At 43.8% G+C, this 55,000-nt stretch overlaps 6 protein-coding genes across 6 annotated transcripts in view; 1 reads left to right on the top strand and 5 right to left on the bottom strand.

Annotated features, from left to right (window-relative positions):
- Positions 1 to 10,896: 10,896 nt before the first annotated feature.
- On the top strand, positions 10,897 to 16,971 carry oxtra (oxytocin receptor a). The gene is made up of 2 exons (XM_062545129.1): positions 10,897 to 12,002; positions 16,718 to 16,971. Exons 1-2 carry the CDS (start codon positions 11,081 to 11,083, stop codon positions 16,969 to 16,971), a joined length of 1,176 nt encoding a protein of 391 aa, XP_062401113.1. The 5' UTR covers positions 10,897 to 11,080.
- Positions 16,972 to 17,878: 907 nt separating this feature from the next.
- Positions 17,879 to 20,583, bottom strand: cav3 (caveolin 3). Its single transcript, XM_062544769.1, has 2 exons — positions 20,320 to 20,583; positions 17,879 to 19,366 (listed from the first exon to the last, which is right to left on the bottom strand). Exons 1-2 carry the CDS (start codon positions 20,428 to 20,430, stop codon positions 19,025 to 19,027), a joined length of 453 nt encoding a protein of 150 aa, XP_062400753.1. The 5' UTR covers positions 20,431 to 20,583; the 3' UTR covers positions 17,879 to 19,024.
- Positions 20,584 to 24,828: 4,245 nt separating this feature from the next.
- LOC134092707 (caveolin-2-like) lies at positions 24,829 to 26,842 on the bottom strand. Its single transcript, XM_062545735.1, has 3 exons — positions 26,582 to 26,842; positions 25,882 to 26,069; positions 24,829 to 25,369 (listed from the first exon to the last, which is right to left on the bottom strand). The coding sequence occupies exons 1-3, from the start codon at positions 26,840 to 26,842 to the stop codon at positions 25,219 to 25,221; spliced, it is 600 nt and encodes a 199-aa protein (XP_062401719.1). The 3' UTR covers positions 24,829 to 25,218.
- A 5,745-nt stretch (positions 26,843 to 32,587) lies between these two features.
- Positions 32,588 to 36,744, bottom strand: gpr61l (G protein-coupled receptor 61-like). Its single transcript, XM_062544768.1, has 2 exons — positions 36,303 to 36,744; positions 32,588 to 34,680 (listed from the first exon to the last, which is right to left on the bottom strand). The coding sequence occupies exon 2, from the start codon at positions 34,592 to 34,594 to the stop codon at positions 33,269 to 33,271; it is 1,326 nt and encodes a 441-aa protein (XP_062400752.1). The 5' UTR covers positions 34,595 to 34,680; positions 36,303 to 36,744; the 3' UTR covers positions 32,588 to 33,268.
- A 751-nt stretch (positions 36,745 to 37,495) lies between these two features.
- parp3 (poly (ADP-ribose) polymerase family, member 3) lies at positions 37,496 to 50,151 on the bottom strand. Its single transcript, XM_062544766.1, has 11 exons — positions 50,018 to 50,151; positions 48,842 to 49,043; positions 48,187 to 48,312; positions 47,897 to 48,079; positions 47,627 to 47,765; positions 41,889 to 42,112; positions 41,570 to 41,719; positions 41,361 to 41,447; positions 40,612 to 40,789; positions 40,061 to 40,204; positions 37,496 to 38,349 (listed from the first exon to the last, which is right to left on the bottom strand). Exons 2-11 carry the CDS (start codon positions 49,013 to 49,015, stop codon positions 38,180 to 38,182), a joined length of 1,575 nt encoding a protein of 524 aa, XP_062400750.1. The 5' UTR covers positions 49,016 to 49,043; positions 50,018 to 50,151; the 3' UTR covers positions 37,496 to 38,179.
- Positions 50,152 to 52,697: 2,546 nt separating this feature from the next.
- The window catches only part of grm2a (glutamate receptor, metabotropic 2a), a 34,103-nt gene continuing 31,800 nt past the window's right edge, over positions 52,698 to 55,000 (bottom strand). Inside the window, exons 5-6 of the mRNA XM_062544765.1 lie at positions 54,137 to 54,314; positions 52,698 to 53,154 (exon numbers count right to left, since the gene is read on the bottom strand). Coding sequence (XP_062400749.1) covers positions 53,081 to 53,154; positions 54,137 to 54,314 — 252 coding nt within the window. The 3' untranslated portion in view covers positions 52,698 to 53,080. The remainder of the gene's footprint in view (positions 53,155 to 54,136; positions 54,315 to 55,000) is intronic.

Below are 55,000 nucleotides of genomic sequence, written 5' to 3'. Positions count from 1 at the left end.
GAAGTGTGAGTGTTTCAGGAATGTGACTGAAGTGAAAGAGAACAGAGGGACATGCCAATGAGCTTTAATGAGACACTATGATCACCATTTCAATCCATCTTTTAAAAACCCCTTCTGAACAATACCTGCAGAAATGTTATGAATGAAACAACAACAAGCAGTAAAATAACAGACCGTGTATTTAGTTCATGAACATCCTCATGAATACATGATGGTGGATGGGAATGGAATGGCTCTTCAGGGTCACCCCATCAGCTTCTGACATCTATTCACGTGACTGACCAGCCCCCCTTATATCTATCTCAATAGAGCTGCTCTGTGCAGTAATGGTCTAAATTGCCCTCTCAATGGCCTCTTTTTCAGCAGAGCAAGGACAAATGGTCCGCCCGGGCAGCATGGAGATATGACCTGACCAGTGGGTTGGTGGCCAGATGTCCTGCAAATGAGGGAGTACTTGACACCGCAGTGGTGTGAGATGGTGAGCACCTGTTGAATTGATTCATAGTCCCTCACCAGTCCCCCGGCCCCCAGGGCATGTTTGTTCATCTGAGTGGCACAGTGGTAGCAATTAATCAGCGCTCGTGGGTCTGCACCTCAATGCGGCTGGCCAGGTGCCATGCACACCTGTGTGAGGCAGAATGTCACTCCACCCCAGCCCTGCTAATCAGCACCCAGGCTGGAGATAACTCACAGCCCCTCCAGCGGCACGTCCCTATTGGACCCGCTCCACAGCAGCCATGTTTGACATGACATATATGGCAGGCCCAGGTGTTGCTAATGCCATTAATGAAGGCTCTAATTCAGCTCCACTTAAACTGAACAGAGACTTCATTAGAGGAACACGCCATCGTTTGATCAAACTGGGTTATGTTATTCACCATTACCCTAGAGATAGATAAGTGAGCGAAAGCATGTTTGTCTCTGTGCATGCATTGGCTTCGTTGGGTAGTGCCCCCTCTAGCTTAGTTTAGCATGGTGAATGGAATCTCTTGTCGCCGGATATAATATGATAGTCTTGAGTAAAAGTGCCAGCAACAACCAAAAAAGCCTAGAACTAACTACAGGGACAATCCCCCCCAGAGCAATTTGGAGTTGAGTAAGTTCCTGCAGGGCCCAAGCGGAGCAGTTGGGATCAAACTGACAACCCTCTGGAGTTCCGTTTGAAAGCCCAGTAACCAGTAGACCACTTCCAGCCCTGAACCGCCGATAGATTAGCAGTCCATCGCCCCAGCCAGCGCACAGAGCAGTGAAGACAGTATGTGCCATGGGGGTTCTGCCCTGGAACACCAGCTTAAATCTGCCATGTTCATTCAAGGGTGTCCATTTGGAAAGGCAAAGATAGCATCGGGCTGGGAGCGCTGGCTCCTGAGAGGGTAATGAGTGGGAGCAGAGTGGACTGCAGACAGGGCAGGAGCCATGTTTTAATCTCTCTCAAGATCAGGAGGTAAAAGCCCTGGGGATGGGCTTCCCCAGACACATACAGCGCCCTCCACAATTATTGGCACCCCTGGTTAAGATGTGTTCTTTAGCTTCTAATAAATTCATTTTTTTCCAAATAATATAGGACCACAATGAAAAAAAGCGTAAAATCCAACCTTTAATACAAGTGCATTTATTTAAAAGGAAAAAAATCCCACATTAAGAAATAATTATTCTTCATAAAATCACCTGTTCCACAATTATTGGCACCCCTAACAATTCCTAGGAAATAAATGTAATTAAAGTATTTCTGTCATTTCTGTCATTTCTACAGTAGTTTACAAAGTCAACCAGAGTATGTAGGAACATTTAATTAGTAATTCTTAACATCCTGTTTCCCTGGGCTATCAATATGACGTGACACAGAGGCCATTTCTCTTCAACATGGGAAAGACAAAGGAACACACTGTTCAAGTAAGGCAGATGTGTGTCGACCTTCACAAGTAAGGCAATGGCTATAAGAAAATAGCCACTCGCACACCTGCCCATATCTATGGTCAGAGGAATTGTTAAGAAGTTCAAAACAACTGGAACAGTGGTAAACAAGCCTGGAAGAGGACGCACGTTTATTTTGCCACCACGCACAGTGAGGAGGATGGTAAGAGAAATAAAAAAATCTCCAAAACTCACTGTTACAGAATTGCATCAAATGGTTGCATCTTGGGGTCACAAAGTCTCCAAAACAACCATCAGGCACTATCTACATGCCAACAAGTTGTTTGGGAGGCATGGAGGGAAAAAACCTTTCTCACTCAAAATCATAAGCACAAACGTCTAGAGCGGTACTGGGCCTTCAACTGGGACCGAGTGCTTTGGTCAGATGAGACCAAGTTAGAGCTTTTTGGCAACAAACACTCTAAGTGGGTCTGGCGTAACAAAAAGATGAGTGTGCAGAACAGCACCTCATGCCCACTGTGAAGTATGGGGGAGGATCGGTGATGCTGTGGGCCTGTTTCTCTTCCAAAGAGCCTGGGAACCTTGTTAGAGTGCATGGCATCATGAATGCTTTGAAATACCAGGACATTTTAAATCAAAATCTGGTGGCCTCTGCCCGAAAGCTGAAGATGGATCATCACTGGGTCTTTCAGCAAGATAATGACCCTAAACATATGGCCAAGTCTACACAGAAATGGTTCACCAGACACCGTATCAAGCTCCTACCATGGCCATCTCAGTTCCCAGACCTCAACCCCATTGAAAACCTGTGGGGTGAGTTGAAGAGGAGAGTGCAGAGGAGAGAACCCAGGTCGTTGGATGATTTGGAGATTTTGTGCAAAGAGGAATGGTCGAAGATCCCTCTTTCTGTTTTCTCTAATCTTGTGAAACATTATAAGACAAGATTAGGTGCTGTTTTATTAGCAAAAGGGGGTTGTACAAAGCATTTACATCAGGGGTGCCAATAATTGTGGCACACATGATTTGATGTAAAATAATTATTTCTTAATGTGGGATTTTTTTCTTTCTAAATAAATGCACTTGTATTAAAGGTTGGATTTTACGCATTTTTTTCATTGTGGTCCTATATTATTTGGAAAAAAAATGAATTTATTAGAAGCTAAAGAACACATCTTAACCAGGGGTGCCAATAATTGTGGAGGGCGCTGTACGGAGCTTTATCTTAGACTGAAATAGCCCATTTCACCAAGACTTGCTCAGACACATATTAATGGATTTGAAAAGACCTAGATGTGAAATTATGAACGGAAATTGTCAAACATGCTTAACTCACAAATGCATTTCATAGCTTTTTCCCCATTTCATTAAACCAGTGGCTGTCAACAGCTTTGTATATTTGTAAACGTTGTCTCCATCAGGTGATTTTATGGCTTTGCCATTGTTTCATAACCAGGAGACATTTAGCCACATAAACTTACAAAAGATATTTGCATATTTGAGGATAACAAATGTTATAATGCACATGGCAGTAACCTATAGAATAGCATATTATAATTCCACTGTATTCTGTTTTGTGTAGACAAAAAATATATATAATCTGCTCATAAAACTATTATTATCATGGAGTAAATAATCACAAGTTATTTTCTTCCCAGAAAGTTCACTATTGTTTAGACGCTGGACTGAGGATACCTCCTGTGTTGATTAGTGTAGGTCCCATCAGAGACACTGGCCCCTGGTGCTCCCAGGCCTTCAGCCCCACAGCAGCTCCACCTCATGTGCATTCTACACACTGTCAGGCACCAACAGGTCTTCCATTTCATTTAATTGCATATCTAAATGGCATGTTCTGCCAAGTGCCTCTGTAATTATAACTTCCTACGAGTTGGGATGTATATACAGAAAATTAATCAGAGTTGGTCTCTCTGATTAAATATTACAACAAAGACATAAGTTCTACAACAGTTATGCAGCCTATCTGTGTAATTATACAGATTGGTGTTCTATCTTATCCATTATGTAAGCTGTCAGGGCTTATTTGGCTTAGTCTCCCCTATTCTGTTGATAATGAGCACAGTGCAGGGGGCTCCCTCTGAAATGGGGAACTGGACACAAAGTGCTGAGGGAGAGCTTAAGCCCTCCTCCACAAGATTCTTGGAGCAGTACTTTACCTATGGACTGGGTCTGGGTAATAAGCTATGTTTCACAGGGTAAGAGGATTATGTTTGTTTTAAGAGTGGGAGATTAAACAGACTGATGTTTCATGTTCTTTTGAATAAAGATGAGGTGACCGCACCCGCCCAAAGAAAATGTAAAGTATAATCGAGATGCCTTTTTGACATGGGAATTAGAACACATGGGCCTCCTGAAAACGGACCACCCCACTCCACCCCACCTCTCTTCCCTTTGAGTTCTTGGAGTCTGAGAGCCACTTTGCATGCAACAAAAAAGCCTTGATTCAAAATGCCATCTTCAGACATTTTTCCAAAGTATGGTATTTTATCAAATCCAAGGATTATGGCAAATAGATACCATTCTTCGATGGCTATGGAAGCCCAAGAGCCTAAGATATAATATAGCTTATTTGCCTAAGATGCCATGCCTTTGTCCAAAGTGACATACAAATAAAACAGTACAATCATTAATTTAACAGTGAACAATTTCAAAAAGTTGGTCAGACTACATTAGGGAGAATAGCAGTAATAAACAATATAAATTCAAACAATAATCTAATGAAAATACTTCATGAATGCAGCCTACATGGTGCTTGATTAACCCACCTGTGGAAAGGAACCTGATTAAACCCATGAATATAAAGCTTCTGACATCTGAATCCAGGAGCTATTTCCTTAACCTCCCAAAACAAATGGAAAAAAATGATGTTGGAGAGGTGAGAAGGCCTGAGATGAGGAGAGCAGTAGTATCACAGAGAGCAACCGTAGAACTGCATACACAAATGTAGATCTGATAAGGTGGGAGCTCTGATCTGTCCCAGGCGCTTTAGCTTCATTGAGGAGGAATGTGCTGTTATTCCATGGAGGTTCAAATGATACCCAGCCGTGGATCTTCTGCCTTTTTTGGCTATCAGTATCTACTTCTTTTTAAGCACCATGAGGGAAATACTGTAATTACATCACTGTTATTAACAGAGTGAATTTCTGAAAATCATTTCAAAAGGCATTTCTTCTTTGGCCCTGCGAGTGTAACCAATCTGCCCCTGGAGCCTGAGTGGAGCATGGGAAAAAGGTCCAGTGGCCACAGGCTGCAGAGCAGAGACACGCTACTCTGCATAGCACTGATCCTGTGATGACCTCCATGGGTTGGAAAAGACTGCATCTCACCCTCTGGTCTAACTACTCTAAAGCACAAAAACATTTCAATCAGGAAGTACAGTATATGTGAGGAATTGAATAAATAGGAAGTGTGGTTAGCAACATTAACACATACATTGGATTTCTTCTTGAGCGCTTTCACTCTTGTGATTGATGAAGAAATACAAGTTCTATTTTGTGCTAGAGCAGTAACACATCTCCACCAGAGTTGCCATATTACATTTAATTATTCACCAGTAATGAATTATTAAAGTGTAGAGTCAAAGAGACACATATCAGGAGATAAGGAGGTCATTCAGTTGTGCCTGACATCCAGAAGCATCACTCTATTAGTGCAACATGTTGGCAGGCTGCTTTTTCAAATGCAAACCGTTGTGTTTTCGTTCCGTGTACTGCCAAACAAAAGAAGTAGTTACACATGCCCAATCTTTGTGATTTGAAGAAATACTTTAAAAGGCATTTTCAAGACTATTCCAAGGAACTTTTATGATAAAAGCACACTTCTCCATTTACTGTTTGGTTTCACAAGACCCCTGACTAGTAATTATGGGGCTTCTCGGCGGGTGAGACGGGTTATACCTAAGGCTGAACACAACCAATATCTTTGTAGACCCCTAGGTTACATTTTCTATTGCTTACAACACAAATGACCTCCGCTCACATTATCATACAGTGGACGGGTCAAAGTGTTCCCAAAGAATTTGTTCCTGTAGGCGCTGTGATTTAGCTCAGTGGCCAGGGCAGGCAGCAGTCATCCATAATAGAACTATGATGTATAACATCAGGAGAAAAGCCCACATTAACAAATAGTGTCTGCACACTTTGCTCCAAATGGCCCAGAGATGACCCATAATATACAAAAGTGCTTCTTGTTTTCTTTAAATTACACTGACATGTCTGTTATGAACCACATTCTCATTGTTATTGCAGCAACTTCAGTCTCCTTTAACTTCATCTCTCTCTCTCTCTCTCTCTCCCTCTCTCCCACTCTCCGTCTCCTTTGGGCATGCACACACACACACACACACACACACACACACACACACACACACACACACACACACACACACACACACACATTGATCTGTCCATCACCTTGAATACAAAACCTATCCAAAAACCTTTCCCTCTTTGTCCCTGTATACGTTTTGTCTGTATGTCGCAACCCTAAAGTTTGGCAAAAGTTCCTGGTCTTTGGCTGGAGCGTTCTATGCCCACTCATTCCATTAGCAGGGATTACAGCTAGCCTCTTCAAACATGCGGAGTGTCCTTGTGCAGGTCCTGGCTGTAAGGGCCACTCTTGCATTCCCAAACAAAAGCTCCCCGGGTTGACGCTGGGCTCCATCAGAAGTTGGAGTGCACTCAAGGTCAACCTGCGATTCATGACTTGTGTGCCGTTATTAAATCAGTACCTCCATTACGGGGAGAAATGGAAGCAGAGTTTCAAAAGGAGGCTTTTAGGCAGACATTGTTTGTCTGACTGCATCTAATTGTGTAAGAGTTAAAGGGACCCTATGCAGTTTGGGCCATTTCTTCCATTTTCTCGCTTTTTGCTCTGCAGAGCGCCCCCTACAGCTTTGAGTTTACTGTACTGTATATTTCCCGACTCTCCTCGCTCGCTCAGGCTGCCGATGCCTCTGTCCCTGTCCTCTGACGACGCTTTGCTCTCTTTCTGCTTCTTTTTGCTGGCTCTGCCATGATGCCTTGTTCTAGCTGGTGCCGGAGTATGTGTGCTGTAGTGTAAAGTGATTCGTTACATCGTGAGACCATGAGTCTTTCCCGTGGCTCATTGGCCCAAAGTTGCAAGGCTGTTTTTTCCGCTCACTAGGGAGAAGCGAAACCATTCAACCTGGAAACCCCATAGAACCATTCCAATGGCTCCGAAGCTGTTAAGGTCAATTTAGATAAGAAAAACTGAATAGTTCGCCTTTAATGACCAACAACTTGTTCTGCTGTAGAAATCATCTGTGGGAGCCAAGCACGTGTGTGTTTGTTGGGTGGTCTGTGTGTTTGTGTGTGTGCCTGTGTTTGCCTGTGTGTGTGTGTGTGTGTGTGTGTGTGTGTGTGTGTGTGTGTGTGTGTGTGTGTGTGTGTGTGTGTGTGTGTGTGTGTGTGAAAGAAAGAGTGTGTGGGGGGGATGATAAGGGAGCACCACATGGCCAGCTGTGGCTGAGTTGCGTGGTCAGACTGGAGTTGATAGTGAACAGGTACAGACCAAATGGCGGACGCACGTGCGGTCATCGACTGCACCTCATGGGAGCAGAGAGAGATAAGCAGGTTTCCAGGTGACGGCTGTGCTCTACAGCGTCTGTTCAATAACATCCCTCCCTGGCCTTGCGTGTGGACACTCACTCTTCAGACAATAAAGAGGGATGTTGAAACAAGCTTTGCATGGCTGCTCCACTTGCGTCACTTTGCCATTCATCTCGCTGAGTGCTTCTTTTTATTGGTCAAATAAGAAGCTCGCCATGTGCAGCATTCACAGCTTTCCACATTTACATTTGTTCATTAGGATGATGCTTTTAGTGACAGTAGCAGAACCGTCTTTAGAATTCTGATATATACCTGGTTTTATACAATGTACATTGTGTTTGATCATTTTTAGCACCAGAATTTGGAGTCTTTCAAATGGATTTTTATAGCCTCCTATCTCCCAGAATGCAGTCTGTCCACTACATCACTAGATTGTATGGATCTGAAGACAAGTCAAGTCATTAACATGTTTCTACAAATGTATCATAGATGTTAACCATTGTAAGCTATGTTAGCTAAACTAAATGTATTATTGTCTGTTCATGCAATTGTCTAAGTATGGAACTGTGTAAAATGAATTACAAAGGGCATATTACATTGGCTGGCTCCGAGCTGTAACTCAAGAGAATACTCTGACCTCCTCCCTCTCTGGATCATAGCAGTCGTGCTCCTTGAGAGCCCTTGCCTGTAAGGCAGCCATTTCATTTAAACACTCTCTGCAAAGAATGTTCAACTATTCTCATTTGATGTCTACCGTGTGTGGGTGCGTTAGCATGAAATGATCTGTTGCATATAAAACAGATCTGTACATTTCTATTTCTCAAAATCCCATCAAGAGCCCAAAGCTTTGGCTGCGTGGTTGTTACTCACTGGCCTCATTTGGCAGTGAGTGATAATGCAGAAAACCTAATTATGATTGCCTGACATGATCTAAGTCCCTAATGAGTCCTGTCTGATAACAATATGTCCATAATTACCAGATTACTGAGCTCTCCATATCAGTACATTATAGTCAGGATCATTGATTCCTGTTTTATTTTCGTGGATTTGGGCACGCAGGAAGCTCAAGTTTAGTTTGGCGAGTTTGAAACAAATGTCTGAATTATGTTGGAAATATTCTCCTTGTGTCTCAGTGCACTTTCATGGCAGTAGAAGAGCCACTCTTGACCCCCTTTCCCTCTCCAAACATGCCGTGTGCCCTAGTGAGAGGCATACCTACTTCTGTCCAACTCAAACACAAACACCAGGCAGGAAAGAGCACTTCTATAGGAGCCTGTGTCCTGTTATTGTCTTGGAGAGCGAGACTGCACAGGTCCTTGCCCAAACAGGATGTTTGTTGGATAACGAGCAGTAGCCTCTGCTGCTGACCACCAGGACACACCGAAGAGCAGCGGGCTGCTGGTGAGGGCCACCACTGACCCACACTGGACGTCTGGAACTGACAGTATGCTGTCAGATGGGACATCTCCTCACTCATTGGGATATGTTCTCTCTTCCAGCCTCTGGGCTACCAATCCTTTTAGGCCCTTTAGTGGTAATACTAGTCAGTATGGAACACGTCTGTCTGTGCTGGCTTCAGGTTACTCACAGAGACAAACACAGTGCATGGATCTGCTAACATGCTGAACCCAAAAGGCAACATCAAATGGCCGGGAATAAGGTAACATTAATGCCATATAGCTTTAGTGTTTGGCAGGGAATAAGATAACATGAATGGCAAAGTAGTTTTAGTGATTGGTGGCAGAAGACCAGCATCTTTCAGGTAAAGGACAAAAGTATTATACCTACTGGTTTGAATTTCATGTGTTTCAATTTACATTAAACTGATTTAACAGCTTTGTGTGGAAGCTCCACTCTCATCTATAAGCTTGAAGGGCTGATTGATAGGTTTATGGAGTGGGACGTATTTGTCCTGCACGGTAAAAAGAGAGGTGCTCATGTTGGGACTGATTTATGTGCCGTTGCAGTGTGTTCTGGAAGGCAGCTCGTCACACATTGAGGTGAGATGAGAATTCAACAGTTAGGTGTCAAAGGAAAGCCAGCCAAAAGATTATGTCTCAGGTCCTTCATACATCTTGGAGTTGTTTCTCAGGTTATTTTCCCCCTCATCAACATTTTATTTTCCATCATTTTCACATAGCTCTGTCTTAAACTGTCTAAGAGGAAGGCACAAAAGACCAGAAAAAGCAGTGAGTAGTGAAAGTTTCTCATATCATAATCATCCATGTCCCGCAGTCCCTGCAGCATGACCACCACACACATCATGTAAAGGGAAATTCATGTTTGTATTCGAACTGTGGACTTCAGTCCATGCATGTGCATCTTTTGAGTCCACGGATGCCATCTTTCATAAATACTACTTTCAAAGCCAGACTCCAAAATTCCACCTAGACTGTGCGTGATGCAGCCAAGTTTGCTCTATCGAAGTGTAGCAGTTTCCAAACTTATATTTTGCGCCATTAATCAAGGCGTGATTAAGGAAGAAGACGGCAGCTGGGCCGGTGCTGATGCGCTTCACTGCAAGTCTAACCGCAATTCCCTCTTCTCAGGTCCACTTGTATTTCGGGAGAAGGACGACTTTCGGTGATTCTCGGCAACGATGATGTGTTGAGACTGTCTGCAGAGATGCGATGACGAAACCGTGTCCACCGAAGGCATACAAATAAGCCTAAATCTGAGCAACCTGAAATTAGCAGCGTCACCGGAAAATGCGAGTGGGAAACGAATCCCATCTCTTCGTGACCCTGACACAGAGGAGCAATAGCCTACAAAGCTCTCCTCCATTGTCCACAAACTAGATATGAAATGGCAAAGCCGAATGAATGAGATGAGTCACAGTGGTGAAAAGGTCATTGAAACGCTGAAAGTATGGATATGATTGATTATCACGTGTATTTTCTATCTCTTCACAATAACAGACGGTTGTACATTAATCTACATCATTTAATGTCTTCGTGCCATCGATTGAAGAGTAATGTAAATATATTAGTTGTTCAACAATTGATTGGACCTCTGGCCACAATACGGCCCTCCAGTCTTGCGGTGGCACACAAGGACACCTAGTGGGAATAGTGTGCAAGTAGCTCTTTCACGTAGCCAACTCCTCCACAAGGGTGGGTGAATGGATGTCGTGACGTTGTGCAGTCAGTAGACGCGAGGTGTGGAGTTAGTTGGATGCTTTATTTTCATTCAAAACCTGTCCGTCCGTGGCAAGTGTCATTTCACCGCAATAAGTCGAGTGCCAATATTTATATAGTGAATCATTTAAGGATTTGCTGTTAATCCGGTGCTTTTGGACACTCTGAAAATAACAAAAGTGTTTAACATTCAATTTTGTATTGGACCGATTTGTGCGTAACTGTTTTTAAACGATTCTCCAGTTTTATCTTCTTTTTTTCCCCCTGATTGACGCCGTGCAGTCAAGTGACGCGTCACTGGAAAAAATATTCGCGCGAACGCTGGTGGGACACAGTGGTCGGACGTGTTTGTGTTGACACCTGTTTTAATGCATGGAGTACCAGCAAGGATAGTGCCTATTCCATATGCCCAAACATGGCTGAGGGTTAATTATCTTCTGCAGCTATTCGACGAAGAGTAATTGAAAGCACGGTTTGGACACCATGGAGGATATCTTGAATAATCAAGACTTTTGGTCCTTAAACGAGTCATGGAAGAACTCTTCATTCTCCAACGCGACTGAAGCGGGGAACCAAACAGTGAACCCCTTGAAGCGGAATGAAGAGGTGGCCAGGGTGGAGGTGACAGTGCTCGCTCTGGTATTATTTCTAGCTCTAGCCGGTAACCTTTGCGTCTTGGTGGCTATCCATACAACCAAACACACCCAGTCACGAATGTACTACTTCATGAAGCACTTAAGTATTGCGGATCTTGTTGTTGCAATATTTCAGGTCTTGCCTCAACTTATTTGGGACATAACTTTTCGTTTTTATGGACCAGATATTCTTTGCAGATTAGTCAAATACCTGCAAGTAGTTGGCATGTTTGCATCTACCTACATGCTTGTATTGATGTCTATAGACAGGTGTTTAGCTATCTGCCAACCTCTACGGTCTTTACACAAGAGAAAAGACCGACTTTATGTAGTTTCGTCATGGCTGTTGAGCCTATTATTCAGTATTCCTCAAGTGTGCATTTTCTCCTTGAAAGAAGTTGGACCCGGAGTATATGACTGTTGGGGTGACTTTATACAGCCCTGGGGTGCAAAAGCATACATCACTTGGATTAGCCTAGCCATCTATATAATACCAGTGGCTATATTGAGTATCTGCTATGGACTAATTAGTTTTAAAATATGGCAGAATTTTAGACTGAAAACGAAGAAAGACCAGTGTATCACTCTTACTCCAAAGGCATCAAAAGGCAACGCACTTGCAAGAGTGAGCAGCGTGAAACTGATTTCCAAAGCAAAGATCACCACTGTGAAAATGACATTTGTCATTGTGGTGGCTTATATCGTTTGCTGGACACCGTTTTTCTTCGTGCAGATGTGGTCTGCGTGGGACCCAGCGGCTCCGAGGGAGGGTAAGTTCACTGTCCGCGTCTCGTCTACGCTAGAGCGCATCACTGCGCGCAGAGGAATCTATGAAGTTGAAGTCGTTGTAATGTACTGATTCGGTTTTGTTTTAAAAGCATTGTGTCGTAACACATTGTCTTTCATTTTAATTTCAAACAAGATGACGAAAAGAATATTATGAGTTCTGTAATGACAATATCATATAAATTGTATGAACATATACCAAAACTGTATCAATATATTTGCAAATGTAAACATGTTTTATGGTCAGATACGTGACGTGCATACAAGTTGTCAAAGAACTTGAGGTGAGAACTGTTCCGATGCTGAACTGAATGAGGCTGCTTTTGTGCATTCAAGTGACAAAGCATTTTACTCTACTGAAATCATATAGCCCATGGCAAGAGTCCTGGAGCTTATCGATCAGAAAGGTTCAGAGTGCTCCTGCATTACCAACGCCAACGCAAGTTCTAAGACAAAATGCTGCGGTAGGTGATGTGAGCTGTATCTATATAATCGTGCACAGCATTTCTCCTCAAGATATAACGCAAATGAATTAATAAATGCCAGCCACTATTATCCCAGCATATGTTAGCTGGAGTGTATGGATATTTGGGAGGATATGTAGGCCCCCTGGTTGGTGCAATGGTTGGTGCAATCAGTCTTTGTGTGAGACGCCGTTTGCGTGGCACCTGAACTCTTCACATCTGTAACAACTCAAATGTTCTGGTCACTGTGTTGTAGAACACCAAGTGATGTATGTTTACTTTAAGGATTCGTTTGGTATAATTTAATGCGTTGGGCATGCAAACTGCGAGCAGCGGATCCGCTGTTGCCAAGGGTTCAAAGTTGCCAAATGTTTACGTTGGATCCTGTTATAATTCCAGCATTACATTGCATCCGCAGTAACAGGTTCCAGAATCGATTGGAATGGACCAAAAAGGGAAATGCGCACAATTGATGCTTTTGTTTTCAGTTTCCACACTCAGACGCATTAACTATGACGCCTTTGTTTTCCTCATTATTCGATATGAATCCCAAAGAAAACACTAAGTGATTGTTAGTAGGCTACATGTATTACGCTCACGTCTTGAAACAAATTATCCGTCCACATCCAGAGATCGATTATGTTCACAGTGGGATAGCTTGTTACAATAATGAAACCCTTTAAATCTTTTCCACACCTTTAAACAAATGGATCTATTTAGTGAAGTTTGAAATGTGCTGTACCACACAGAATGACAACCTTTTGGGCACTCGATTGCCTTGGGGACGCAGGAGACTTTATTCTCATTTATTTTCTATATAATCATGTCAAGTCAATATCTTCCCATCAATCTGCACTTTGGAATAAGTTTGGAACACATTCTATGGTGCATTGCTTGCACTACAAAGCATCTTAAACTACAGATTGGGCTTAATGTATATTTATGCATCATTTAGATATCATTTAAATCCAATGTAATCTGATAGACAGGTATAAAATGATTTCCACCTCTGGTAGTGTATGCAAAAGTGCTGCAACAGTGACATATTAGTACAAATACATGTTTATGAGAGAAAACCATGAAAGGACAATGAAAAAAGAGCTATTGGGTATAAACCAAATTCAAATTCAAAAGTTGCTTTATTGGCATGACAAATGAAAACTTGTATTGCCAAAAATCCAGATACCATGAAGAGAGAGACACCTCTTGGTGACCTCTCTGTGACCTCTGAAGACCCCACTGCACACAAGGCTGATTATGATGTAATACTGTAGACGGGACCCACCTGAGTTGATGTGAAAGAAGCGCCCATTTAGTCACAGACAACTGACATCCTGTTGGCTCATGAATACTCCTGGCACATTTGAGTGTGGAGATAATCTCACAGAAACCTCTGGAGGCTGCAGGCCAAATATAAAACAATACGGTGACATTAGATTTTCAGACATTCGTGATTTTTTTTTTTTTTTCTTTTTAAATCAACATTACAAGCAAAAGCTGCACATAATGAAGCCATTATCTAAGCAGTGTTAACATATGGGAGTCCTGATAATAGGAAACGTTGCCAATTACCATTATGATTTTAATGGTTACAACAAATAAGGTCTCAAATGAACACAAAAACTCAGTGTCATAAAAATGAAATGGTGTCCCAAAGTGCATTCAACCACAGGTTGTGGTAAATTACTGCTGCACAAAATGTACGTCCATGGTGGGTTTGGCAAAACACTCATTTCAAATGAACTTCAGATGAAAGGAAATTATATTTAGAATTGAGAAACTCCGGGAGATGAATATGTTTCTGTGGGTAAAGAATACAAATCTAAAACCGGAGGGATGTGTTAGAATGGAGAACACATGAACTATGAATTCAACATGAACACATGAAGTTGAATTAGAGATTCATATGGTGAGGGAGACCCCAAACTGTATTATTGTCTACCTATATTTTGTGTCATTAAAGTAGTTAATGTTAATGTGTATTATTATTCAGGTAGTTGTCAGAGAGTTTATGCTCTAAAAACATTTTGTATTGCCTCCCTGGGGAACATCTCGACAGGCCAATGATTTCCCCTCGTCTGCTCATGAGTCAAACTGCAGAGCCAACAGAATAGAGCGAGTTCTTCCACTGGCTTCCTGCTTAAAGTCTTCAGGCTCAGCAGAAACGCATGCTCAAACAGCATCCTGAAGCACTATTTGACTGCAGCAACAACAACATTCATTTCCCTATTTACTCCAATTGCTGAGTAATTCACTGTTTAGCCAAGAGATAGGTGACGTCTGAGAATCCCGGCACACAACACAGGCACACACACGCACGCACGCACACACGCACGCACGCACGCACGCACGCACGCACGCACACACACACACACACACACACGCATACACACACACACACACTCATACACACTCACACACACACACACACACACACACACACACACACACACACACACACACAGACATACAGAGTATGTATTAGTAGAAGCCACAGTGCTTGCTGGGTACACTCACTATTGATGAGGCAACAGGCATCTTTAAGGTGTGCACATCAGTCCAAAAGCCTTTTGATTGGTTCAGACTCCAGAGTTGTATACCTTTCTTAATTCAACCTCTTGTGTCCCCTCTCATCATGGTGTCAATGTACTCTGATCTCCTTGAGGCTGACTCAGTCTCTTTACTTAGTCACAAGCAACACAAAATAACAGCATTCCTGCTAGGGATATTCGTTATACTATTATTGTGCACTATATGTTGATGGAGGCTTAAGTAAAAGAAGTCAGATGTTATTTGTGGCTTGACTGAGTTTGTGTATATCTAATGCCTATTAGATGACTCATGCTGGACTGGATGGTATTTTGGCTTCTTAAGTGTTTTTTGTGATCTGTCACACCATGATGTATGCTAGGTCTACACTTAAAAATAGCAGGTAACAAAGCAGGTACTCACTATTGGGTTTAAGTCAAGACAAATATGACCGAGGCTAAACACTAGCCTTGGAACAAAGTACTGACTTGTGTTGTTTATGAACCTTCATATTGTCTTCACATACTCCCCTCATAAAATGTGACTTGAAATGTCAGTGAATGCATCAGCTCCACAAGGAATGGCTAAGTAGCCTCCAGACGTCGTTAGACTGAGGTCATTTATCAGCATAATGCCCGACAGCTTCACATTTACCATAGAAAGTGGCTCAGAGACACTTTGAGTACCTTTGCCACCATTCATTCTGATTTAGCTGCGTATTGTGGAGGCTGTTTCCCTGTGTGTGTCCAGAGCATGAAGGATCAAATCAGAGAAATAGTGATTACTTTTGCACTTTAACATCCAGCACAATGTGTGCGCTGCCAATGCACAAGCCCATGTGGATTAGAGATTCATAACTCAAGATCACCCAAAGACTTTTAGGAAAGCTATTGGCTTCCAACATCTGCTTCTATCACTGCTGTCCACATCAACAGATCTGTTCTTTTAGTTATCATTAAATGTTAAAACAAGTAATACGATAGATAAACAGAGGTTAGCAATAATGAATGAATCATTGTGTAGAGCTAATGAGCTAATATATTATACCAATAACTCCAATTACTCCACCAAGAGAAATCCATTAACAGAATTGATATGTTTTTGTATTTGCGACATACATGTTAAGGGCCACAAGTATAATTTTGTTATCCCCTGCAAAATAGCAGTATAATTAGAGCAAGATCTGTTCAGTCTCATGTACAGTATGTGCTTGTCTGGTGTAATGGTGTTACAACTCAGTAGTGAGGGAGGGATGGTTGTATGGAAATGACATTACCTACAGCAGGAAGAGGTTAAATGGGGGTCGCCAAGCAATTTGGTCCATTGGAACCTAATCTGAGGAATTGCAGCTGAGCGGTGGAGGGACCGCCATGTAAATGTCACCTGCCCCGCGCCACCCTCCAGACCAGCGGGCATGATGGAGCGCCAGGCCGCCACGCCAGCGGGCCCGTCCACCCTAGAGTGGGCCGCTCCAGCCCTCCGCTGGCATCTCAGCTCTCTAATCAGCCCGCGCTTGTTCTGCCAGCCAGGCAGCGGGCGAGCGCCTCATGCCTGCACATAGTTGCGCGTGTGCCAAGTCAGTGTGGGCTGTGAGGAAGGAAGGATGTGATGATAATGTGAGCTTGATATGCATAGAGAAAGTGATCTCAATCAGCCATTACTGACCACTGACGTCTGTCCTCCTCCCCGTCCCTCTCCTGTCTTAGCCATGCCCTTCATCATCTCCATGCTGCTGGCCAGCCTCAACAGCTGCTGCAACCCCTGGATCTACATGTTCTTCGCCGGCCACCTGTTCCACGACCTGCGCCAGTCGCTGCTGTGCTGCTCGGCGCACTACCTGAAGTCGTCGCAGTGCCGCTGCGAGCGCGACCAGGACTCCAGCCGCAAGAGCAACTCCTCCACGTACGTCATCAAAAGCACCAGCAGCCAGCGGAGCATCACTCAGACCTCCACCACATAGTGTCACCGCCGGGCACGGCCAGCGCTCGGCCCCCACGCCCACCGCCATCCCCCGCCAGCCCCATCACCACCACCTGCCCTCTGGGGGGCACGCAGCCCTACGGCCTCCCTCAGACTCATGCGCTCACCTCCTCCTCCTCCTCCTCCTCCTCCTCCTCCTCTCCTCCTCCATCCATCGTTTGTCTCGTCTGTGCAACGTCGTGTTTAACATTCACATTTTCAGCCCTGGTGGTGAGACTTACAGTAGGTAGTTGTGGTTAAAAGGGGAGAACTGCGTTATTTCCCTCCAGGAGGAGGTAGCAGTAATCAGCTGAAGGGGCAGTGCATTCTTGGTAGCTCTCAGAGCAAAGAGAATTGCTCCATGGCCCATTAGAGTGCTTGACCTGAGCTTTCCTTTTATGATTTGGTCAGTTGACCCCTGGTGAATTGCTTCACACTGTGCTGTGAACGTGTCTGTGCTGTCGTCACGCCCTGCACTGGGCGGCCTCCTCTTGCAAGGGCCACAGGGGCATGTGAGAAGACAACAGTTAGCCCAGAGAAGAAGAAGGTACTTGTGTGTTTCACCCGCATGTCAGCCCCATGACGTGTCTGTGGCCTCCACCGTTGTGTGGCCTCACCTTGTGATTCCATGGCATACGTTACATTACCACTCTCGCATAGTCATTGGAATGTGTAAGCTTTTAGACAGACTAAATGTGACAAGTCTACTCACTAATTCTTGTTTTCTTTTTTCCAGAGAGCAAAGGAAAGAGTTTGTCACTTTCTTTTTCCATGAAATAAATTTAGGAGCTGATGAAGGAATGTGTATAGAAGAATCTGTGTAATATATTTCACTACAAAGTAGTTATACTAGATATGTAATCACAAATCTCAATGAAAACGGCCTTTCTGGATTCCTCCGATATTGTAGTAAGCACACAGAAGACAGAAATATGTTTATGCGTCACAGAAAAAAAATGGCAACACAAATGTTCCGTTCTTATTCATCTGTATTGTATAAACATAGATTTTGGGACTGTCAAGTGACTGATGAATTGCCTTAACACACCAACTTGAAACTTTGGTCCACATAAAATAATCAATTACAGTATTAACAATGATTTAGGGGTTTGTTATGACATTGGTTACATATTTTACAACAAAATGTAAGTTTCACCTTTTGTTTTGTAAGGCTACTGACTTTTCTTTCAAAACATTATGGCCATTTCCAAATGTAGTGTAATATAATTAAAACTGTATAGATATAGCTCTTATTTATTGAAAATGTATGTATTTGAGTCAAAGTCTATGGATGATAAAGTTTTTCTCAGAAGTGTATTAAAAATAAATATGACAATGATACAAATCAACATGTCATGTTATTGTTCTGTAATGTAATAACTTTAAAAATACTGTAATTAGTATGTTTGTGTACTCTACCAGGCAGTTTCTCTATGGAAAGATAGCAAAAATGGATCAAGATCATATATTTAGAACATATTTATTTAAATATACAAAATGTAACTAATTGAATGGTAGAAACCTCAGTGTTAAAAGACAAGATGGCTTTCACTCTTATAATCATACTGTATATTTCTCGGTTACTTGTGACTAGCTAAACAATTACTGTCAAGAAGTGAGAACACACATTGTCTGATATTGTATCTATAAAGATCCTCATGTCGGCAAACTATCTCACTGAGGTGTTACAGACAATTGACAAGACTGCAAGGGCTCTGTCGTCAGCATGCTGTTTGTCATTTGCACAGTGAGTTACACACACAGCTGCAAGTCCTGTCACCTCAATGACTCGAGCTTTTTTTTCCTTTCTCAGTATGGCATCCACACATGTGGCCGTGTCACAGAGCTCCACTGCACTTGATCAGAGCCAGCGAGAAGCCATCACAGGGCAGCAGGAGAAGATCTAAGACATGTCGGGTGCGTGGTGCAGAGACGTGGGCGTAGTGGGGAGGGGCAGGGAGAGATGCTAGGAGAGAACAAGCAGGGAGGGGGGGGGAGCTGCTGTGTGAGCCAAAGACAGGCTTGTAAACACTCCGTGGCTGTTCCCCGTGGCCCTACACCTCTTTGCGGACCACCACGCGCACGCTGCTGCAGATCTTGCCGATGGCCTCGAAGAGCGGGTCGCAGAAGGTGTGGATGCAGAGGGAGTAGATCCGGCTTAGGCACTGGGTCTCGATCAGGTAGCTCTTGATGCAGGGCATGACGGCCCAGATGTGGCAGAAGGAGATGCAGGCGAACAGGAAGCCCCAGAGCAGGGCCACGGGCACGCCAAAGATGGCCGACAGGATGCGGTAGCACCAGTACTTGGAGACGGTGAAGGTGGTGTAGCTGGCCTTCCACACTCCATCCAGACTGTGCGTTCCATCTGGCTCAGCTATCACGTCCTCAAAGTCCACCTGCATATCCAGAAAACACATTGTAGATCTGGCAAAATTATAGATGACACAACCTTCAAACATTACTTATGCTATTTTTAGGAGCTACAATGGTGGTTATGGGTGCTGATTTTAAATTATTTTACATCAAAATTGGATCAAAAAAGTACACAATTAGAATCTGGTTCTGTCGTTCAGGTAGCTTAAAAAGCTTTATCAGTTCATCACACACACATCACGTTAACCTCTGGGCACTTCAGCAGGGGGTGCTATTGCGTTGCATGTGCTCTAATGACATTATACACCAATATGGCAGTTCCTCCACCACAAATATTGTTCCGTGGTAACATCAATATTTCCCTTTGGAGACGGGCAGCAGTAAGTGCACTATTACAACGGCACTAGGTGGCCATTTCACTTTTTTTCACGGTTCAGTAACTGTACACCAGAACTTCAGACATGCAAATGGCATGGAAGATTGTAATGTATCTGTAACTTCAGCAGAGTGTGCCTGACGTCTCTCAGAATTCATATCTTGTCTCACAAGAGTTATGAGGCCATTTTAACAATACACATGCTCAACAAAAGAAGCTTCACAGTGCCAGTTCTTGAACACAGCCGCGCAACAGGTTTCAAGGAAGAACATACAAGCTGTCACATTCAGAGAGTCCTGTGAGGACAGTTTTCCTATTTTCTGATGATTCGCTTTTAAAATCAAACACCACAACAACATGGGGAAATAAGATATGAAAGCGTCTCCATTTGACACACCCTTTTACCCCCTTTCCAGAAATAAACCCTACCGTGCCTTGTGCTGGCTGGAGAAGTAGGCCTTAGGTCTATTTCTGGCACATATCACACAAACCTCAGATACACAGAAGTCTGCAGCCCGTGGCAACCATGAGCTTTTGAGTCTTGCCAGCCCTTTCTGTTTGCCATGGAAGGTGTATGAGAGAACATAATCCACTGCGTACCTTGACCACATCCTCATTGATCTGCTTGGGGTCCCGGTTGATCAGGTCTATCTCCTTGGTGTGACTGTCCTTCACGTACTTCTCCTCGTTGATGTTGTACTGGTCCGCCATGGTGAGGGCAGCAAGCCCGGAGCAGCAGGGAGAGAGAGGGAGAGAAAGAGAGAGCCGGCGGAGACTAGGGTTTGAGCGAAGTGAGAGAGTGAAGCGCTAGTGTGTGTGTGTGTGTGTGTGTGTGTGTGCGGACTTCCCGGACCCCTGAGGCTCCCCCCAGATGGCCCACCTCACCCCACCCTCTCCAGCACCGCCGCAAGCTCAACCCCGCTGTCACTGGCCTGACGACACTAGTGGAATGTCAGTGGACAGCTGCTACAGACAGGCCTCCTGTCAAAAGTGGGCTCCTGCCTAGTCTCCGCCCAAGGGGCCTGTTCGCGCTCAGACATAGGGGCTCTCACAGAGTGAGGGATAGAGGGAGAGAGGGAGAGAGGGAGGGAGGGAGAGAGAGAGAGAGTAAAAGCACGTATTAAAGAGGAACCCACGGCCGTGTCACATTTCACACTCTGCTGTTGAGTTGAGCAGGCAGGAGTTGCACAGTGGCATGAATTTCCACTCAAGAGTCCTTCTGTTGGGCCAGTCCAGCACAGGCCCTGTAACCTCATTCCCCACAGGAATCCAGATCATGCATCACAAGACTGCAGGGATCCAACAGCACTTCATGGATTTGTATGCCGGACTGCTTCCGTTTCCATTTGCAGTGGCTATTTAGCTGTATTTTCATCTGATGAAAGGCAAAATATTTCCATAGCTTCCACTATCTTACTCTTCCTTGTTTGGTCTTAGTCCTCAACTTTCCAATTTGGTATTTGGAAAGATAAAACATAGTGCTACTCTATTCTAATTTCCATTACCTTCATCCCTTGTAACTGTGACAGTCCTTATCTGTGCTATAGATTCACCATGAAACTGAAAACCTTAATGATTCAATAGTATTTGCTATGGAATGTCAGATGAATTTGTGCATGGATCATTTCTAAGCAAATGGCCAATTTTATCCCATTTTGTTAGAGGAAGATAAAATAAATCACTGTGTGCTCAGGCTATTTGTTCTCCCTAGAGATTCATTACAGGAGTGAATGAGAAAGCTGATTGGTTAGACATCCTGATCAGCAGTAGTCTGATATATGTTAAGTCAGACTTACATGCACTCTCTTATCAACTGCCCTGGCCAACTCCTGCTGTCACTACAGAGCCATAAGTCATGTGGATATTCTATGGGCAGTGGATCAGGTGGCACGGCTACTATTGGGCTCAGGGGCTGATGCATATGTCTCTATCGCTCATTCCACATCAGAATAATTACAGAGCCCATTTCATTATTTCATTACTTTACCACTAGAAAGAGTTTTCTCATCGTTATGAGGTTGAAAAATGGAAAGGAGCTGAATGTTTCTCTAATGAAAGCTGAGGTATTTAATGGTGATTGCAGATAACCAAGTTTGAAATATGAGCCAGTCCTGTCCCTGACAGGCCTATACAGGGCAGCTGGAGGGCTGATGAATGATTCAACCCACCACCACCACCACCACCACCACCACCACCGCCGCCACCACCCCACCCCACCCTACCTCCACCTCCACCCATCCCACACACGCGCGTACTCAGACACATAATGTGAAGCCTTGATTGAATATGACACCCACAATATTTCCTCATCATCAGATCTACACCATTTGTCCTGAAATTGCATTTATTGATGATCTTTTCCCTGTCGGCCACTGATTTACTGTAGCTGATTTTGCAGATGTCATTGTTATCAAGAGGTTTTTTTTCTTTTTCTAATATATTGTACAGCCTATATATATATATATATATATATATATATATATATATATATATATATAAATAATCCCATAATTTTGATAAGGTGTTGAGTTCATGCAGGTGGACATAATTGTGATATAACACTTTGATGTGACGTGAGCTCAGTGCTTTGTTGTGTCTGATGCCGCTGCATAGCACCTGTGAAATACTATATGGGGTCGTGCTGCAGATGAACTGGATTGCTTGTTTCTTGATCAAAGTTTGGAGAATGAACCAAGCCCTTTTCAGCCCTTGTAATGAAGAGTTGTTACAAGAAAGAACCACTCTTTCTGAACAAACTTTAACGTGTCCTGGAAAATGAGCTTCTTGTCATTTTAGCAGTATAGTGGAGAATGCCAACAGTATATCTGTCCATTTCCGACTACAGAGCACATAGCTCCAGAGGTAGGAAGAATTGAAGACATATTTGGATATATTTAAATGGCCTGGAATGTGCCTGCTCTTAAAATAGCTGTTTTGGATAAACAGAAACCATAGTGATACATAACTAGCTCATGATTCAGGTCTAAACTGATCCTATAAAACTCAATCCTTTGGCTTGCCCATGCACCCTCTTTAACGCATCATTGATGCCCATCATATATCATGGCTATGGCTATGGCTATGGCTATGGCTATGGCTATGGCTATGGTTATTTAGCAGACGCCTTTGTCCAAAGCGACATACAAATAAATAACAATACAAATTAAATTAACAGTGAACAATTACAAACTAGGGAGAATAGTAATATTATCAGTAAAACAATAATTTTAAGCACTAACCTAATGAGAAATAAAACAGTGAAATGAGAATAGCAATCAAATAAGTCACTCAGTTAATTATATATAATAATAATAACTAAAGCATGGTATGGCTAAATTTAAGGACAATAGCAAAATAAATTTAAAATTCTATCAATAGACAAATTATAACAAAACAATACTATTATACAAACCATAACACATCACAAACTCAAAGGACTAAGTGCATATTAAATAAATATAATATCATGGTGTGGCATATATGTGTGCACTGTATGGATGGATTTAAACACCAACATACATATGTATTTAGTCAGCAGCACACACACTTGGCCTCATGCAGCTGATGAAGTCATTCTTATTTCAGCGACAGTGCGTGTCACAGTGACACTAATAGCAGCAATAATGGAGCTAAAGGCCTGTGATTGTGTTTCATGGTGTCATATTACAGTCTAATGCAGGCAAATTGGGCGCGCTCGGCGGCCTGATGAGAGCGAGGAGAGACGACAAGTGTGAGGGGAGCACAGGAATGTCTCCAGAGCGGCGGCGCAGTGGCGCAGCAACGTTAACCTCATTACAGAAATGTTCCCATCAGCTCGTGAACCAGGGTGGGGCAGGGCCCTGGAGGAAGCGCTACAGAAATATCTCCCCCAGTGCCAGCCGAAGCATGCGTGTGGCTGCTGTTTATGTCAATACAGTAAAGTGAGCTGCTGCAGCTCCCTTGTCTTTACTTAGTAGCTACAAATAAACAGACACACAGACACACAGACAGACAGCCAGGCAGACGGACAGACAGACAGGCAGGCAGACGGACAGACGGATAGATGGACAGACAGACTGAGAGATTATATCTACCTGTCTTTATTTTCTATTTTCCAACTGGTCAATGATGCTCTCATTCATTATTGTATTACACCCATAACATTTGTATACTGTTTTGGCAACATTGTTTGCGAGCTGCCAAAGAGCAATAGAGGCAATAGGGAGATGCCATATGTCACTGCCACCAAAGCATAAACAAATGTAGAATAGCAACCATCATCATACTGCATCCATATGATCAAGCATTCCACGTGACCGTCCTGTGGTTGTGTTTGTGGAGAACTTCACTATCTTACCCTGGAGACCTGTTACCACAAATGACTCCTCTTGAATAAAAATAGCAGCTCTCAGACCAATAATTCAAACCAATAACTCAAATCTGCCTGAAGCAAACGCACAGCAATATCTTAAGCAATCCACACAGAGTAAAGAACTTTGTGGATTAAATGAAATCTCAAATGTCAAGTCTTGGAACTAAACCAATGAGATAAGAAGAGGGGGATGAAGGGCATTAGATGAACAGGAAATAAGTGTGGGAGGACATCTCTCCTCAGGCCTAGACCTCTCAGACTGCATCCATTACCGCTGATGTCTGATGGGGAGCTTGGACTGGTCAGTTGGAAAATTACATTGTACTCACCTGGTCAGCATGCTTCACTGACCTCCTAATCAGACCACCGGGTGTTGTCAATAGGATCCCTTTCGTTTTCACCCACATTTGGAATTTCCCTTGGGTATGGTTGGGAGTGTTGTGCATGTCTCTCTCTCTCTCTCTCTCTCTCTCTCTCTCTCTCTCTCTCTCTCTCTCTCTTTTCTCTCTCTCACTCTCTCTCTCTCACACACTCACTCTCTCACTCTCTCTCTCTCTCTTCCTGTGTGTGCGCACAACACATATCCGTGTGTGACTGACACTAGAAGTAATAGATTGCAGACGTATTTTCACAAACTTTCTTTAATGGGTCTTTGCACTTGGAGGTCAGACGAGGGTCATTGGAGAGGACATCTCCTAGTTTTATGCCCAACTCCACAGAACTTTTTGCACTACACAGCACAGTCTTGAAACAGCACGAAATGTGAAAAAGTTAACAGAGTCATACTTATCTGCAGTGGTTCAAAAAGAATGGTCTCAAAGTACAGTAGATCTGTTGGTCATTTGATCACACCGTGCCTTTAAAGTGTCCATGAATAAGTCAGCAGATGGTGACTGATATCACTTCATCTGCTCTTATCTACAGAGGCTTAGCCTGACATTACCTATGGCTTTGATGTGCACGCCACAGTCATTTCTCACTAAGATTGACAATTTAAGAAACTAGCTTACTTAATTACATGATATATGACATGTGATAAATGTATTTTACATAACATAATTATGTGTGTGTGTGTGTGTGCGTGTGTGTTTGTTTGTGTGCGTGTGTGTGTGTGTGTGTGATTGTGTGTGATTGAGAGGTGCACAGCTTCAGTCCTTGGCCACATGGATGTTGATGGCTCCACAGCACTTTCCCAGGCTGCTGAAGAAGGGGGCGATGAGGATGTCCAGCAGGCTTCCCCACACCACCTTGATCCAGTGCATGTTGATCAGCGCCAGCTGCACACAGGGCATGATGAGCCTGGAGAGAGAGAGAGAGAGAGAGAGAGAGAGAGAGAGAGAGAGAGAGAGAGAGGGAGAGAGAGAGAGGGAGAGAGAGGGAGAGGTGCCTTAGAGTCACCCAGAAACGCACATCTGAGATGCCTCTGGAATAGAAACCGTGCCATGATCTGTTTTCTTTTCACAGCCAACGTCAATCAGCCTCATTGTCAGGACAGTCGCTCTAAACCTGTCACCACACGTATTGTGTCTGATCATTCATTAGCTATTATAAACACCACAGTTTAGTTATCCCTTCACTCACCGTTACATAGGACCTCCCACCTAACATAATTCACATCATTCACTGCCCACTTCATTCACATGTGTTCCCCACTCAGTAGCGGTGCCCATGTACTGTAAGCTCCTTTACATTCATTACACTATCAAACAGCAGAGAGCACCTCCACCATGTGTGTGTTCTTTGCACTTGCATTCCTGCTCCGTTAGTGAAGAGTGGATGAGGAGCTGTGTGTGCTCTGGCGCTGCTCTCACCATATATGCAGGCAGCTGAGGATGGCGAACAGGATGCCAGCGACCAGTGAGACGGGCACGGCCAGCAGGAGCGAGATGAGCCGGTAGAACCAGAGGCGGGACACCTCGAATATAGTGTGGCTGCCCAGCCACACCTTATCAAAGCTGCGCACCGACGGGGGCTCCGCAATCACGTCCTCGAAGGTCACCTGCAGAGACAGGTGTTTACCATCAGGGATAATCACAACATTAAGCTTGTGTTTGAGAATACACAGTGATTGTCCTTGATGTAAATGGTAAACAAAGAGGCCGTGTTTGGGCTGACTGATGGTGTCCTACACTCAGGCAGACAGAGCACAGCGCTCAGATCAGGAATCATTGCTCCATGGCAGCCAGGCAGCCAACCAAGACTGAGATGTACTGGTAATTAGGCCCCAGAAACATCAGCTTTAATTCAGGGACATGAAATTAAGACAGAGCGGTGCTACAATCTGCCACTAGAGGGCACTATAGCTCCATATGTCTAGTAGCTGTACAGCCTTTCAGAATTCCTGAAATTACAAGTTTCATCCAATGTTGATAGGCTAAAATTGTCATGAGTCTGTTGATGTGATGAATCTTCAGTATAAAATGTAATTATTAAAACCCATGTAACATTGTTCCTGTTTCACTATTAAGATCATTGTTTTTAGAGAGTGGGAGATGAGATGAGGTGAATTACCTTAAGGCATTTGTTGACTCCCTTTGGGTCCCTGTCCTTCACCAGAGGCTGGACGCTGCTCAGAGTGGACGTGGCGTCTCCTCCAGGGTCCCCCTCGCTCGGCTCCTCGCTCCGCTCCTGCGGGGCCTCGTCTGCCTCGGAGCCGCTCTCAGTCTCAGGGGCCGCGTACACCCCCGGCTGCTCCCACAGCTCGGAGCTCAGCTGCTGCTCCAGGCTCTCCAGGTCGATCCTGGTCTCGGCCGGAGACTCTGTCCTGTCCATGTCGGCGTGCGTGCGTGTGTGTGTGTGTGTGTGTGCACGGCGCGGTGCGGAGCAGCGTTACAGACGGGGCATGGAGGGAACAGGACTGAGGAGAGCAGAGGGGTGTTGTGCAGCTCGTTGTGTGACGGGTCATTTCCACTCTTCTCCCAGCGAGGAGCTGGTCACTCACACCAGAGTGGGACATAGTGGACGCATGACTCCACTGCCCTCCAGAATGTCCCACTGTGTGCTCACGGCTGCCGTGGCCTGAGCCTCTCCAGCGATTCATTAGGGCCTGCGTGAGAAACAGCACTCTGTGGAAACCAATTAGTGCCCTGAGCATAATGTGGCCCAACATGTACTTTAGTGATGGTGAAATAGCTCCTCTCGCACTAGACTCTAGTGTACACACTACACTCGTAAACTAGTGCTTATAAACTAGTTTAACTGAAGGATATAAGAGAACTCTTACACAATAGTGGTTATTGGTTCAAATGTGGCTGCCTTTTACACAATGTTGAAAATGAGCTGCACTTACAGGTTTAGATAGATACAGTAGATAGGATAGATAGATAGATACTTTATTGATCCCCAAGGGGAAAGACAAGATTTACTGCCACTACAGTATACTGTAGCATAAGTATATATACTTTTTTGATCCCGTGAGGGAAATTCGGTCTCTGCATTTATCCCAATTTGTGAATTAGTGAACACACACAGCACACAGTGAACACACAGTGAGGTGAAGCACACACTAACCCAGAGCAGTGAGCTGCCTGCCCAACAGCGGCACTCAGGGAGTAGTGAGGGGTTAGGTGCCTTGCTCAAGGGCACTTGAGCCATGGACTGGTCGGGGATCAAACTGGCAACCCTCCAGTTACAAGCTCGAAGCCCTAACCAGAAGGTCACGGCTGCCCCACAATCTCACATCTCTCCTCAGGTGGGATGTAAAATGATGTTAAAACTAAAGTGCTTCATCATCAGGGTGACCTTTAGGAACTTTTCATATATCAGGATTGTTTGGTCATCCCATGGGTGCCTCTCATTTTTTATGAGCTTATTATCGGTCCTTCCTTCCTTTCTCGATCCTTCCCCCGGTCATAGTCCCTCCCACTGATGAATTTGTGAAGGAAACGATGAAGGCACAAGTGGAGGATGGAGGAACGAAGCCCGATGAACTCGGTCTATGGTCTTGCCTCCTCTGGTTGCAATTACATGAATGAGATGTCCTCGTGACTTCGACTGTGAGCGATTTCCGGTGAACGAAGATCGAGGAAGGAAGGAAGGACCGAAACATCCCTATACTGTATGAAAGGCACCCCATGTCTGTGTCTGTCAGCTGTTTCTCACTGAAAACCTTCTCAGCCTCCAGCTGCCTCATCTCACAGAGCAGTCTACAGCGCCCTCTGCTGGTCAAGCTTTTATAAGGCAGTCTAGAAAGCCTTGTGAAAAAAACGTTCTCACTTGTTTGCAATCAAACACACACACACACACACACACACACACACACACACACACACAGAGAGAGAGAGAGAGAGAGAGAGAGACACATGCACACACACAGCCACTAATTTCAGTATCTTCATTTCATGGATGTCATTTGTAATAGCGAGCCCTTGAATCCCCTATGTAATCCTCCACCTCTGCTTCAGTAACTGAGCGAGCGAATCAAGGTGAGAGATCAGAGCAGGGACACACAGGCTCAATCATGGAGCTTATGAGGGGGGTTGGCTTCAAGTGCCTCCAGCTCCCATGTTCATTCTGACAACAAAACAGCATCTCCATTGTCCATCCTCTCATCACCTGGTAGATGCAGGAGAGACATTATCATGCACCAATTCAGCGCTCTCAGAGGTCTCTGCCCACAGCCCCATCCTCTGGTCTGAAGGACACCTCCTCATTATTCCCTCCTTCCCCTTTGTTCTTCTGGCTCCTCTCTCCATTCTCCGAGGGCCATTATTCTGTGTGTTTGCTCTCCTTTTTCTCCTCATTGGTGTCAGTGTTGAGCTTTTATTATTGTACTCAGTATTGTCATTTAAATATGCAAATATCACCAATGAAAAACCGGTCAAGCAAGAGAGAGGCGCACAACTGAAGGAGACCTTCCGAACAGACAGAGTTGGAGTGGAGAAAATGGAAATGCACATTGCAGTGTTAATTAGGGCTCCTCCATTTTTTCTCTCCGTTTGGAGGTTGGTCAGTTTCACGTATCAGTGATCTATCTAAGACTGGTCACTGTCAACCGGTGTCTCCCCTAGCAACAGAGCATCTAGCGTTAATGTGTGCTCCGTGTCCGAACCTGCTTGACCTCAGTGCCAGTGCTTATTCCCCTGAGTGGACTCATCACCTCCGGCATCCTCTGAGACCGCTGGCCAGAGCGTCCACATAGAGAGAGAGAGAGAGAGAGAGAGAGAGAGAGAGAGAGAGAGAGAGAGAGAGAGAGAGAGAGAGAGAGAGGGACGTCACACTGCGGAGGCTTGGGAAATGAGGGATGGTGGGGGAGGGGGGGGGGGGTGTTAATGCCGGTGATGGTGTCTCTTGACACGTACACAGGCATAGAAAATTTCACAATAGTCTTTTAGGAAAATGTGCTTTCACTAACCTTTGGACCCATTAACAGCTCACCTTCCTAGCTCTATTAATAGCGTGTCGGCCTTGACTGTGTTTGTGAGCAAGGTTTTCACTGGAAAACAACACACTAATCCCTCTCAGACAGCCCAGGGAGAACAGCTATGACCTATGAGTGCTTTCTTGTTTGAACTACTGATATTCACATCTACAGCTGTTATTTGTATATACTATACCCACCATGTGTACCAATGTGTCATTTTATAAGATGAGGCGTAATGCAACTGAGCTGAATAAGCCATCCAATCTCCCAACTACTGGATGTCATGAGATTGATCTTAACAGTATAAAGCAAGCATTGTGGATATCATCATCAGCTCAAACATTTTATGCTTTGTAGTCTATGGTTTTATGATATGATGGGGCTATCTGTTATACATTTATATCAATAGCATTTACTCAGACTGATCAGTGACGACATACTGAAAGTGATGGTGACAAAGAGCAGTACAATTCAACAAGCCCTGATATTAGTGCATTACCACTATCTAGTAGATTAGTGCTATCCACTATTATTTGATGGTGTTTATTATTGGGTCTATCTTAATGTGTTAATTGCCTGAAAGAAGCTAGATGGAAACACACTTTCATACAGACAGATCTCACTGTTGTGTTCTGTCTCTCTGCTCTTAGACTGCTGACGCTGCTGAATGTGGGAGAAATCAAATCCTCCCTTTGATCTAGCTACACAAAGAGCACACATGCAGCTGGATGTGGCTCTAAAGCACGCAGGGGCACAGACACAGCACACACGTACAGTAATATCACTAATTAGACACAATTAGCTGACCATGGGGCTCAGTGTGTGCATTCCAAGATAGATATGTATCTGCACATCAAGGTTGCGTAATCACAGTGAGTGAGAAAGATCAGAGCACATCACACACTAGCCTACATTATCAGTGCCTTTCAGCTTTTGACTGTGCAGTTGAGAGTGATTAACTCATGAGCACAGTTTTGCAGAAAAATGACCAGACTCAGGCCAGATAAAGCGGTGATCTGCTTAAAACTGCTGGACAGTTCCGTGACAGCGCACAATCCCCCCTGCAGCTTAAGTGGATCTGATTTGTGAACTCAGAGTACCATGTTCCGCCAGTCACACCTGCTGCTCCAGCTGTTTCTGTAGCCACGGAACATCAGAGCACAGTCTGCTGCAGAGCAGTGAGCGGATTTACTTGGCTTTGCTCCCCAATCCCACCTGATGGTTAAAATCGTACACTTCCTGTGTGGTCATCTACCTGTTTGAGAACACTATCCACTCCACCCAGAAGCCCAAAAGGACTCCATTGTGTTTGTGGTTTGTGAGGTTTGCCTTTCAATCTTGCACTCCCTCTGTACTCCTATGTTGTCCTTCAGACGCAGGACTACTGTATGTCCTCTCATTAGGGTAGATATACTGTAGCTGACGCTCAGAACACTCTTCCCTCTCACTCTTTAATCAATTGCCTTTAATCTTCAGTGTCTCCTCTCCACTCACATGCTATTTTGGTCTGGCTCTGATCCTTATAGAGACACTCAAGTTTATGAATGCTCGACCTCCACATTATACAGTCTAGTACATACAAGCATACACCCATACATACAAACACACACACACACACACACACACACACACACACACACACACACACACACACACACACACACACACACACACACACACACACACACACACACACACACACACACACACACACACACACACACACACACACACACACATACACACACACACACACACACACACACACACACAGACACAATACCTAATGTCTAAAAGGTCTCAATTTGTTTTATTGCCTGAAGAGGTGAACCCAAGCTTAATTGACAAATGACAACAGCGGGCAGTAACCATAGCAACCCGTACCTCCTCAGATCATTCACTCCCAAGGAGCTGTTTGAAACAGGGACAAAAACAAAAACAACTCATTACATATAAAGGTCTTACCAACAACAGAAACACATGTTTTCTTCATTTCATTATTACATGTAGTTTGTAGTTTAAATTCACACAAAACATTTGGTAGAAAATAATATGGTAAAGCCAACTCATTTGTTCCTTAATCCATGGTCACTTTCTGTTTGTCAAAATGTATGTTATAACAGGGTAAAATGTTTTAATATTTAATATAATTCAATATTCAAGTGGCAAAACAAACAAGATTCTAAGGCACAATTGTAATGTCTCCCAAACACATGCAAATTTACCTGTCTGATTTTTCTGTCTGGTTTTTAGGGCATAGAGATGTGTCTGATGCATTTTTATACATGTTCAGATGGTCACTGTTAACCCATTAAACATTCATCAAACTTGAGAGAGAGAGAGAGAGAGAGAGAGAGAGAGAGAGAGAGAGAGAGAGAGAGAGAGAGAGAGAGAAATGTGTGTGCATTGTGAAAAGGGAAGTTGTCTGATAATCCAGGATATCTGGACATCCTCTAGGCTTTGTACTGGCCACAGGTGATGCAGACTACAGGACAGAACCTCCGCAAGTTATGTAACGGCCACATGCTGAGGTGCGCTGGACATGCCAGAGAGCAGAGCGGCCATCAGCACTGTTTGCTGTGGACAAACTCCCATGATCCAGATTTTTGGTCTCTATTTACTATGGTGCTACACAAATAGGAAAAGACCATAAAATCACACAGGGATATCTCTCGCAGGGCACTTTCATTGCTCCGTAATGATTTCCTCTGTCCCTTGGTGTGTACACACACACGCACATACACACACACACACACACACACACACACACACACACACACACACATTCTCAAAACACCACTGGACCTCTGAAACTAGACGTTGAGGGCTCTTGCGTTGTCTGTCTCTTCCACAGTGAGCAGTACTCAAGGCCAGTGGGGAGTAGTCAGACTGCTGGCGTCATGTCTGAAGTCAAGGCTTCATTAAATAACAGCCATGACGGAGAACAGATGGCAAAGGAGTTGCTGTGGAACACCTCCCCAAGTGTGATAAATAATAGATTGTTATATCTCCCCAAATTTAATAAGGGATACTATATATCTGTCATCATTTTTCTGTTTATTTAATAAATAAACTGTTACATCTCCCCAACATTTATGAGGGATACTGTATATCTCATTTTATATTTGTTTAATAAATAGTATATATCGTGTTTAATAAATACAATACATATTGAACATGTTTGAGGGAGCAGGTTCATTATATTTGTTTAAGTTGATTGCAATGAAGACATCTGAAGAGAGACATTTTTAATGTTCCATGAGAAACAGCTTCACTTCAAGCGTACAGTATTTGGTTAGTAGTGAACACTGAGGTGGTAATAGTTTAGATGACTCAAGCGCTTAACTTCAGCGCTGGAATAGCTGCAGAAACTGTGTTCATAGATTAACACATTGAGATCTGATAGTTGTTATGGATGAATAACAATGTTACTACAGGGGACTTTCATCTTAGCTGACAGTTTGGTCTGTAAGCCGCTCCTGTGACTATATTAATGCTTTAAAAAGGTTATGACAATATGCAAAAAAACCCACAAATGGTCCAACTGTCTTCTGTCCAGGACAGCCCATCTCTGGGAACAAGAGAAATTTTACAGTTTGAGGTGCTGCTGGAACTGCTTTGTAAAGCGCTCCCTAACATGCTCCCAACACAATTGACATGGAGTCCGATACAGGAAGTTCCCTGTGTTGACATGAAGCCCACTCTGTGATATCCTGTGTGGCCCATGATTGAGTGTCCAGACATACAGTAACTCCAACAAAGTGGATGTGGCACTGGGGCATTCGGTGACGTTAAAAAAGCCCACATGGGGTTTGGTGGGGGTTGGGGCAGAGCGGTCAGCTGTACTCCTCTGGGATCTGTCCAGGGATCCTGACCTCCTGGTCCAGCGTGTTCCTGGGGCTGGAGTGGACGCAGCTGGAGCGCGTCTCGGCCGGCGTGTTGGTGCGCTGCAGGAACTGGAGGAAGTTCTCCTGGAGCGAGCCCTCGTGGCTGGACGCGCTCAGCTCGGCGGGCCGGCCGCTACAGCAGCGCCGCAGGCGCACCAGCTGCTCGCGGATCTGCCGGTTCAGCATGCCGTAGAAGAACGGGTGGACGGCGAACGAGGAGTACGCCAGCCAGGTGACCACCTCCTCGATGTCGCCGGGGCTCTGCACGGGGGCGGTGAGCGACAGGTGCAGGTGGAAGGCGAAGTACGGCAGCCAGCAGACCAGGAACTGGCCCACGATGACCGCCAGGGTGAGCGCCGCCTTGCCCCCGCCGAAGACGCGCTCCGGGGACAGCCGCTGCGGCAGGTTGCGCGTGGTGGTGATGATGGTGGTCTGGCTGTTGATGGAGTCCGAGCGCCGCTTGACCGCCGGGGCGCTGGCGGCCCACGCGGGCACGGGCGCCCTCTGCTGGCGCGAGGCCAGCCGCGCCACCTTGTAGACGTTGCAGTAGACGGCGAAGATGACCGCGGCGGGCAGCAGGAAGCAGAGCACGCTGAAGAGCACGGCGAACACCTTGCGCAGGCGGCTGTGGCTCCAGTGCAGCGAGCAGTGGGCGGCGGCGATGGAGCTCTGGTGGCCGTACGCCGGCCAGCCGAACAGCGTCACCAGGGCCAGCAGGATGGACTTGACCCAGATGAACACCATGACGCCCACGGCCAGGTGGAGGGTCATCTTGACCTCGTAGCGCATGGGGTGGACGATGTAGTAGTAGCGCTCCACGCTGATGGCTGTGACGGTCAGGATGGACGCGCAGATGAGGAAGACGTTGAGGAAGATGTACACCTGGCACTCCAGCACCGTGAAGGACACCGTGCCGAAGTAGGGCGAGCTGGAGATGATGCCCAGGGGCATGAGCAGCACGGCGCACAGCAGGTCCACGGCGCACAGGTGGCACACGAAGGCAAACTTCTTCATGTGCGGCGCGCGGGCGATGGCCACCATGACGCCCGTGTTGCCCAGCAGCGCGGCCAGGTTGAGCGTGACCATGCAGAAGAGCCCCAGCAGGTCCTTGATCTGCGACTGCGACGTGGTCACCACCTCCATGCTGGGGGGCGTGAGGCGCGTGGGCGGCCACAGGCTGGCGGTGGCGTTGAGCGCGGGCGGGTAGGTCACGGGACTCTGCGCTGGGCCAGACCACGCTTTAGCCATTATGGGACCGGCCCCTGCACTCTCCATTGCTCAGAACACGGCCAGCGACTCACACCGCCATCAGGGCTCTGCACTCTCCAGATCCTCTGTGCAGGACTCACTGGGGTGGACAACTGAATCAATCAAACATTGTAATGCTGATTAGATTATTACATTATTTCATTATTACAATTGGAATAAACATTTCACATTTAAAATTTACTCTGCAAATCCTTTCTGAAGGAACAGGTCATACAAACCATACAAATGCGGTTATATAACTTATAAGACCAGAGATTCACCTCACACTTTCAATATTTCTAGACAGTTCTTCAGGGTAAATGGTCCCCTTATACTGTAGTAGATTGTTATTTTGAATATTTTAAACAATGGTACAATTATATGTGCTATTATGCCATATAATTACACAGAATAATTACACAATGTATTTCATTGTGCATGTTGGTGTATAATCTAAGAAAAATTATGTCTTGAATGTGCACAATAGGAAAAGAAATGTGATGCATTAAGTTATTATCCGGTAATTTTAGTCTACTATTTTTGCATTCTACTATATGACTATTCTTCTTTGGCCTAATAGTAGTACATTATGGTTAATGTGTGAATTTACCATCATTAATTTGAATAATTCATGACTATCTGAATCATTTAAAAACAGAATAATACTGACCATGGTCACCAATGCATGAACAATCCATATTTGGGTTGTGTTCCTGTATATCTGTGTGTGTGTGGAGCTCTAAAGGATGATGGCATATTACTCCACAAATGTAAACGATCTTGGCAGGGCAAGGGGCCAATGAGGGATTGCAGTATCTTTTAAAGCCATCTTTGTTATGTACTGTAAGTGTGTCCTCTTTTCTCACCCTTAATCTAGAACATCACTGACAACATGTGTAACGCCTGTGAGATATTCTGGTGGACTGTTTCACACATTAATGCTGCCTTTGTATCCAGTGGCTCATCCTCTGAATCATTTCTATCACAAGACGCATGTGGTCGTTAGAATACTCAGCTCAAGCCACGGGCACCATTTAGCATTAGATCTAACACAACTGAACATGAAGATCAGCTCAGTGAAGGACCTAGCTCTATAATCAATACGGGTTCACACACTGATCTAGGGGCCCCTTGTCTGTCTTGTCAACAAGGGCAAATCAACAAGGAGACACCGTAGGTGTTCTATTTTACATGTCTCAAAACAAAGGACTGAGGGGAAAAAACAACCCAATCTCCTCCTCCAGTCATTTGTCAACTCCTTTCGCCCACCTCAAGAATAATATGTTTTTGCACTGGAGGGTTATTGACCTTGCGTAATCAATAATGTTAGCGGGTGGGCTTGCCTTTTTGCTATCAGTGATGTGGTCATGCATGAGTCACACATGATTGTCCCTAGGTCATCCCACAGCAACCCATGACCTTCCCTCCTCAAGGCCACTCTTCTCCCTAATGAGCCCCACAGAGCTGCCCCCTCCTGACAACACAGCACCAGGAATATCACAAGCCTTTTCCAAAGGAGACCTTTCAGCCCTTTCACTGGATCAAAAAATAACATGGATAACCTGGAAATCATGACAAATTCTGGGATGTCCTTTCTACCCTGTTCTTAATGAATGTACAGCATGGATACGAATGATACTCTGCACGACGGTTCATTTCTTTGTTGATAACCAGTAAGGCCTAGGCAGTGCATGCATACGTCTACTTGATCATATAGATTGACTCGTTCTCTTACCTTTCCCATCTCCTGTCCATTGGGAGCACAGTAAGATTCCACATATCCGCATGTTCTGAACAGTGCCTGTAATGTCTCCAAGTGATGTTAACTCAAATCATCTACTGGAAGAAAACTACCATTGAACTAGTGAAGTTCCCGGTCATTTCCGTTGAAGAGAACTTCCCAAGGTCAGTGCGCCGGCCCGGTCTGCTCACGGAGCCGGTGGTGTCCCTGCGCCGGAGCGATAACAGATCACAGGGCCGATGGCCCCCGCGTCCAGCCCAGCGGTGGGGGCCTGAGCAGCGGCCGCCTGGTGTGCTGTGGTGTGGTGTGGTGTGGTCAGGGCTGGTTCCCCACACAGCGCCTGTCCTGATGCTGCTATCTGTGCTGTGTGAGCGCGGCCTGCCCGGCTCAGATAAGGTGGAGCAGGAGGAGCAGCTCCAGTGCTGTGGGCGCTCTGCTGCGCTGATCAACACTCACAGCAGCGCACAGCAGCGCCTGCAACCCTGAGCATGTGTGAGGGACCTGTGATGCTGCTCGCCCTCCCCATCCTCCTCCTCCTCCTCCTCCTCCTCTCCTCTCTTCTCTCACTCCCTCACTGACCACCACTGTGTATGGCAGTGACTGTCACACATTGTGTGCCGTGCTGATTTCCCCCCCTCTCTTCTGTCAGATAGACACATGCTCCTCTGTCCCTTTGACAGCCAGATGTCCCCTGGGTCCTATAGTGCACCACGTCACTGATACCGATTTCAGACTCACCACTGCAAATATAACATGACAGCCTTTTTCCTTGCTAAACCAGTTAACTTAATGGAAACACTTTGTATAGATATACTTTGTTAATTAATAATTACTTTTATCCTTTCCTCTTTCTCAACTCTTACACACACTCAACAGCAGCACACAAGTAATAATTTCATCTGGTGGTGAGCAGAAGAATGCTTTCGTTTAGTAAGTGCATTAAAAACGGTTTTATGACATAATGTCTTGGTGACAGTGGAATGCTATTACATTGCATCATGGGAGTCCTTTGGCCCTCCCCCAACACTGGCATCACATGAAAGATGGGGAAAAAAGAGACACATTAAATATTCTATGCTCGAACATTCCTAATGAAATGAAAACATAACTAAATGCAGAATGAGCATAACGGTTCCTCTACTAGAAATGCAGCTCTGGGTTGAAAAGATTGATCCGGCAGCCTCACATCGATTAAACAGTTTAATGGACGTCAACAGTGCCATCTTATGGTCAGTTTTAACAAGGGTTAAAGGCAGGTTCACAACCGTAGTACTCCCTGGGGCCCGATGACCGAAAACTTTTTAAAGGCAATCTCTGTGCCTTGGTTAACTTTACTGTAAACCAAGTGTCTTTAGTATGAGAAGAATACAACCTCATGCTGGTTGATTCAACCCTACTATGCATCAATCAATCAATCAAACAAACAAACAAACAAACCATCCTGCATAAACTCTTGTATGCATAAAGCCTCATCGTCTACCTGACGACTTAAAAACAACAGAAAAGAAATGACAAAAAAAACCCTTCATATACAGCACTAGGCTAGAGTAATATAAAGAAATAAGGGGCAGTCATAGACATTAAACAGTGTAAGCCTTGCTTAGTCTCCTGTCTGACTTTATAGTGTGCAATATGACAACATATTCCAATGAGACACATAACCTCTCTTACTTCCAGACAACACCAGGCTTTAGTGGAAGACATAGTCAGTTAACATACTGTAAGTGAATATTGCACTTGGGTCAGTTGTTCAATTCAATTTAAAAAGTGACCAGAATAATCAGATATGAAGAGAAAAGGCACAGAGGACTGAAAGCAGATATGTGAGGTGTTCCTCCCTCGTGACCTGAGCGCATGTCAGGATGGGAGCTCTACATTTTGAGCTTGAGCAGATAGCGAATGCGGCACTGGCTCTCCTTATAAACCAGATACTCGCTGTTGCTGAAGTAGCTGTTCTTGTACTGCGGCTGGTCTTTGGCTTGGCCATGGGGAACAGCCACCTTCTTGCCATCCAGAGTGATGAAGATGTCCTTGGAGGGATCTGAATGAAGGCAACACGCACGCGCACGCACACACACACGCACGCACGCACACACACAAAAACTCCAGTCATTCATTTGTCCTACAGCAGGTGGATTCCAAAATGCACATAAAGAACTAGAAAAGCACTCAGAGAGCGCAGCTACCTCCGCCTGCCTTCTTCTTCCTAGGTTGTCATACATTTGAACCTAAACTATTCAGAGCGCCAACACGTGGGCATACCATGCCATTACACCACTAAGCTAAATACATAAACGGCTCCGGAATCCCGACGGAATTACGGATCACTCCCAAAATGTAATCGTTTCTTCCTTGGGTCATGTCATCCCTGACATTCACTGAAAATTTCAGCGAAATCCATCCATTACTTTTTGAGTTATCTTGCTAACAAACAGACAGACAGACAGACAAACAAACAAACAGACAGACAGACAGACAAACAAACGCCGGTCCCCGATGAAAACATATACCTCCTTGGCAGAGGTAAACTAACTAATAGGCTAAGCATTTCAAACTGATGACAACAATACTAGTATGATAATCCTATCTGAACTCCTCCTTGTGAACAGTATGGCTTCTCCAGGACAACTCTTGCAGCGTCTCTTGGTGGTTGCTGGTCTGATTTTCAGATGGTGATGATGCCACCAACCAATCAGTTTGGCAATAGCACCGTGATTCTCTGGGTTGTAGTGGCTTTCAAGTGGAAACACTACTGTAGCAATTACAACTCCAATGATTGGCTCAAATATTTTCCTTTGGAACTGTCTACAATTAGACCAAGGATGGATGTGTCTAATGTGTAACAAACTGCTAAGTATGGCTATTTTATAACTTCCTCAGGGTATGCACAATGCCCCTACAATGTGGTTCAAATGCACGTGTTTGATGGAAGAAACTTAAAGGGATAGTTCGGATTTTAAGACACGAAGTTATATGGGTTCCCTGTCAGCAACGTTGTGCATCAGCACTGACTTACCCCCCGACAGCGTCCTGTGAGCCGAGATCCAGCCGGTTTTTGATCGTTTTTGATGCTGAAGAAAGTAGTCCGGCAAGTTTCTGGGGTCACGAAAGTAAAGTGTTTTTCTTCTCAAAACCATATGCGTTCAACAGAGTGATATATTTGCACCACAAAAACGTTGTCCAGCTGTCAGTAGCGCGCAGTGATAGGAATCGCGAAAAATAAGTAAGTGATAACGAGGTTTGAATTTTTCCTGGACAGCGTTTTTGTGGTGCAAATATATCACTCTTTTGAACGCATATGGTTTTGAGAAAAAAAACACTTTACTTTTGTGAACCCAGAAACTTGCCGGACTACTTTCTTCAGCATCAAAAACTGGCTGGATCTTGGCTCACAGGACGCTGTTGCGGGGTAAGTCAGTGCTGATGCACAACGTTGCTGACAGGGAACCCATATAACTTTGTGTCTTAAAACCCAAACTATCCCTTTAAGAAAACAAATTTGAAGGAATGGACTACATTTTCTGGATGTTGAATTGCAAAACAGATGGCAATAGTTATATTTTGGTTAGCATGAAGAGCGGTACAGCCTGTATTTTTTAGCTTCTAATACATAGCTTTTATTTAGCGCTTTTCAAGGTTCTCCACTTAACACATCCATGACATTTAAGTTTAACTGAATCAGTGTAAATGACGCCAGACTTTTAAAGAGAAGGCGTATGAGCAGTTAAGAGTTAACTCATATGTGGTCCCACCTGGTTCTTGCATGCCTCTAGCCACAACAGAGTCGAAGCCAGCCGGTGGCTTTCTCAAGGAACTGTCATCGCGCGTGATGGTATGCTCTTTACCCAAAGCCACCTCGTTGAGGAACATGATTCCAAAACCCTTGGAGGTAGAGACTGCAAAGAGCAAACACTTTGACATCAAGAATATGACAACAAAACAGATTTGGACATGTGTACAAACCAACACTTTCTGCACCTGTTCATCTGCACAATTGTTCTCTCCATTAATCTATGATGGAGACATGCACTGTGTGAGCAAGTTAATAAAGCTGGATGTTTCTGAAAAGATCATTCTTATAAAGATCATTATCATTCCTGTTGTCATTATCATTTTCACTATCATTATTACTATTAGGGCCCACTGGGACTAACTACATGCTACGGGCCGGGTAGACCAATTTATGTGCACTGAAAAAAACAAAAAATGAACGCTAATCGATCCTTCTGTTCTCAGCATCACAACAGTGTGTTATTTATGGACGGTTTTCCAGGGTGTGACTGCTTGTCATTTGTTCACTGACCATAACCGGCGGACTTCTGGTTCTCGGAGGCAAAGTAGATGCCTTTGCCCACGCGCCCTCCTGAGTGTGGCATGATCCGCAGGCCTCCTTTCAAGATGGCCGCCACCACAGCCACATTGGTGCCATGCCAGAGCAGTCGCCGGTTCTCCAGATGGTCGTGCTGCTTGAAGCGCTCTGCCTGTGAACGATCAGGCGTGAGATGCTAACTGATGGAACGTGAGCTAAGGTGGAGCCAATAATACACATGCAATCATCTGAAATGCTCTCCAAAGGGGCTGATTCTATCCCCTACTAGAAGAGGTGCCACCTGATGAGAGCATCTGGCATGTCCACTAGCCGAGTTCTTCCAACAGCACGCTCAGGCCAATCCAAACTTATCTCATCTGTCGTCCCTCATTGGTGGAACGCACTACCTGTTCCTACTAGAGTAGGGACATCCCTCTCCATCTTCAAAACATTTCTGAAAACCCTCCTCTCATAGCACTACTACAGACAATTGCACTCAGTGATGCACTTATTGTGCTTTTTTTTTTTTTTTTTTTTTAAATGTTAGAATTGCTCTTAAAAGCTTTAAATGTTTTTACCATGTTGTAAGTCGCTTTGGTTAAAAAGCATCAGCCAAATGTAATGTACAGTAATGTAACTACTCTCCCTCAGACCATTCAAAAGAGCCCCTGCTCTGAGCCCACCAAACTACAAAACCCACGTGCCAACAAAAAGGCTGGGCTGTAGAAAGGCCCAATCCTCACCTCCGCTTCTCTCTCCACTTTCCATACATCCACAATCTTTGGATTCCTGTAGCTTCCTGCTGTGGCATCCAAGTATTTTTGAATGACCTAAAAAAGAGATAGGCAATCATAACACTTAAAAGTAACAGTTAAAAAAGCTCATCATGTGCTATTTCAGTAACAATAATGTAGATGTTCAAAACCGTTAATAAGATCATATGAATGTCTACCTGAAATTCCTCTGTGTCGCTCCCTACTGCGCTGAGGCTGCACTTGAGAGACTGGTAGTCCTTGTCTAAAGGATGAGGCACCGTCTCCACCTCCTGAGGCTTCCCCGACTCTGCCTGCAGACTCTGGGCCACTTCAATATCCGCCAGAACCTGTTACAGCCCAGAGACAAACAAACCAGTGAATATCTTTTGACAAAGAGTTCTGATGTCTTTTTCATGATTTGATATGGGTTAAACTGTGTCTAAGAATTGTTCTTTCATTCCACTAACTAGACCGACTGCCCTTAATGGAGACTCTTAAAAGGCAGAACAATCTTACCAGAAGCATCTCCTTCTTCTTTTCGATGACTTCGGCCTCACAGATGACGGGTGGCCTGCATCGGCCAAAGTTGTGGGGGATTATGGTGAAGAAGCTGGACGAGAGCTCCTCCAGACGCTTCTGGTTGGAGCCACGTTTCACCGCCTCCTCAATCTGCTCGATGACCTCAAAGCCCTTCGCTATCTGACTCTTGCTGAGCTTTCCCAAGGGCATCTTCTTGATGTCTGTTTGAATTTACATCACAACACTGTCAACCTTAAAGTGGGATTTTAGATGAATAGTTAAAGCAACACCTCTGTTGCATGTGCACTTTTTGTGTATCCAGCAAATAACGATATCCACAGACAAGGTAGAGTAGGTTGCATGATTTTATAAAAGTAGGATGCATTGCGACATCGAAAAAAGTCAAATTTGTCGTTTTTATGTCTCAGTCCATCCAACTACAGATCTGCTACGCGGTCTGATAAACTTACATAGAATGGTTACAGGCGATAGAGGGCTGCGAAGCGAATGCATACCGGTAAGTGCCGTTCACCCTGTTACGAGTTGATGAACCACTGAAATGATTTTGGAAACATTATTTTAAGGTACAAAGAACTCTTTACTGTAGTGCTGCTTTAAGATACCAAGCTTTGTATCCTGGCCATTCTGAGATGCATTTGACCACTGTTGTAGTGTGGTCACCACACCAATGCCAATGCATTCTGAAGTTGCTAGGTCAGTAATCGCCTATTATTATATAGAGGGGCGCTCAGACAATGGAAAATGTGCCGTTTGTCATATCATAAGGTTATGTGCCATCAAAATGATTTTGGGAATGTTATGTTAAGGTAAAAAAAAAATTCTATGCTTTATGTAGATCTGTGATGTAGATTTAATAGGTGTTTTCACTTATCACTAATTAATCTACCTGGCTGTAGAGTTGTGCTAATTAAGAAAGTGGTTGAAACTATGTTATGACATAGGCCTTTTCCACCAGCAGAGAGCCAGTTCTCTTCTGGTTTACCCCCAGATTTTGAATTATTTGGAGCATTTCAACCAAAAATAAATAATTCGGAACCTGAAAAGTTGGTTCAAAGCTAGCTGTTTTTTTTTCCTGAGAACCGGTGTGGGTGTGTCATTCTACAGTTCAGTTACGCACGCAACACCCTTTGTTGACAACGCATACTTGACCTTGTGGGATTAAACAGACTATTTGCCTGTTCACTAGATCTCACACCACGGTTTAAAAAAAGCTGAACAGAACCAGTCCATGGCTGAGTCCCCCAGTTTTGGGGCCCCTCTTGTTAATCATATAGCACTTAGCAACATTCTCTGACATCATGAGGTTAATTTTTACTGTTAAGCTGATGAAACCTACTCATGGTTGAGTTAATTTTAAAGGAACACTTCACCGTTTTTTCATATTAAACTACGTTATTCGCTTAATTAAGAGTTGATACATACCTCTCACGTTTCAATGCGTGCACTCACTGGCTCTGGCGCGCGGCGCAACTTTGATAGCACTTAGCTAGCCCAATGTTAATGTACCAAAAGTTGCTGCTAACTGCTCAACGGACTCCTTAAAAAAAGTATTACTGTAAATGCCAATGCTATTTCATTGTTATCTCTAGAAATGCTTCCATTAATGCTTAACTCTAAGGCTGGTTTCCTTTCCCTACTTTCTTTGACATTGTATTTAGGTGTTTCCATGATTGATGACCATTACCTCTGGTCTGATTGATAAGATCAATAAAAAGTTTGCTTTAGCTTTACGGCGCATATTTACTACTTTATCGCTCAGTCCTTGATTAGTGGCATTACAGTATACTTCCAATATGTTACCAGAAGAAAGAATGTGTGTTACCAGTGTCATGCAATTACACAAGACATATACATGTACTTATAGTATATTATAAGCATGCTCACTCTATGCTCTTTTCTCTATGCACATTTCTTGTATAACTGTACTTATTGTGTGTTTACATGACACCGTCTTTTTGATCACGCCCTGATGAAGGCCTAAATGGCTGAAACCGGTTGGTGTTTTTTACTTTAGGCTACCCCATGTATTGACAAAGGGTTTTTAAACTATACAGTACATTCCGTGGCTCAAAGGAGAGTGCCTTGGGTACGAATATTTTATGGAAGCTGCCTTAATGGAATAACTCCAAGTGCACCCCTTACCTGGACATAAGACAATTAGAGCACTCAGTAACCTCTTCCTTTGTTCAATCCATTCATCAATCAGACCGCGGGCGCTTACACAAATATGAGAAAGAACACATTATGATCCGGGCCTATGATCCCTGATCCTCTGCCAGCACCGTCTATATTCCTTTCAAACGGTGACAGCGTCATTGCAGACCAGACACACAGGTTTGCCATTTGTGAAACAGGGTAAGATGAACACAAAGTTTTCTTTCCATTCTTTTTTATAGACATTTTCTCCCAGCTAACTTTTACCTGTAGTTCACTCCTCACTTGGCACGCTAATTTCCTGTAGGCAACCATTGCAACATTGTCATGTCAGGAGGTGGGTCAACCAAGTATTTAAGAATAAAAGAAAGATACTGTAGTAGACTATCCAAAGCAGTAGCCTAATTAAATCAAAATATGCCAGGCTCAGTGTTAAACAGTCCATCATTGCCAAAATGAGTATAGCCTGGGCTACACATTTATTATTCACAATACTGAAAGGAGAGATAAAAAACCTTGAGTTAATCAAGTGCATTTAATTACTCAAGTAGACCATCAATGGGCCCATCCATAGTAAATTTCATGATTTTTATGCATTGTCTGTGTAGATGCGTGTTGACTAACAGGTCATCCACCGGAGCGGCGTTTAAATATTAGCCTATCCTTTGGCCCGCCATCTATAGCAGAGAAAAAAAACTAGCCAACGGGCTAGTTACTTGCCCAAAACCAAGCACAAAACATAGAAGTATAATATAAGTATAATATATAATAATCATTATTATATTATAATTAACTTAAATTATTTTTTATATTTTTTCATCTGGGTGTCTCTCTCCCTCCCATCATCATCACCGCCTGTCTCCATGATATAACCACATGGATGGCTTTAAACTATTTGACAGTAACTATTTGAAGCTGAAGCTGAATGGCTGGGCTCCTTGTTGTTGGCAATAAATCTGCTCTGGCAAAAATGAACACCTTCACCCTCTCCATACTGTAGAGGACTGCACCATACCTTGCTCCACTCAAGTCAAGAGCATTGGTGTGATGCCTGTGTTACATAATGCATTGACATAACAATACATAATGCAACTCCATCCTGTCAGGCATTTCAAATAAGCGACCTTGGGTGTCATGAAAGGCGCTTTTAAATAAAATGTATTATCTTTACTGATGTGGGGGGACATTTCATTCAATGATTTAAGCATAAGGCTGCAACAGAACCAAATGTCTGAATACTGTATAGTGATATTACTGTAGTTTACACTGCCATATGGTGCATCACTAGTGTTGATTAATACTGGTCATTTGACCAGATGGTGTTGATTAGGTAATAGTATTACTGTCCTACTGCTGGCAGCACTCTGTGGTATCCAGCTTGATGATGGGGTGGTGTAACAGTAACAGTAACAGTTCCTTCCAGCTTTAGATATACAGATCAGATCAGGAACACACCATGATTCAATCACTTGATATACCAACTTTAACTACAAGAACTTGAAGCAATCGTTTTCTGTATGATTTTGTCGCTCGCATTGCTTTGGAGGATTGTTTCATAACCTTGCTAGTTGCTACAATTCATTTATATTGGAGGGGATTTGTTTATGCACATCTCTCTAAAAGGTACACCATTCAGGTTTACATGTACAGGTTTACACAATATATTTTACTCTGCTGTTGTAAATAGCTAATGTCTCGTGACCCCACACACACACACACACACACACACACACACACAGTACACAATAGAGCCTTTTGTTGTGGAGGTATATGATTAACAACAGGCAAAAACCAAAAATCTGTTAAGAGCTATATCTATATAAGGTAATGTTTCACGATTCTTGTAAGATTTGTAGGGTCGCGGTTCTTGAAATTGCATGGCTGGTTTTCTTGGTAGCGACTCGCTACATCTATGCTGTATATAGCTATGCTAGGTGAAAGATTCATGCATTATAAGTTTGCCATCAAATTGGCTGCGTAAATGTTATATTAAGGTGAAAATCTTGCATTGTGTACCTTTAAAGTCCCACCACTGCATTTGAGTCAGGTTGTGGTCTAGACTTTGACTTGGCCCTCGCCAGACACTAATTCTTTTCTTTTTCATCTTTGTAGATTTGCTGGTGGGTTTGCAATCATCTACTACATTTACATGTACTTCAGTATCCCACAGTTATGAGGCTTACCCTTGTGATTTTGATCATAATATGATATGGTGTTTACATGAACGTACAGAAGCATGGTTACTGATAACCCTGAATACATGATGAATACTAGTATCCTGGTTACTAACAATACAATTCCATAACATTAGCACAGTTCAGCGCGTTTGCATGAGAAATCGAGATAAGGTACACTATATTGCCAAAAGTATTGGGTCACCTGCCTTGACGCGCATATGAACTTAAGTGACACCCCATTCTTAGTCCATATGGTTTAATATGACGTCGTTGGTCCACCCTTTGCAGCTCTAACAGCTTCAACTCTTCTGGGAAGGCTTTCCACAAGCTTTAGGAGTGTGTTTATGGGAGTTCATCCACACAAAACTCTGTCATCCATGTCTTTATGAACCTTGCTTTGTACACTAGTGCAGTCATGTTGGAGCAGAAAGGGGCCATCACCAAGCTGGGCTTGGCCCCTTAGTTCCAGTGAAAGGAACTCTGAATGCTTCAGCATTAACCAAGAGATTTTAGACAATTCCATGCTCCGAACTTTGTGGGAACAGTTTGGGGATGGCCCCTTCCTGTTCCAGCATGACTGTACACCAGGGCACAAAGCAAGGAAATTGTGTTTACTTAGCAATTGCATGGCCCAAGCTTGGTCAGGCAGATGGCTTTACTTCTGACTCTAGAATACTTTGGCACACAGAGGAGTTCACGGTCAGTTCAAACAATGATAGGTGCCCAGGATCTAAGGCTGCAAAACAAGACCAAAACACTCCTCCATCACCGTGCTAGACGGTCCAAGGACATTGTTCCAGAAGGTTTGTGCTTTGTTCAGATGCTACTTGGCAAATCTCAGACTCAGTCATATTTATTTTTTAGAAATGTGTAACCCTTGTAAACAAGCAATACTTGTGCATGACTAATGTCATGAGCTTTAACATTTAACATGCTAACAGATGACTGTGGGGTACAAACAACTACTAGCTCTCTTCTTTTTTCCACTTCTCTGAGCACTGCACGGTCTGACCTTGGGGAGAATTTGCTTGGATGTCAATGTTTTCCACCTGGCTGCTAATTACCTTCTTAATTTCTAAAGAAGCAGTAAGTGTGTACCAATTTTTCACACAGTGATTCAGCATTTTGTCTTATTTTTTGTTAAATAAATAATGACACAGTGAAATGTCATGTGTTATTGGTAATCTGATGTTGTATCGCCCTAATTTTAAGATCTGGTTATCAGAGGATTTTTTTAATTACGTTCCGACACGTAAAACCATAGATTTGAAAGAGGGTGTATTTAGATAAAACAGCTAATCTGCTATTGATCAAAACAGAGGTGAAGTGTAATATGCATTGTGATATTATTGCTCATATTAAAACAATGTAAATGGTTCCCACCCAGATTCATGGCCTCCATGGCTTCCTTGAACATTTGCTGGCTGAAGATGAGCTCAATCAACTTCGTCGTAGGGGCATCCAAGGTGCAGGGTAGGACCTTTTTTGACACATTTGATAGGGGCGCATCAACCGTATCCACCTGTAAAATGCATACATGACTCCAACCATTAAAAAGTAGGTCTCCAAACAAAAGCAAACGACTAAGTATTTTTCCTTTACAAGTTAGAACATACATTTTGAGGCAAATTTACTCTTACTCTTATCACATACCTTGATCTCAGCATCCTCATCTCCATCCACTTCAATCAATGTATATTTTCCCGGGTGAGTGACAAAATTTTGCCGATCACCCCAGTTGTTCTTTGTTTTGTCTTTGAACTTCTTCTCAAACTCTTTTATGGCCTTATTCACATCTGAGAAGGGACTAGATAAGTTGGAGGCACCTTGTTCCCCCTTTGTAAAAAGAGAGCAAACTTGCTTCAACAACTCAAGCTTCAGATTTCATTTTGGATTGAGATTTATTTTTTTAAGACACTTTTATGGCTAAAATTGCCACTTACCACTCTCCCCCACCTTGTCCAGCAGTAGTATTGCTTTCCTGATGTTAAGACTTGAATGACATAGAATTTGTTGTTGTTATTGCCAATATTGGTCTGGTTGAGCATGCAATCATAGTCTTCATGTACCTGTAAGGTAGCAAATCAGGCAAAGATAATGATACACTTTCAGATCCAACACTGCAGACAGGAAATGCTCTACATGCAATACATTGCAGATAGAAAATGTTCTACATGAAAGACAGCATCAGTTCACTGAACTCTGAATGACAAGATGCATATCTGAAATTAACATTTGTGAGGATGCACCAACGTGACTATTTCATGCAAATGTTTTCTGTTCATTTCTTACATTCAGAACAAACACGCTACTAGAGTAGGGGCAAGGGATGTGTGTATCTGGAGAATCTGGATAACAATACATATTATAACACAGGGGTAGGGCTGGGCAAATAATCAAATTAATGGATTAATCCTGATTATATTATGACTTCCAACAATTATGAAACAACAGTCAAACAACAATCAAAATATAATGAATATTTTGCTACATTCAGTTTCACAACAATGCTCTCCTTTTGTCTTGATTGCATTATCTTCAATGTGCATTATCTTTTTTTTTTATCCTGCTGGTCCTACACAGTGGTGGCAGCCTCACCTCAGCTGATATGTGACAGCAGCTATCAACCTTCTTTTGGCCTTTCTGCTCTGGAGCTGCTGATTTCAAAGCTTCTTTGGCAGTTTGGAAGGCATCCTTTGGAGCCTCTTCTTCTACCTTGACCTTCTTTCCCCGAGCCTTGGAGGATGCGGCTGCTTTTCTCTTTGGTGGCATGCTTCTTTCTCCTTTTCAGTATTTAAGCCTATAGTATTGTACCCATATGAAAATGAATTAGTCACAAGTGGATTATAATAGAAAAGAGGAGATAACAACTAGCCAGTTTAGGTGTCAGCTACGGATTGTGAAAATTATGACCTGAGGTCAACAATATCATGCACAGACCTACTGGATGGCCTATGTAGGTTTGAACAGCTTTACTGCCCCATTCTGAAGTTGGCTGTGTCATCATGCTGTGTCAAATCATAGTCTGTTTATTTCTAGAAAACTAGAGTTTGTAGTCTGCAATGGTGAGGAGGGTTATACCACTTCCTGTACCATCTGTCACATTTACACCATGTGTTTGCGTATCAGCTGAAATAAGTCCAGGCAGCTACCATGCCATGCAACTTATTCAACTACATGACATTCCCAGTATGAAGCCAATATCGTTCTGCATGTCAAGGTTTGTTGGCTTGACCAACAATTGGTGATACTTCATCATATTTGTACCCCACAACAAGTTGTTAGCCTATAGCAGTACATAATTGATACGCTACAGATTATGTCAATTTTCACAGAAAACAGAGTGGCCTAATTCTCGGGTCCTTCACGTGACTGGCTGGAGAGATGCTTAGTGATTTCCCGTAATATCGATTGGTCAGTAAACTGGGCTTGTCTGGACGTGCCCAGAATTACGTCATTACAACGGCACCAAGCCAAACCGAGAAGTCGACATTACAGTAGGCTAGCAGCTAGTTTTCCTACAACCGAATGATGCTATTCCCTGCTTAACTAACAATGTCATAACATCGTTTGTAGAACATATTTTCCGTGACAAGTAGATGATGATGATAAGACACGACCAGCTAGCAAGGATAGCCGCAAATCCTGTCCTGTCACCCGCCCCCTCCAGCTTTGGTAACGTTACTGATGCAAGTGCAACCTAGCGTATCTTAAAGTTCAATCGGCTGCATATAGCGATTCATATGTGTCTGGTGTGTGGTAAAATGCACCTACCTTAAGAGAAATTACGGTGATTTCTGAAGAATGTTATGGTGGATAACCTGAAAATACTGGTGTAGCCTACCACGGCTGTTGCAGACAACTTAATTTGTAAACTTACTTCCGGTTTTGATTTAACGTTCGGTTCGTTTGGTCCTCCTGTGCGAGACTGTATCCAATCAAAATACGCAAAGTCTGAGCAACACGCCCTTGTGTTTGCATTTTGCAATGCAAATGATCGATGGATTTAACTCTCAAAATAGTCAAGAGGTCAGATGATTCCGGAGTCATAATCAAACCTTTGTATTGTGAAATAAAGACTTATGCAGTTGTGCCACGGTGAGGTAAGATAGACTATGTTGAAGTGGTGGTTGTTAGCAGAGACTTATCCTTAAAAGGACTAGTTTGTTGTTAGGCTAGTCCCCTTTTTTCAAAATCTGATCACATGCAGCATGTTAAGATGTTAATAGGCCTATCTCTGAGGATCTTGCTTACTCACATCATTAAGCCGGGAGACAAAAGTCTCAACTTCTTGCCCTCCTCTCCAGATGATCAAGACCATGTTCATGTTCAATGTGATCACACACAATTTAAAGTGTCTCGGTTTTAGTTCAGAGAAATCTGATCACCCTAAGCTAAACTATATCTGGTTGTAGGCTACTGTACAGCATAAAGGCAAAGCTCAACAGCAGGAGGTGGGAGAAGCTCAAACCCGATAGGCTGCTGGAGTACACCTGGTCAGGAGGGCCAGCAACATGAGGAACAGTAGCCACCTACAAACTTTGCCTATTCAAACTTCTTTTAATATTATATTGGGGCTTTTTGTCTCAGAGTGAGGACTGGTAGGAAATGAGTGTGAGAGATAGATGGGGGTGGTTGGAAAATAACTGCGGGTCAGAATCTAACCCAGATTCTCATGAGCACTTGAACTCATATGTGGTTGAGATGTGCTGCGCACAGATTCTTAGTCACACAGCCTATCAGAAACAGGAGTGAGAGCAAGAACGACAGGTTCTTACACACACACACACACACCTTCATACTTAGAGTATGAACTCTCATGCTGCCCCTTCCCCCATTATAGGCCTACTGCAGACTGCCCTTTGATCCTGGCGCGCAAAGATTCACCCCACCCTGCTTGCCCACACACATACACGCATGCACACAATAGACATAAGCTCTACTGTCACTCCTCAGCAAACATTGCACAGACTCCTCATGTTTACAGTGAAGATAATAACAAGAGGAGAGAGAGAAGAAGGGATTACTATAACTTGTGTCCTTGGGGGATGCTGCTGGATCATGCACCTCGGGTTTCAATAAATAATAATAACATGACAACATTTCAGATGTAATAAATTGTTTAATCTGATTGATTTTTGACTTGGAAAAAAATGTTAGGATATCCCAGAGTGCATTTCTACATTCAGAACAGTTCACGATGGTTAAGAACACCATTGAAAACTAATGTATCAGACACAAATATGAAAATTGCATGTTCAGAAGCCACAGGTTTTGACCCTTACATTTGCCTATAGATCCATTAATGCTATCATAAGGAACAGCAGCCACCCCCAATTTATTCATACTTCTTTTTATATTTGATTAGGGTCTTTTGTCTTAATTTGTCCTTCCATCCACACTTCTGCATAGTGTATAAATGGGAAGGAGGAGAGGGGCAGAGGCAGAGAGAGGGACAGGTGAGAGGATATGAGATGAGAGGGACCAGAGGATCATTATCAGTGTCTGAGAGACTGAACATGTAGATTAATCTGAGTTAATCATCTGTCACACCCAGTAGACTGATATCAGGATATTTGATCTCAGTAAAGACTTATTGCTCTGTCAGGATTAGAATCCAATGACTGAGCCATCAGCTGAGCCAATCACTAGTTATGAGTTCATATGACCACTAGGTGGAGCTCCAGCCTCAAAGTTCAATGTGTTTGCTGGTTCATTGCGGTGCGTATGTTTCTTTAGATGCCAAAGTCAGTCATGTTGGTGTAATCCTGAAGTGCATGGGGTAAGCGATCTTGGACTTCTTGACCCATGTGAACTGGTCACAAGGTCCGGCTGATCAGACAGCTTGGCAGATGGCAGAGCATTATAAAGTCTAATGCATGAACTCTTGGAAACTGAGAACTTGTGGCTTACAGCTCAGCTATATACAGAAAGAGCACAAACTGTTTCAGTGGTGTGAGACTCCACTGACATCTAAAGTGTGCTAAAGAGGAGAATGGGGCCCTCCTGCGAATCATTAACTCCTTTATAGTTACCTTGTTCTGATGTATCCATGGCTGACAGTGTGGCTTGTAGAAAATGTCAGCTGTTAAGTGACTGAAAATGTCAGCACTTGATACGCATTTCAAACCAGAGTGTTGAGATTCTCAGCGCTGCCCCTCCGGTGGCTTTTGTGGGGATGAAAAGGACTAATTAAACGTCCCAGGTTTCACTATTCACCAGCAGAGAAAAACACTTCATCAGACAGAGGAGAAGAAAATGTAGCTTTTTAAGAGGGTACCCTCATTACCAATCAGTGATTTATCCACACGTTTTAAACTGCAATTCTACCAGCCAGGCTTCAGTAAACTGTGACTGAACTTAGAGCCCCTCCCCTCTCCCCCACCCACCCCAGAGACCAGGAAATAGACTACTGTATGCAAAAAAGACAGGAGCAACGATCCAAACCTTTGTTCTCATATTCATAAAAAACACATTTTTTATTTACATAAATTACAAGAAAGCACAAACTGGTTTCACCAAAATCTACATTAAAAACATCTTGTATATTGTATATTGAACAGATTTACTATAATTTACTCAATGTCTCAAATAAACATTGACCTTTTTTCCATAAAAAGAAAGGGGTATACTGATCTTTATTGGCATCTCATTCATCATATCTACTAGTCAGAGAAAGAAAAACAGAATTGGGACATTGTACTCACAGCACGCTGAGGACAACATAATCAGGATGCTCTTCAGTCTAACCGCCTCAATACTTGTAACACCAGATTCTCGACTAGCATTTCAATAACTCTGTATAGCATGTCTGGCAGGGGAGCCTGGTTTGGGCTTCTACAGTGAGGATGTTGTGGAGTCCACCACCTCTCGGCCATTGCACACGGTCGGCACGACGTTGGAGGCTGAGGCTGAGGGGAGGGAGTGCATGCATAATGCAGGAGAGGAAGAGGACGGAGAACAGAGGAAGAACATTTTCAGCCTTGTGCGTGCGAGCATTGTTTGTCTGTGATGATCAGATGACAGTAGTGGAAGGACAGCTCTGAAACTTAACGTTAAGTGCTTCTGGATGGTCCTGGCAAAATAGACATATAGGCTTTAACAGTGAGACTGCAGCGGATGGCTAGTTGGGGGTTAGTTGAGAAGTGAGTCTGAACATTTGACATTGATGGTGAGTGGTTGAAACATCTGATGGGGTGAGCCAATTATCTTACATCATGTAGGGACTATTTTGACTGATTTGAAATAGCAATTTAGACTTTGATGAAGAGATTATTACAGATTATCATTGATGACTAGAGATTTTAAACAAAAATGGTAAGGAGTTTAACATTTGCCTATAGATGTTGGATGAACACAACTGGGAAAATGTAGCCTGTACTCACCAGACCAAGCTCAATCTTTTGAGACTGAACATTAGTCTGGGGAGTCTGCGCTGTATTTCTACTGCACAAGAGGTGTGATCAATGGGCATAGCTCAAAAGACCCTGCACACATTTGGATAGTCCTTCAACCAATCAGACCAATGATCTGGTTGCGCCAGGTGGATAAGCCAGTTTATGATTGGTTCCTGCAGATTTGTGATAGAAGTAGGATAGAAAAACAATTGGAGGTTTCCAGCCTGAGTTACAGGACCAAATCAAATCGCCGGCAGATCGGGCTGAGTTTACCCAGTCTAGTGAAAATGGTAAAAATAATGACGATGGAGATGATGATGATGATGATGATGATGAGGAAAAGGAGGAGGAAGAGGAAGAGGGGGGATGGAGATTGACGACGCAAATGGTGATGATGCTGATGGTGATGATCCTGGTGGGCAACTTGTGTGACAACTTATGTTGATGTGAACCATGCTGATGGTGATGGTCAGACTGAACACAGTGCTGGTGCTACCTTGGGAGAAGCTGGAGCCTGGTCCGGTGGTGACGCTGAAGCGGGTGGTGGCCACCCGGAGCGTCGTGACGTTCTTCTGCGGCTGGAAGAGGATGATGTGGACCTTGGGGGCGAAGAGGCAGCCCAGCACCACCGAGCCACTGAGGCTGACCGAGATGCACATGGTGGTGGTCTGCACCTGCAGGACACAGGGACAGTGGGGCACATAGATCAACCAGCGGCCCACACCCCCCCTTCCCCACCCAGAGGCTCTGAGGGAGTGTGCACAACAACTAAGATGTGGGGCTGGAACAACTCCCATATCATCAATCCTACACTGTTAGTGTCCCCGAAAACAACCCAGGAATAACCACAGATTTAAATATATATGGTGTGTTGGGTTATATACCACATTCTGCATACTGAATGCATCCCGCCAAGAAGTGTGTTTCTCAGCAGGCCCTTTTCTATTATTTTAGCCATTAGTTTTATCATTATTATTTTCATCTCCCAGCATTTCTTCCACTTAAGGCCTTGGGCTCTGCAGGCAGCTATATGGCAAGTAAATGAGGTGGTTCCTCTGCATCTTAATACAGCCATTCCGATGTGGAGTCCCAGAGAAACATGGAAGCACAGAGGCTGCACAGTAAGGACAACATGCTGTGTATGCCTGTGTTATGTGATACTACTGTATGTCAAGGGAATATGATTCACTGATTCCCATGCTGCTGTTTGAACTGAGCTTCTTACTGTACAAATGGCACTATTTTAAAGCGTGTGACTTCATTATTCACCCTAATTGCCCTAAAACCACAAGACAAATTGTCAACTGTAGTTAGCTAACAGGTAAAAGTAGAGGTAACATTCTTACAGCATTATACAGTA

The sequence above is a fragment of the Sardina pilchardus genome, chromosome 9, assembly GCF_963854185.1.
Source record: "Sardina pilchardus chromosome 9, fSarPil1.1, whole genome shotgun sequence".
In the NCBI taxonomy this organism is placed as follows: Eukaryota; Metazoa; Chordata; class Actinopteri; order Clupeiformes; family Clupeidae; genus Sardina; species Sardina pilchardus.
The sequence above is the reverse complement of the archived record's forward strand: the minus strand, read 5'-3'. Positions and strand labels throughout refer to the sequence as shown.

Coding starts and splice junctions, on each gene's coding strand:
- cav3 (XM_062544769.1), bottom strand. CDS start 20,430: ATGGCGGACCAGTACAACATCAACGAGGAGAAGTACGTGAAGGACAGT. Junction 19,367..20,319: donor TCAATGAGGATGTGGTCAAG/GTACGCAGTGGA, acceptor CTGGATATGCAG/GTGGACTTTGAGGACGTGAT.
- LOC134092707 (XM_062545735.1), bottom strand. CDS start 26,842: ATGGACAGGACAGAGTCTCCGGCCGAGACCAGGATCGACCTGGAGAGC. Junction 26,070..26,581: donor GAGTCAACAAATGCCTTAAG/GTAATTCACCTC, acceptor CTGTCTCTGCAG/GTGACCTTCGAGGACGTGAT. Junction 25,370..25,881: donor CTCAGCTGCCTGCATATATG/GTGAGAGCAGCG, acceptor CTCTCTCTCCAG/GCTCATCATGCCCTGTGTGC.
- parp3 (XM_062544766.1), bottom strand. CDS start 49,015: ATGCCACCAAAGAGAAAAGCAGCCGCATCCTCCAAGGCTCGGGGAAAG. Junction 41,720..41,888: donor AGAAGAAGGAGATGCTTCTG/GTAAGATTGTTC, acceptor GGGCTGTAACAG/GTTCTGGCGGATATTGAAGT. Junction 40,790..41,360: donor AAGTGGAGAGAGAAGCGGAG/GTGAGGATTGGG, acceptor GATCGTTCACAG/GCAGAGCGCTTCAAGCAGCA.
- oxtra (XM_062545129.1), top strand. CDS start 11,081: ATGGAGGATATCTTGAATAATCAAGACTTTTGGTCCTTAAACGAGTCA. Junction 12,003..16,717: donor CCCAGCGGCTCCGAGGGAGG/GTAAGTTCACTG, acceptor CTCCTGTCTTAG/CCATGCCCTTCATCATCTCC.
- gpr61l (XM_062544768.1), bottom strand. CDS start 34,594: ATGGAGAGTGCAGGGGCCGGTCCCATAATGGCTAAAGCGTGGTCTGGC.